Source organism: Marmota monax, unplaced genomic scaffold, assembly GCF_021218885.2.
Source record: "Marmota monax isolate L192 unplaced genomic scaffold, Marmota_monax_Labrador192_F-V1.1 WCK01_AAM20220418_F8-fsc00043, whole genome shotgun sequence".
NCBI classification, from domain to species: Eukaryota; Metazoa; Chordata; class Mammalia; order Rodentia; family Sciuridae; genus Marmota; species Marmota monax.
This window is the reverse complement of record NW_026691982.1, coordinates 4,819,265-4,891,353: the sequence shown is the minus strand read 5'-3', so window position 1 is coordinate 4,891,353 and position 72,089 is coordinate 4,819,265.

The window sequence follows — 72,089 nt, the reverse complement described above, 5'->3', positions numbered from 1 at the left end:
TTGTCAAATATATGCAAAAAGAAACCAATTTAAATTTACATCAACAAAATAGTTTCATTGTTTATAGAATAACATAATAAATTCAGTGAAGATGGATTAATTTCCAGAATGGATGAACTTTTCAAACAATATTAGCAAAAGAGAGAAGAATTCAAAGAATCATTGAGCATAATTTAATTCACTTGAATTTGAAAAGTAGCAAATCTAATCAATATAAATTTGGGTAAATGATCTTAGTTTTATTTTGGAATAGCATAGACTAAAACTCTAATGTATTATTAATTTAAAGGAATAAAATAAGGCTCATGCTCGCAATCAAATAATTATCATATATCTTAGTTTCAAAACATATTCTCTGTAAACTTCAATGGAATGTAAATAAAATGAAGTATCATTTAGTTGTATACATTAACTCATTTTGAATACTAATAAGATTATGCTACTTCAGACTGTTTGATAATTCTCAAATATCTCTATCCTCATTTTCCAGATAAATAACAAATTACCCACCAGTTAAGAAATTTAAAGCAACAACTATTGTTACTATGTGGATTTTGGAGATCCGACAGGGAGATGTGTCTCATGGGAATCTTCTATCTCTGAGTCTCTCAGAAAGTTTTCATCAACCTGGTGGCTGGTAGAAGGAGTAATCCAAGGCTCAACAATGGTAAGATTGCTTATGCTTGATTCTTCCTAGGATGCTGACTGGAAGATACACTTGATTCCTTATCATATAGACCATTCAGAAGGACAGTCCAAGAATATTGCAGGTTGCTCCTCAGAGAAGGTGAGCAGGGATGGGGGATAGGGTGGGGGGAGACAAATAAGAAGGAATTCAGAGTTAATTGTCATCTACAACTTAATCTCTAAGGTGTCTTGTTTTGTTTATTTCTTTTTGCCATAGTCTGTTCATTAGACTGAAGTCTCTAAGTCAATCCACACATAGGTTTTAGCTATTAGGAGGCAGGGATCATTGGGAGGTATCTTAGAAGTTTATTGCCATGCCTGAGTTTCCAGCTACATCATATTTCTGTTTTCACTACATTAAGAGTTCCATGTAACTGAGTTTTAGAAAATGAACATGGATATGAATATACACAGAAAAATTTTAGGAAAAAGCAAACATTTTCCCATTTTTTTCTCTTTAAAAATACCCAGATGAAGATAATATTTTTACCATGTGTGTGATAGGATAACCAAATTGTAAGTGGTTTAGTCCATGAATTGCCCCATGAGGATGAATTGCCTACAAAATGATGGTAGGGTATTAAATTACCACATATAAGAAGAACATATGCCTCAAGTTACTATTAGTTAGAGTGAACTTACATTGTGCTATAGTGGTTATGCCCTTATGTATTTATTTCTTATTACACTCAGTTCTACCTGAAGTAAAACAAAACCTTGTAATTAAAATGGAATCCTGCAATGGTAGTAACAAAATATGGCACCATTTTAACCATTCAATGACAGAGAGTAAAAAGTGGAGTAATGAAGCTGAAGAAGGTGATTATGTAACGAAGTGGCAAGCTACGTAATAAGTTCAACATGTTATCTTGTGGCAATGTGTAACATTAGAAGGCAGAATAAATGACAACTTTCCTGTAATTCCAGATTTGAAAACAGCAAAAATATTACTGTGTGTTCGCTACTGTTTTTTCATTTGGGAGAGCATTATGGAAAGAGATGACTGCAGTAAGAATCAAAAGAAATGACTTTCATTTGAGCAGGAATAAAGTTTAAAGGGAGTCCTTATTTGTGACTCCATAAGTATGTGAAAACTAGATGTTTTTGAGACCTTAAAAGTAGGATTAAAAAAAAAACCCTTGGAATAAAAAGCCCATTATTTTAAGTCTTCTCAGTTAAAGAAAGATTTTTTAACCAGTTGAAATGTGTTATCGTCCAGAAATCATATTTATCTCACATAGCTTCAAAGGATTCATTACTTAAGCTGAGAAATAAACAGCACAAAAATGAAGCAAATTTAGGATCAGACACAGGGAATAATTTCTGGAGTGTGCCATAGGAATGAGGATACACATTGAACAGACTAGAAGTGACTGGGAGCAAACAATGATTCTACTTAGTTTCATTACAGTATTACAGTTGTACTTAAAATAACATTGCCAAGGAAACCATAAGCAGTCTAAATACATATTCTCTCTCTCTTTCTTACACACATGAATGTTTGTGTATGTGTATGAGCATAGGAGTGGGTTTTAATATGTGTAATACCACAAAAAGGTGAGTATTTGGGGTGGAATGTCCTCTTCAGATATCATATATGGGAATGGAGGGCTATAAATGGGAATCGCCTCCTTAAAGTACAATCAGGGTTAATAGAGAAAGAAAGAAAATGACAAAGGCATTTTTCCCAGGTTGTAAATTCAAAGTCTAACTGAAGAATTTCCTCCACTGTAGTATGTGAGTGAATTTAGTCAATGTATGTGAGCGAAACAATAGGTCATCTAGACCAAGAATTTTAGGAAAAAATCATCTCGATCCACAGTTCAGTGTGGATGAACGTGAACTTTCTCTTTCACCTTAAAAGGTTAAAATGAAGGGATTTTACAGGCATGGTAGAGCACACCTGTATTCCCAGTGGCTCTGGAGCCTGAAGCAGCAGGATCACAAGTTCAAAGCCAGCCTCAGCAACTTAGCAAGGCCTTAAGCAATTCAGTGAGAAACTGTCTCTAAATAAAATACAAAAATGGGCTGGGAATGTGGGTCAGTGGTTAAGTCCCCCTGAGTTCAATCCCTGGTACCAAAACTAAATAAATAAAGAGATTGTGAAACTAGAGTACAAAGGTACTTCGTCTCTAAATAACTATATTAAATAGATCAGTCATCTGAAAATATTCACTCATTGGCTGATATAAGAAATTACATTTTAATTAAACCATTGATTAATTAGTAGTTATTTATCAAATTATATTCACTTTAACAACATTTAGATTAGCAGATATATGGTGAGAATAGTTGTTGGGTGTGTCAAAGACTCCCCCTTATCTAAGAACATCATGGAATCCCTTACCCCTCCCTCTCCTCTCTAAAGAGCGCCAAATTCAAAGTTTTTCTCAACCAATCCCACAGGACACAGTGTCTGCTCGCTGTTCCTAGTCACCCTGCCAATCAGCACCTGCCACCACCCTATGCAACCCTTCTTAAGCCAAAGCTTGTAAGCACATGCTCTTCTCTCTGCTCTCTTCCTCTCTGCCCTTTCCTCTTCTTTCTCTCCTCTCTCTTTCTCTTTCTCTCTGCCCACCTCCTCTCCTGTCTCTGCCTCTCCTTTTCTTCCCCTTTGGGCAGCCCTCAATAAAATCTCTTGGTTGAGGGGCTGGGGATGTGGCTCAAGCGGTAATGTGCTCGCCTGACATGCGTGGGGCGCTGGGTTCAATCCTCAGCACCACATAAAAATAAAATAAAGATGTTGTGTCCACCAAAAACTCAAAAAATAAATATTAAAAATTCTCTCTCTAGAGCTCTCTCTCTAGAGCTCTAGAATCTCCGTCTCTAGCGAGTTACTTGCCTTTCAATAGTAGTGGTAAAGGAGTTATTAATGATGGTAGCATGCATGTGTTTGAATGTTTAAAACACTTACAAACATTTATTAACCTTCAACTGTCTTGCTTTATCCCTGAGAATCTACTGGCATGAGTGAAAACATTGAGAATTTCCCCATTCTTTGATTTCCAAGGAATGAGTAAAAGAATTTATATATAAATTATCTGGAATGTTAATTATTATAAATATCAGGCTTTTGTTGAAGTCATTTAGGGGGAATAACACAGGCTCATCAAGGTTTTGAACTGTACTAAAAATGCAGAGCATAAGTCAATTTCAAGAAGTATCAACTCTGATGCTTTATTATATGTATAGAGGAAATTATATCACTCACAGGGTTGTGAAAATTGTTGTATGATATGGCTCAAAGGCCTTATTTCTGAGGTGAAAATCCAAGACCAGGAAACAAAATATTTAAGTGCTGAATTACTCTTTCAAAAGTTGTTGAGCACTGTCTATTTATCTGACATTTTGTAAAAGGAGACATGTATCATAATTCTTGACTCAGAAAAGATTAGTTTTTCCACATTTGGTAAAATTGAACTAAAGAGGTTAGAACAAAAGCAAGCTTTAGAAAGATAAAAAATAGTCTTTTACATGGTTTTCATATCACTTTTTTTTTTAAATAAAGAACATTCTATGCAATCTTCTTTAGAGGTTTTTAAGAGTGACATACAATCACACACACACACACACAGTCAGTAGGGTTTGCTTGCTTTTATTTTTCTTATAGTAATTCTGGTGGTTTGCTTTTGTTTGTTTATGTGATTGTTATTAATTTATTGTTTTTCCTAATAGGTCTATTATTTTTTCCTTTCTCTATGTTAAATGATATTATAAAGAAACAACCTTTCCTATTCTTATGTTAAAATGTCCTTTCTGAGATGAGGAATTTATATGTGTTCTGTGCTAAATAATACCAAGAGTGAGCTAGACAAATTTACCTACCGCTAACAGAACATACCTACTCCTGAAAAATAAGCCTGTGAGTTGACTGAAATCACTTTTGTATTGAATTCCTAGGTGACTCATTAAGCCTCAAAGACTCATTGAGCTGAACAATGCAAAATCATTATCTAATAAAAACATCCTAAGCCCTAAAACCTCATAAATATATGCCCCTAATCACTACATTTTGAGATATCTAAATATATACTGAGGTTTGTTCTTCTTTACTTTAGCCAGTCTAATAAACTTATTTTTGCTCTATCTACAGATTTCCTCAAAGTTTTTTGAAAGTTAAGTGATTCAGCATTTTCCATAAATTATTGTTTTGGTAGTCATATATCAGATACTGCAATAATCAACTAATTGAGCAATTATTATCAGGAATATCTTATAATGGCACACATAGACCCATAGATGTGCACACATAAGCGCGCACACACACACACACACACAACCATCGTTCTCTTGGTTTTACACAGTATGAGTTGTTTTCTCCCATTTGCTCAGCTAAGGAAGAAAAAACATTCTGCAAATTTGTAATCATAAAAATTATTAGAATTATACTTCTGAATATGTGATTTTTCCACTCATAATATGTGATATTTCCCTACCAAATGAAACTGTAAATTCATAGGTTCTACTGAATAGTCACATTATATTAGGGAGACTAAGATTGAGTTTAGTAAAAGGAAAGCCAGGACAGCTTTTGTGGTATAGGTCTTATAATCACACCAGAAAACTGTAGTCGGTTTCTCCTTCATCTATTTTGATATAAAGAAACTTCCAACTATTTTTATATCTTCCTTATTTTTGCTAAATTACAGGGCCGGAGAAGATCCTTTCTAATACATATTTGTTTTAGAGAGAGAAAAAAAATATTATCTCTTGAGTAGATGCTGTGATACTTCACAATAATGTGGACATAACTAAGACTACTTTTAATACAGCTGAATATTCTTCAACTTCTTCCCCATGTTCACCATCTCCAAGAATGAATGACAAAGTAATACAAAATTCATTTTTGAACAAAATCAAAATGTCACCTAAAAGAGCTGGCCCTAGTAGTGTGAAAAGTTTGTTAGTAATTTCAGTGGGAAAGGAACATTAGTGGTAGCAACGTAGGGGAAAGTGACAGCAAGATTCAAAAAAATAAAAAAAATAAACCTCACAGACAACATGGTCACTATAATTAATGGAATGAAGAGATAGTGAGAACAGCAGGCAGAAAAACAGAGGCCCCATAGTGCCTGGGGCAGCAGCTCTGGTTCTACCTGAGTATACCTTTATGAAGGTCTGTTCTAAAGGGAATAATTGGAGGTAACTAAAATGTACTAGGGAATTGTTATTTATTCTCTTTTTGAATATCTTTATACTTCTCATTTCTAATTTATAAAGCAGCTAGAGGTCTGATTCTGTTCCACAATGTATCAGTGCCACTAATTATTTCTGAAATTTCCAAGTGAGAAATCACAAACAAAACTTAGAGGTGGTGCTCGTTAAATCTGTACTGAAACAGATTCTTTGGCAACTTCAATGGATACACAGCATATTGCAGTGCACAATGAGTGAGATTTGTAGAGCTTTGAGGTTTCAAATACCTGTTATTTTTTCATTTTATTTTGGAAGAACAAAAATAACATAATTTTAAAAATATACAGCATATAAAATAACAAGCCATCCTCAAACAAACTTCAAAGATCTTTTAATATACTAGTAATAAAGTCTTTTCTACCTGATAGCATATTAAGCTAAACAGAAATTTTTTAAAGACTTCTATGACTTCTGTTTAAAGATCTGTGTTTATCTAATAAAAATATAGCATACTTATTTGAATGGCTGTTTGTTAACAAAAAATATAAGCAATTACCAACCCACATGTGTACTGCAGTTAAGAGAATTCTTTTTGCTCTCTGCCTTTTTTATAAAGTTGGAAATTATCATAAATATTTACAGTTCTATCTTTATTCTTGGTGGTTTAAAATAACATTTTATAGAATAATGCCCCTATATTACCTTTAGTCATTATTATTAAGAAAATGTGGTTTTAGGAATTCGTATATTGTTTCATGAGATTCCTGATTGCTGATTTTATACTTAGGTTCACAAGATATAGTGAGGGATGTTCTACAGGACTCAATTAACAATTCAGTGCTGAGGTATCCCCCTATATGAGTATCTTGAACTATTAGTTTATTTTCTCTATTCATTTTTAAACAATTCCTAATATATATGATACTATTTTTAAACACTGATTACCCCATCTTTCAGTAAATAAATTTTAATAATTTGCTTATATTCTTAGTCTTAAGATGCATTTAAAATGTTATAATCATATAGTTCAATTATATGGTGCTCAAATTTAAAATGGTAGCTACTAGAGATGCAAAGAAGTTCAGAAAGTGTTTCTGAAACACAGCTTAGAGTGGAGGACTTTTCTCTCTCTCTCTCTCTCTCTCTCTCTCTCCCTCCCTCCCTTTTCCTTTGGACCAGGGATTTAACCCAGGGGCACTTAACCACTGAGCCACATCCCCAGCCCTTTTTATATTTTACTTAGAAACAGGGTCTCTCTGAGTTGCATAGTGCCTCCATAAGTTGCTGAGGCTAGCTTTGAATTTGAAATCATCCTGCCTCCAACCTCCCCAGCCCCTGGGATTATAGGTGTGTGCTACTGTGCCTGGTGTTCTCTTGTTTGTTTAGCACAACAGAGTAAGTATTGGTTAAAAAAAGTTTATGATTTATTTCATAATTACTAGAACAAAAATTTCAAACATAGAAAGGATTAATGTTTAAATAGATGGAAATGCTAATTATTTTTACTTATTAAACATTCTATACATGTATTAAATTGTTATATAAATATTATATTGTCAAATATAAATATTATATCAAGCAAAAGTGGATAAAGGTGCATAAATATAATGTATGAATACAATTCTAAATATAAATCTCATGATTTATGGGTCAAAATCAATATAAATACTGATTTCATAGAGAACCAGGAAAATATCAGGCATTTTGATATTATTATGTCCCCAATATCATGTTTATAAGGCAAACTCTGAGAAGTAGGAGGTAAGAGTATAGAATATCTATCCAACCCTCCATCCATTATTTCTTTATCTACGGAGAATCCATTAGGCAAGAATTTTGTTTGCAATCTGATTGTAAAAGTACCTTAATCAAAAGGCATTTGTTTAAATAAAAATTAGTTCCTATATAAGAATGTTATGGGATGCATACTAAAGCTATGATACTATTAGAGTCTATGGTAGGTTATATCATATAACAATAACAAAATAGTAAAATATATATATTGCATGTTATCTGAAATTACATTTTCACTGAGATAGTGTTAACAATGTAATGCTGTTAAAATATTTGGTGTTACTTATATAAGATGCAACTGATTATAGCAAACAGTAATTGAAGGTTTACTCTGCCTGGTCAGGCACTGTCCTAAAGTGATTTAAGAATATTAGTTCATTTATTATTATAGAAACTTTACACAGTAGTTACTATTATAATAATTAAACTGATAAATGAAACTTTCCTATTTCCTGGGGATGTGGTTCAGTAATTCACTGAGTAATTCACTAAGTCACATCCCCAGGAAATAGGAAAGCAAACAGAAAGTTGTGAAACCAGAGATTTCAATGAGAAAAACATTGTTGTTAACCAAAATATCCTCAATTTTTTCAAGTTAAATAACAGATTTATTTTAAATGTGAGATCTCTGGGCAAATTAAATAAAAATCACCTCAGTAACAAATTAGAATCCATACATGGGGTCCTTAAAATAAAAAAAATCATCAAAATTAGCATATGAATTCAGCAAATTACAGGATATAAAATCAATACCCATAAATCAAACACATTCTGTTTTTTTATTAAGAGTACACATTGACCATTATATCTATCTGTATATCTATATCTATATACCTATATCTATATCTATATCTATCTATATATATAGTAATTTTTAATTTATATATGACAGCAGAAAGTGTTACAATTCTTATTCCATATAAAGAGCACAATTTTTCTTATCTCTGGATGTACACAAAGTATATTCACACCAATTCATGTCTTCATGCAAGTACTTTGGAAAGTAATGGTCATCACATTCCACCATCATTAATTACCCCATGCCCCCTCCCTTCCCCTCCAACTCCTCTGCCCTATCTAGAGTTTGTATATTCCTCCCATGTTCCTACTCCCTATCCCACTATAAACAAGCCTCCTTATATCAAAGAAAACATTCGGCATTTTTTTTTTTTGATTGGCTAACTTCACTTAGCATTATCTTCTCTGACTCCATCCATTTACCTGCAAATGCCATGATTTTATTCTCTTTTATTGCTGAGTAAAACTCCATTGTGTATATATGCCCCATTTTTAAATCCATTCATCTATTGAAGGGTATCTAGGTTGGTTCCACAGTTTAGCTATTGTGAATTGTACTGCTATAAGAATTGATGTGGCTGTGTCCCTGTAGTATGCTGTTTTTAAGTCCTTTGGGTATAGACCAAGGAGAGGGATAGCTGGGTCAAATGGTCATTTCATTCCCAATTTTCCAAGAAATCTCCATACAGCTTTCCATATTGGCTGCACCAATTTATAGTCTCACTGGCAGTGAAGGAGTGTATTTTTTCCCACACATCCTCTCCAACACTTATTGTTTGTATGCATACTAGCTGCCATTCTGACTGGAGTGAGATGAAATCTTAGAGTGGTTTTAATTTGCATTTCTTTAATTGCTAGTTATGATGAACATTTTTTTCATGTATTTGCTGATTGGTTGTGCATCCTCTTCTGAGAAGTATCTCATCTGGTCTTTGTCCCATTTATTGATTGGGTATTTGCATTTTTTTGTTGTTATTGTTGTTGTTGTTATTTTTTGGGTTTTTTTTGTGTGTGTTTAGCTTTTTGAGTTCTTTATATACCCTAGTTATTATTGCTCTATCTGATGTATAAGGGGTAAAATTTTGCTTCCAAACTGTAGGCTCTCTATTCACCTCACAGATTGTTTCTTTTGCTGAGAAGAAGTTTTTTATTTTGAGTCTGTCCCATTTATTGAATCTTGATTTTAATTCTTGTGCTATAGGAGGAGTCTTATTGAGAAGTTGGGGCCTAATCCCACATGATGGAGATTAGGGCCTACTTTTTTTTCCTATTAGACACAAGGTCTCTGGTTGTATTCCTAAGTCCTTGATACATTTTTACTTGAGTTTTGTCCATGGTGAGAGATAGGGGTTTAATCGAATTATGTTGCATATGAATTTCCAGTTTTCCCAGCACCATTCATTGAAGAGGCTATCCTTTCTCCAATGCATGTTCTTGGCACCTTTGTCTAATACAAAATAATTGTAGTTTTGTGGGTTAGTCTCTGTGTCCGCTATTCAGTACCATTGGTCCGAAAGTATTTTGGTGCCTATACCATGCTGTTTTTGTTACTATTGCTCTGTAGTATAGTTTAAGGTCTAGTATAGTGATGCCACCTTCTTCACTCTTCCTTCTAAGAATACCTTCAGCTTTTCTGGGTCTCTTGTTTTTCCAGACGAATTTCATGATTGCTTTTTCTATTTATATGAGGAATGCCATTGGGAATTTGATTGGAATTGCATTAAATCTGTATAGTGCTTTTGGATTTATGGTCATTTTGATAATATTAATTCTGCCTATACAAGAGCAAGGTAAATCTTTTCATCTTCTAAGGTCTTCTTTGATTTCTTTCTTTAGGGTTCTGTAATTTTTATTACATAGATCTTTCACCTCTTTTGTTAAGTTGATTTCCAAGGTTTTTTTTTTTTTTTTTTTTTTAGGCTATTGAGAATGGCGTTAGTCTTCTTCCTTGTTTCCCTTTCTGAGGATTTTCACTAATACACAGAAATGCTTTCGATTTTTTTGGTGTTGATTTTGTATCCTGCTACATTGCTGAATTCATTTACTAGTTCTAGGAGTTTTCTGGTGGAACTTTTAGGGTCTTCCAGGTATAGAATCATATCATCAGCAAATAGTGCCAATTTGAGTTCTTCTTTTTCTTTGTGTATTCCTTTAATTCCTTTCAACTATCCAATTACTCTGGCCAGTGTTTCAAGAACTATGTTAAATAGAAGTGGTGAAACAAGGCATCCCTGTCTTGTTCCAGTTTTTAGAGGGAATGCCTTCAAATTTTCTCTATTTAGAATGATGTTGGATTAGAATGAATAGGATTAGAATCTTTTTGATATGTTTTTGTATTTGATTTGCCAGAATTTTATTGAGAAGTTTTGCATTTGTGTTCATTAGAGATATTAGTCTGAAGTTTTCTTTTTCTCTCCTTTTTTTCTTTTTTCTTTTGTGTTTTTTATGTGTCTTTGTCTGGTTTTGGAATCAGAGTGATATTGCCCTCATAGAATGAGTTTAGAAGTGCTGCCTCTTTTTCTATTTCTGAAATTAATTGAATAGTATTGGTATTAGTTCTTCTTTAAAAGTCTTGTAGAACTCAGCTGTGTATCCATCCAGTTTGGTTTTTTTTTTTTTTTTTTTTTTTTAGTTTATAGACTTTTGATGGCATCTGCTATTTCATCACTTGAAATTGACCAGTTTAAATTCTGAATATTATCCTGATTCAATTTGGGAAAATTATATGACTCTAGAAATTTGTTTATGCATTAATATTTTCTATTTTATTGGATTACAAGTTTCAAAATAATTTCTAATTATCTTTTGTATTTCTGCAGTGTCTGTTACATTTCCTTTTTCATCACATATGTCAGTGATTTGAGTTTTCTCTCTCCTTCTCTTTGTTAACATGGCTAAGGGTATGTCAATCTTACTTATTTTTTCAAAAAAAACAACTTTTTGTTCTGTCAATTTTTTTCAATTGTTTCTTTTGCTTCAGTTTCATTGATTTCAGCTCTGATTTTAGTTATTTCCTGTCTTCTACTGCTTTTTGTGTTGATTGGTTCTCCTTTTTTTTTAGAGCTTTGAGATGTAGTTTTAAGTCATTTATTTGTTGACTTTTTCTTCTTCTAAGGAATGAACTCTATGCAATGAAGTTTCCTCTTAGAACTGATCATATAGTGTCCCAGAGATTTCAATATGGTGTATTTGTTTTCTCATTCACTTCTAAAAATTTTTTGATCTCCTCCTTGATGTCTCCTGTAACCCATTGTTCATTCTGTAGCATATTATTTAGTCTCCAGGTGTTGGAGTTGATTTTATTTCTTATTTTATTATTGATTTCTAATTTCATTCCATTATGATCTGATAGAATGCGGGGTAATACCTCTACTTTTTTATATTTGCTAAGAGTTGTTTTGTAGCATAGTATATGGTCTATTTTAGAGAAAGATCCATGTGCTGCTGAGAAAAAAAGCATATTCTCTTGTTGAAAGTTAGAATATTCCATATATATATAAGCGAAGTCTAAGTTATCAATTGTATTATTGAGTTGTATAGTTTCTTTTTTCAGCTTTTGTTTGAAAGATCTATCTACTGATGAAAGAGGTTAAAGTCACCCAAAATTATTGTGTTGTGGTCTATTTGACTCTTGAACTTGAGAAGAGTTTGTTTGTTGAACATAGCTTCTCTGTTGTTTGGGGCATATATATTTATAATTGTTAAGTATTGTTGGTGTATTGTTCCCTTGAGCAGTATGTCGTTTTTTCTTTATCTTTTTTGATTGACTTTAGTTTGAAGTCTACTTTATTTGATATGAAGATGGAAACCCCTGCTTGCTTCTGCAGTCCATGTGAGGTGGTATAATTTTCCCCAACCCTTCACCTTCAGTCTGTGAATGTCTTTTTTCTATGAGATGTGTCTCTTAGAGATAGCATATTGTTTTGTTTATTTGTTTGTTTTACCCAATCTGCTAGTCTATGGCTTTTGATTGGTGAGTTTAGGCCATTACATTCAGGGTTATTATTGAAACATGATTTGTATTTCCAGCCGTTACTTATTTTTGGTATTTAATGACTTGGTTTCTCCTCTGATTAGATCTTCCTTTAGTGTAATCCCTCCCTCTGATGATTTTTATCATTGTTTTTTATTTCCTCTTCTTGGAATATTTTGCTGAGAATGTTCTGTAGTGCAGGCTTTCTAGTTTTAAGTTCTTTTAACTTTTGTTTATCATGGAAGGTTTTTATTTCATCATCAAATCTAAAGCTTAGTTTTACTGGATGTAAGATTCTTGGTTGGCATCCATTTTCTTTCAGAGCTTGGTGTATGTTGTTCCACAATCTTCTGGCTTTGAGGGTCTGGGTTGAAAAAATTCTGCTGAGGTACGAAGTGATCTCCCCCTATAAGTGATCTGATTTCTCTTTCCTGCAGCTTTTAAGATTCTATCTTTATTCTCTATGCTAGGCACTTTCATTATAATGTGACTTGGTGTGGCTCTGTTGTAATTTTGTACATTTGGTGTCATGTAAGGCTCTTGTATTTAGTTTTTCAATTTATTCTTCATGCTTGGAAAATTTTCTGATGTTATCTCATTGAAGAGATTGTGTATTCTTTTGGTTTGAAACTCTTTGCCTTCCTCTATCCCAATATCTATTAGATTTGGTCTTTTGATGCTGTCCTATAATATTTGGATGATCTGTTTATGGTTTCTAACTTTCTTCACTGTGTGATCAACTTTATTTTTTAGATTGTATACTTTATCTTCATTATCTGATGTTCTTTCTTCCAAGTGATCAAGTCTGTTGGTTATACTTTCTATTGAGTTTTTTATTTGATTTATTGTATGCTTCATTTCAAGAATTTCTGTTTATTAGTTTTAATTTCAGGTTCTCTATCTCTCTCTTGAAGGAATCTTTTGCTACATGTATTTACTCTCTTATCTCATTGTTCAAATGATCATTTTTGCTTACATTTTCTCATTTAGGTCATTCTTTAATTCACAGATCATTTTAATTATGAACCTTCTGAACTCCTTCTCTGACATTTCATCAACTTCACTGTCCATAGGTTCTATTATTATAGTGTCCTGGTTTGTTTGGTGCACTTTCCTCCCTTGTTTTTTCATGTTGTCTATGTGTCTTCCTTTCTTGCAGCGTGGATCTGAGGTATTACAGTTTCTTCCCTATATTCTTGTAGTACCTGTGCAGATTGTCTGTAACTTATCCTGATGTTGGGTTTAAGATCATGCTGGTGTCCTTCAATAGATGCTACTGCATCCTGTGTCTGGGAACTGAGTAAGTTGGCGTGGGCGGATATGGTCTGCTGGTCTTGACCTCCCCTGGTAGTCTACTGGTAGGAAGGGGCGGTCTTGCATCAAAGGTTATACTCTGGCTGTGTCTGCCCCACTGGAGGAGGGGTGAACTGAACCTACTGAAATCCTGGATCCCACGTGGGTTGTTGTGAGCCATCTGGGCAGGATCTATGCTCTCGGGATAGTGCACTGGTCAGAAAGGGCAGTCCTGCACCAGAGGCTAGGCTCTAGTGAGCATCTGACATGCCAGAAAAGGGATGGACCCCATCTGCTATGCGCCTGGGCCCTGCAGAGGCCAGTGTGGGTAGAACTCTCAAACATATTTGTAAAATTTTTTATTTGTTTTTATGTAAATTTGTTATTTATATATAACAGCAGAATGTATCACAATTCTTATTACATATATAGAGCAAGTACAATTTTTCATATGTATGGTTGTATACATAGTAAATTCACACCAATTTTTATCTTCAGACATGTACTTCGGATAATAATGATCATCACATATTGCGATCATTAATTACCTCATGCTCACTTTCTTATCCTCCAACCCCTTTGCCCTATCTAGAGTTACAGAGACACAGCCACATCAATGTTTATAGAAGTACAATTCACAATAGCTAGACTGTGGAACCAACTTAGATGTCCTTCAATAGCTGAATGGATAAAAAAATGTGGCATATATACACAATGGAATATTACTCAGCAATAAAGAGAATAAAATTATGGCATTTGTAGGAAACAGATGGAGTCAGAGAAGATAATGCTAAGTGAAGTTAGCCAAACATAAAAAAAAAAAAAAAAACATTCATAGTGGGATATGGATCAAGAGCACGGGAGGAATAGACAAACTCAAACATATTCTTATACATCAGTGATGAATCCACTGAAAGAGAAATTAGGAATGTGGCATATACACACAATGGAATATATGCAGCAATGAAAGAGAATAAAATCATGGCATTTGCAGGTAAATGGATGCAGTCAGAGAAGATAATGCTAAGTAAAGTTAGCCAATCCCCAAAAATCAAATGCTGAATGTTTTCTCCCATATAAGGTGAGTGACTCATAATGGGGTAGGGAGAAGGAGCATGGGAGAAATAGACAAACTCTAGATAGGGTTGGGAGGGGAAGGGATGGGGCAGGGGGTTAGCAATGATGGTGGAATGTGATGGCCATCATTAACCAAAGTACATTTATAAAGACATGAATTGGTGTGAACATACTTTATATACAAACAGAGATATGAAAATTTGTGTTCTATATTTGCAATAAGAATTGTGATGCATTCCATTGTCATGTATTTAAAAAATAAAAGCAATTTTTTAAAAAACCAACAACAAAAAAGAAATAAAAAAACAATTTAAAGAAGAATTTCCTTCTATCTGTGATTGAAATTTATGTGGTATAAACAGCAGTTAGCAGTATTCAATATGCAATATTATTTATAATGTGAAAAATCATGTCCAGTGTATCCATCAATTAAAAAGAAGATCTGCAATTATTTTGCCATTAAATTCATAAAAAACATAGGTATTTCAGTGCCATTTTGGCAACATCACAACCTCCCCACCAATTTGACAATGCTTATTTGAACATTATCAAGAGAAAGAAGCCAATTTGAATTTATATTTAATCATTTTTCTAATTAGTGATAATATTTTAGAGAATTTTCTTTGTATTTTTCCCTTGAACTCTCAATATTTTGTGATATTTAATTTTGTATCCTTAGTTTGCTTGGGTCACCCCTACTTGTGTAGTCATATTAATATAGCAAAAAAAAAAATGCTAAGAGAAATCATATGCAGTAACTAGGAAGAATATAAAAGGAAAGTGTTCTAAGAAGAAAAGAATTATGAGTAGTTCTTTTAATAGATAAGGAAATAAAATATTTTAAAATGCTGGAAAAAAAGAAAGAGAAATTAACAAAACTAGTCTATTCATAATAGCCTAATAAAATACCTAGGAATCAATCTAACAATAGAGGTGAAAGGCCTGTACAATGAAAACTACAGAACACTAAAGAAAGAAATTGAAGAAAACCTCAGAAGATGGAAAGATCTCCTGTGCTACTGGACAGGCAGAATTAATATTGTCAAAATGGCCATACTATCGAAAGCATTATACAAATCTAATGTAATTCCTATTAAAATTCTAATAATATTCTTCATAGAAATAGAAAAAGAAATCATGAAATTTATTTGGCAATATAAGAAACCAAGAATAGCTAAAGCAATCTGTAGCAAGAAAAGTGAACCAGGAGGCATCACAATACCAGACCTTAAACTATACTACAGAGGTATAGTAATATAAACAGCATGGTATTTGCACCAAAATAGACTTGAAGACCAATGGTACTGAATAGAGGACACAGAGACAAGCCCATATAAATATTGTTATCTCATACTAGACAAGGGTTTCAAAAATTGAAGAAAAGATAGCGTATTCAACAAATGGTGCTGGCAAAACTGGAAATTTTTATGTAGCAAAATGAAATTAAACCTCTATCTCTCACCCTGCACAAAAATCAACTCAAAGTGGATCAAAGACTTAGGCGCTAGAACACAGACCCTGAGCCTAATAGAAATAAAAATAGGCCCAAATTTTTACCACATGAGCCTAGGATCTGACTTCCTTAACAAGACTCCTAAAGTGCAAGAAGTAAAATCAACAATCAATAAATGGTATGGATTTCAAATTGAAAAGCTTCTTCTCAGCAAAGGAAACAATTAATAATGTGAAGAGAGAGCCTACAGAATGGGAGAAAATCTTTACCACAGGCACCTCTGGTAAAGCATTAATCTCTAGGATATATAAAGATCTCAAAAAACTTAACACCAAAAACCAAATAACTCAATCAATAAATGGGCTAAGGAACTGAACCCACACTTCACAGAAGAAAAATACAATTAACCAACAAATTATATGAAAAAATGTTCAATATCTCTAGCAATTCGGGAAAGGCAAATCAAAACTAAGATTTCATCTCACTTCTGTCAGTCTGTCAATCATCAAAATACAGGGAAAAACAAATGTTGGTGAAGATGTGGTGAAAAGATATACTCATACATTGATGGTGGGACTGCAAATTGGTGCAACCACTATGAAACGCAGTAAGGAGTTTCCTCAGAAAACTGGGAATGGAACCAACATTTGACCCATCTATCCTACTCCTTGGTTTATACCCAAAAGACTTGAAATCAGCTACAGTGACACAACCACATCAATGTTTATAGCACCTCAATTCACAATAGCTAGACTATGGAACAAACCTACGTGTTCCTCGATAGATGAATGCCTAAATAAAATGTGATATATATCTCTAATGGAATATTACTCATCTTTAACGAAAAGTGAAATTATGGCATTTTTCTAGTAATAATTGGAGTTGAAAAATATAATGCTAAGCAAAATAAGCCAATCCCACAAAACCAAAGGCCGAATGTTTTCTCTTATATGTGGTTGCTAATTTACAATAAGGCAGGGGGAGCAGTAGGGAAGAATAGCATTACTTTAGATCAGGTCAAGGGAAATGATAGGAGGGTAAGGAAGGAGATGTGGGGATAGGAAAGATAGTAGAATGAAACAGACATTATTACTGTATGTATGTACATGGTTACGTGACCAATATGATTCTGCAACATGTACACTCAGAAAAATGAAATTATATTCCATCTATTTATATCAAAGTGCATAAATGGATTCTACTGTCATATATAACTAATTAAAAGAAATTAAACAATTAAAAAAAGACATATTAGAATTCCCAGAACATTTAAAAAATAGCATTTCATTTACCTCTACTTTAAAAAAAAGATGTACATTTTAGTTTAATATTTTTTAACTACTAAAGAGGGTCACTATATTTAAAAATTTATTGAGTTTCACCTTTAAATTTAAAAACTTATTCAATAGAAAAATATTTTGGAATAAAACCTTTAATGACTATCAGTCAGAATAGATATGAATATAATTTCTTTAGACTTCTGGGGAAAGCTACACAGACACAGGAATATTACATAGAATTTTGAAAATACTAAATTTTGAATTTTAATTGCTCAGTTATTATAGATGTGAAATAGATATTGCATTCCCTAAGGTACACAGTTTGTGAAATTATGGCTTTAAAATCTGAAAGAAGATAGACGTGATTCTTATAATAAAGATAAAAAAGCAGAACAAAAGGAGATTGTAGTGAGACTTGTATTTGCTATAGGACAAATTGCAGGGTACTGATTATGTAGAATTATCTTTCACAAGAGGGAAAGATGAACACACTACTGTTGTTTAATAAATTCATTTTGCAAATCGAAAGTTTTTATTGACTTTATGTCTCTTTTTCAGGAAGATCTTGCATGCTATATCTGAAGTTGCAAGTTAACAAAACTAAAATTTGGCCTTAAACTCTGCTAGAAAGAACCAACTGGAGAAAATTTTATCTTGTCTGTTTTCTATAGGTTACAAGGGTAGAGACCTTTTAAAGTACTGTATATGTGTTTATAATGAAGCTGGATATAATTACATAGAATAGTGACATGATCAATATCTGCTTTAGTGATATCTTGGAAAAGTTGAAGTTTTTGAAACTAATATGAAAATTGGGATATTTGTTCTCCATGGGCCCAAGACAAGTCAAGTTTGGAAGCATTATCACTTAATTTAATGTGAGAATCTTGAGAGAAATTTTTTGAGTGAGGCAAATATAAAGAGTAAGAAAAAGACTGTCATTTCAGTTAGAATTTCAAATGACAAATAATCTGAAATTCAAGTTTAACTGGACATTTTGTATTTGTATTTCCTGAATCTGGCATCTCTTGGCACATTTGAAAAATGGCGTGGTTTCAGTTCAACTGTGGGGGTTATAATAAAGCAATTCAATTTCCAGCAGAATATATGTGAGTATAAAATTAGCAATTAGTGTGTTTGTAAGTTTTAAATTGACCACTGAAAAGTCAATTGACATGTGTTTTTATCATGTGGAAATTTAATATTCTGAGTTATCTATTTTTTTTTGTTTCCCAAATTTAGATTTTCCTGTTTTAAGAATGCATTATTTAGTTAAATTTTGTTCTGACATAGAACTCATTACACAAGTTGAACACTTTTGCAAAGATGGTTAATAAAGGATTTTATCTATTAATATTGTAAGATGTGCCATTGAACTATAAAAACAAATATGCAAGTAATAACACTCCTATAATACATATCATCTTCTAATTCCTATGTGTTTACAATTATTCAAGAATTTATCTTGGAACATTATGAAGCTGAAAAAGAATAGGGTATAATGAGAAGTCATAAAAGTAATCAGAAATATTAGATGTTATTTAGAGAATATAAAAATATGAAGAATGTTTTCTCTGATATTCTTTAATTTTGCTGTGCTATATTTCACATGAGATGACTTACTGAGACAGAAATTTTGAGAAGCATGGAAAAGGTTTAAAAAATAAAATGTTCTTATGTGAGCAGCTACTAATTTGAAAAAAAAAGTGATTTTCAGGTAATGACTGGATTACAAAGCAAGTTGAAGACTATATTTACTATAAATCCATTCTATAAATTTGTGCAATTTTCTTCAGCAATTAATGTAGATAGAGAGAAGAAAATTTAAATTTATTTGAGACTTGAACACAATCTCACTTGAATAAGCTCAAGGATAAATATATTCATTATGGAAAAGGTCAATTTACTGAGCATGGAATATACATTAGTTTGACAGAAAGCCTGCAGAAAGTTGAAGGATATATCTTATTAGCAGGAAGGACCCTCCACCCCAAAATTTGTTCCTTTGGGATCCTATTTTGAAATTCTAAAATTCTCTGAATTCTTTTTTTTTTTGGGGGGGGGTGGGGGGGTGGGTACCAGGAATTGAACTCAGGGGCACTCAACAACTGAGCCACATCCCTAACATTATTTTGTATTTTATTAGAGACAGGGTCTCACTGAGTTGCTTATTGCCTCGAAGTTGCTGAGGCTGGCTTTGAACTTGAGATTGTCCTGTCTCAGCCTCCCAAGCCTCTGGGATTATAGGTGTACACCGCCATGCCTCTCTGAACTCTCTGTATAATAGCTTTCCATAAAATAATGCTGTGACCTACCTCCCCTGAAAGTAAGTTGGAAAATCTTTATGTGACAGATGTCCATGGGAAGAACTGTAATATAGAGGTGCAGAAAACAATCTGGATACAGAGGCCCTGAGTTCCCACCCCTGGTTTATCACTGTTAGGTTAGAGTCCTTTTTGTCCAAGCATGTTTCTCCATAATCATCCACTTCTTTGTCAGATATATGATAAAATTATACAGTTTCTCTGGATCTTTGCATCTTTATTTCTGAAGGCTCCAATGTCTTGTAAAACTCTGGTTTAATACATTTGTTAAACTTTTCATGTATTGATTTGTTTGTTGTTATGGGGTATCAAATGCACAACTTTACGTGATTGTGGAAAAGATGTTACTTTTGCTTAACAATACCAAGTAAGTCAATAATTTATTTCTCCTGTTCGAATGATATTGAATGACAAGCATATTGTGGTAAATTTCTAATAAATAAAATGTTGAAAATATGTAGATAAAATCTGAATTTCTGAATATGAAATATTATGTTTCAATATGGTTGTCAGGTTATGACAGTAGTAGGTGAAATGAGTAGAGAAGTCTCTCCTATAAGCACCTATTCCTCTTTTTATTTAGTTAGAGAACTGTTTTTTTTTTTTTTCAAATATTTTCCCCAGGAGAATATGAAGGATGAAAAATTTAGGATCATCTGCATCTTTAATTCCTAGATTATTTATTAATTATCATTACCAGTGGTTAAATCCAGGATTGCTTAACCATTGAGCCCTAGACCTTTTTATTTTATTTCATTTCATTTTATTTTGAAACAGGGTCTCAATAAGTTGCTTAGGGACTCACTAAATTGCTGAGGCAGGTTTTGAACTTATGATTGTCTCCCTTAGCCTCCCAAATTGCTGGGATTGTAGGAAAATGCCACTGTGCCTGGCTACTTTAATTCCTAGATTTTTTATTTCAAGATTTTACTTAAGATTTTTATGCAAAAACCTTTATTTGATATATACATTCTGAACTCTGGTTGCTGTTTAAACTGCCTTTTATACAGGTAGATATATAATTGGCTCTTCTAGACACTCTTTCTGCCAAATTACAAAGACCTTTATTTTTATTTTCTTCTTTTTTATATAACCACACATGAATCCAATATATTTCTCAAAGTATAATTGGCATGACTTCCTTTAATTGCTACACTATGGCTCTAAATTAAATGGAATTAGAAGAATTTTGCCAGGTGTAGTTAAGTTGATACAATGTCGTTTTTGAGAGTAAATTTGGGTGAGTTTTGAGTGATTTATTAAATATGGTCTCATTCTTTCAAGTGGATGACTCTATATCCTAGTTTCTAACAACATAACAGCATATGTTTTACTCAGCTATTTCACTGCTGTGACTAAAAGATCTGAGCAGAACAATTATACAAGAAAAAAAGTTTATTTAGGGGCTCACAGTTTTAGAGGTCTCAGTTCATGGACAGCAGGCTCCATTCCTCGGGGCTCAAGGTGAGGCAGGACACCATGGTGGAAGAGTGTGGTGGAATGAAGCAGCTCATATGATGACCAGGGGCAGAGAGAAACTCCTCTTGCCAGATACAAATATATATCTCAAAGCCTTGCCTCCAGGGCTCCACCTACTACAGCCACACCCTACCTGCCTTCAATTACCACTCAAAGAGTCCCATCAGGTGATTAATTCTCTGATTGGGTTAAGGCTCTCAGAGCTCAATCATTTCCTCTCTGAACCCTCTCACATTGTCTAACACAAGAGCTGTGGGGACACCTCACATCTAGACCATAACAGCATATTCTATATGTTTGGATATTGAGCTATGGTTGTGTTTTACAGAGATTATTTAAATACTTTTGCTCATATCAAAAGTTGACAGAATTTCTTCTTAGAACTTTTAGAAAAGTTACCAAAACCTTCAAAAATGGAATTATGACAGGGTATTTCATAGCATTATTCATATGTCCAGAATTACCTCAAAGCCAATGTGAAAATTAGATGTTCAGCTCTAGGGAAGTACTGTTTGAGGAATCTTAGTTGTATTCTTTAGTAAGTGCCAATGCCTACAGTTGTTCCTTATACTTAATAAATACTTGTGGAAAAAATATTCGTGTTATACCCTAACATGAACAATCCACATAATGAATTCAATTAGCAACCAATCATAAATATCTAGTAATGTTTTCATATCATTGTTTTCCATTTTACTTTTAATTTTACATTTGAAAGGGCTATTATTTTATGTGTAGTTGTGTATAAACAGAATAAGTGAATGATCTTTAATAGAATGTGTAAAAGCACAGTTATATAAATGACATAATAAGATTATTTACATTTATATAATTTAATACAAAGTATACCAATAATCTCCGTGAGACATAAGGCCTGTTTGTTTATTAAGACTAAATTATATGAGTAGTAGAAATCAATTTGGAGCTCACTAGTGAAAAACTCTGTAGACCATTTAAAATCCCAGCCCAAGTAAATCCTCTGTTTTGAAAGAAAGAAAAACATAATTGATCTTTATGTCTCCTTGCAAACATAACCTGCTTATGTGTTCTAAAACCCATGAAGCCCTTATCTGTTTCAGATGTATTCATTGATTTCCCAGGCCTCTTGCTTTGTGTTCTCTCTGATGTACAAGACTCACCTTGATCTCTGACAACTAAAAAATACAGATGGTGTGTTTCTTCACACCTTTTTCCCCCTGATCCTAAAGGATGTAAATTTTCTATTCCTCCATTTGCTTTCTGCACAAAAATTATATCACATAAATTTCAATGTACTATTTAAAATGCATATATTCTATAATATAATTAACCTAAATTATGAAATATTTTTCACACCCAAACTTTACAATAAACACTTATGAGTAAAGAATTTTACACTTTATTAAGAAGAGATAACTAATCTGAAATGGTGTTCCTCTCTTCTCTATTCTTAATAAAGAGAATGTGGTGGGGGGATGAAATTTGATCCAAAGACAATATGAACTAAGATTTTCTCCTAAGGTTATGAGTGTGTGTGTGTGTGTATGTGTGTGTGTGTGTGGGTGTGGGTGTGTGTGTGTGTGTATGTTTCTTGAGAGCTATTTTAATAAAGTTCTCCAGATACTTTGATAAATTTTCTATGAAAAAAGTAACAAGATGTTTTGAAAAAGCAAAAATACATGATTTTTTAAAGCATTGAGTACACTTATTTTAAAGCTGCAGTTGGATAATTTATCACCTCTAAATATTTCATTTTCTCTTACTCCCTTTTGCTTATCTTAACTGGTTTTCTAATAGTAAATTCACTTGTCACACACACAAAAATGTCTTTTTCTATTAAGGTACAGTATAGTAGACCTGAAAGAATTGCTAAGGGCCAAGTATTTTTCTTAAATGGGGTTCTCTGCCAAAATTTCTTTTAAGCAATTAACTAACTTACTAGAAATCTATGTTTACATGTTTTCAGAACATACCAGGACATGTTTAAGGTAGATAATGCATTATTTAGTTATTAACCACCAACAAAGGGAGATGTATATGTGCCTAACATTCATCTAGATTTATTGCTTTTAACCTTTCCTCTGTAAGTGCTATAAGTTGTTCCTTTCTCAACTGTGTATACTATTCATGATGTGATTTCATTCACTTCTGAGAGTAAAGATGTCACATAATAATATTTTCCACAAATTTTATAATAATCATTATTCCCCTTTCTAAATTATATGAAAGACTTCATGGTTTTCTGTCAGGTAGAATACCTTTCTAAACTCCTTATTTTATGTGCATTACAATGCAATCAATAATTTAACATTTATGCATATGTCAGAGTATCTTTAAATTTTCTAAACAAAGACAAATTCTATAGTATATTGACTGCTCAAAAAAGTCCAGAAACAGAGATGTGGTCTTGTTGATAAAAACAGGTTCATCAAAATTTTACCAAATATTTTTGTTATTTTATTTAAAAAATCTACAAAACATGTTGAGAACCTATTTGGAATAATACATTTCACAAATATACTTACAAAAATGGCAAAAATTAAGACAACAGTAAAAGTGTGGGATACTTGCTTGTAGCATACAGTATACATACACACAAATATATGCATACATATTCACATATACTGACATACGTATTTCAATATCTGTAAATGTTTGAAATCATATTTATAATATATATGGATTATTAAAAATTTTTCCTATGCAAAGTATAGCAAGAGCTAGACAACATCATCCTTGTTTCCATATGAGCTCTTTGGTAACCTGGTGCATTGTCAATAAGCACTAATATATTTTGAAATGGATCTTTTTTCCTGAGCAGTAGTCTCAACTGTGTGCTTAAATCTTTCAGTAAATCATGTTTTGTCATCCAGAATTACTGCTCCATTTATAGGAGAAGAAAAAATAGATTTAGTATGAGTTTTAAGGATCCAAGGATTCTTGGAACAGTAGATGAGCACTGGCACCATCTTAAACTCACCAGCTGCTTTAGCACCTAATAAGTGTCAGCCTGTCCTTTCAAATGTTGAGGCCAGGCATTGACATCTCTCAGCTATGTTTGTCATAGAGTACATTTCCTTCCAACATAAGGATGCTTTATCCACATTGAAAATATGTCAGTTAGTGAGGCCACCTTCATCAATTATCTTAGCCAGCTTCCTGCAGTTACTACAACATCACTATTGCTTCATGTGCATGCTTTAGTACTACAATTAGTAGTATTAGTTCTCTGTCATTTGCTGTGTACATGGACCTGGACTGTGAATTTCAGCAGTGCATTTCTTACTTGCAGACCCACTAATATATGGTAGGATCTTTAGAAAGGGTTGAAATTGGACATTTACAACCCTAGGTAGGTTTGGCTTTAATAAAGTCCCAGCAGTGTTAACATAAGTATAACAATGTCTCCTGAAGGCTGGTCTTATTTAGTACTTAGTGCTTGGGCTGAGGTTGTAGCTCAGTGGTGAAATGCTTGCCTAGCATATGTGAGGCTCTGGGTTCAATTCTCAGCACTGCATCTAAATAAATAACATAAAGGTCTATTGACAATATATATATATATATATATATATATATATATATATATATACATACATATATGAATAACATATATTATATACTCACATATGTGTGTATGTATATATATATATGAACTGAATGTTCTATGTATTGAAGAATTAATAAAATTAATAAATATTTTCCCTTACCAAACATAGCCCATATATCACTGAAGGCTATTTACTCTAGTTCCTGTGACCTAGACTTAATGAACCCTTTTAAAGAACAATGACAATAAAATCACAAGACATGCTAAGAAGGAAAAACACATTTTGAAGACTTGATACAATCATTAGAATGAGAGTCAGATATGGCAATGTTTGAAATTTGAGACCAAGAATTTTTGGTAAACTATGATTAATATACTAAAATCTTTAATGAAAAAGAATACCACAGGCAGGAAGAGATGGATAATACAATTATAACAATATAAATGTAAATAGCTTTTGGCATTAAATAATGAAAAGGAATGCTAGAGATTAGAAACACAGAAAAGAATGATTTTATGTGTTTCATTAGCAGTTTGAATATAGAGGATAAATATTAATATAGAGGATATATATACAAAGTCTTAAAAGTGATTTTTTGTGTATATATGAAATACAAGTAATATTAGAAAGAATAATAGAAAACCATTATAAGTAGTAATGACTGAAAATTCTTCCAAATTAATATGAAACAACAAGCTTCAGATGCAGGAAACTAAACACTAAACAGGATAAACAGAAACATTAAACACTAAACAGGATAAATAAGAAAACACAAAAGAAAAAATCACAACAATAAAATACATAAGATATATCATTTTCAATATACATAAAATCAAAGACAGATTAAAAAAATATTGAAAGAAGTAGTGAGAAAAGTATCTAAGTTATAAAGAAGCAAAAATAATTGCACCAATTGTTTAAAAGGCTATTTTTTTTCTCTAATGTAAGTTTCTGGCAACTTTGTTTAATATCAGATAACCATACTCATGTGGCGTTGTGTCTGTCTGTGTTTTCTATTCTATTCCTTTGTTCACCATGTCTGTTTTGGTGCCAATACCATGCTATGTTTGTTAATATAGCTCTGTAGTAAAATTTGAGATATGGTATTACTTACTATACCTTTATCATGGGTCTTTTGGCTCATGGTTACTTTGCTTTTTCTGGGCCTCTTATTTTTTTTCAAATAAATTTTAGAACTGCCTTTCTAGTGCTATGAATAATGTCATTGGTATTTTTATGGGGATTGCTTTGAAACTGTATAAAGCTTATGGTAGTATAGCCATCTGGCAATATTGACTATTCAAGAACATGGGGGGGGGGCGTCTTTCAATATTCTAAGGTCTTCTTCAATTTCTTTCATCAGTGTTTTATTGTTTTATTATAGGAATTCTTCACATTCTTCATTAGATTAACCACCAAATATTTTATTTTTGAAATCATTGTAAATGAGATAGATTTCCTAATTTCTTTTCAGCAGATTCATTATTGGAATATAGGGAAGTGATTGATTTATGTCATAGCAGGATCTTTGCCACAGTCTGGCTGGGCACAAATCACGAGCCACTGAAGCAGGAACAAACATGACATTATTCATAGCACTAGAAAGGCAGTTCTAAAATTTATTTGAAAAAAAATAAGAGGCCCAGAAAAACCAAAGTAATCATGAGCCAAAAGACCCATGATAAAGGTATAGTAATACCATATCTCAAATTTTACTACAGAGCTATATTAACAAACATAGCATGGTATTGGCACCAAAACAGACATGGAGAACAAAGGAATAGAATAGAAAACACAGACAGACACAATGCCACATGAGTATGGTTATCTGATATTAAACAAAGTTGCCAGAAACTTACATTAGAGAAAAAAGTGCGGTAGGGGGGGAATTCCGGAGGTTCTTGAATAGTCAGAATTAGTATTGCCAGATGGCTATACTACCATAAGCTTTAGACAGTTTCAAAGCAATCCCCATAAAAATACCAATGACTTTATTTCTGAACTCCACCAGCACACTCCACACATGCTCCCGGGGAATTCTCCTGCAAAACAATGGGAACTCTCTGGGAGTCCTGCAAGAGCTGTGTACATGGAACTCTCTGGACACACTACACCAACAGAAAATCCCTCCTCCAGAATTCCCCCCTACCACACTTCCCCAACCAATGGGAACTCTCTGGGAGTCCTGCAAGAGCTCCAAAGTAGAAGGCCCAGGCAGATAGCAGGGGTCTAATCTCCAATTTAATGCACATCTTAACATAATCATTATCATCTCAATGGCTTGCTGGGGTCACCTTTCAACCCAAAATGCCATGCATCATTCCTACTTGGCTATGGCTCTCAGCAGATCTTGTATCCTACTTCTTTACTAAATTCTTGTTAGCTCCACAAGTCTTCTGGTGGTGTTTTAAACAAATGATGCTAAGAAAACTGGAAATACATATGTGCAAGAATGAATCCTGACCTATATCTCTTACCCTGCACAAAATTCAAATTGAAGTAGATCAAAAACCTGGGAATTAGACCACTCTGCAACTTCTAAAAGAAAATGTAGGCCTAACACTTCAGCATGTCAGCACAGAGCTCCTAAAGTGCAAGAAATAAAACCAAAAATCAACAAGTGGGATGGCATTAAATTAAAAACCTTCTTCAAAGCAAAGAAAACAATAACATGAAGAGAAAGCCTACAAAGGAAAAGATCTTTGCTACCTGCTCATGAGACAGAAGATTAATATACAGAATATATAAAGAACACAAAAAGCTTAATACCATAAAAAATAAAAAAACCCAGTAAATTAATAGGCAAAAGAAACAAAAAGACACTTCTCAAAAGAAGAAATTTGTTGACAGGGACTGAAGAGTCGAGCAAGTTGAAAGAAGGGGATCCAAAGCTTGGTCCAGCTAAGGACATTTATTATTGGCATGCACAGCATTTTATAGTTTATGGTGAGTTTTCAACTGTGGAATGCAACCTTGAGGCTAGGCAGAAAAAAATACCAAAATATCTTTTTTAAAACAATGCTACATTTATATTTATTTCCTTCATCTTTATCCTAGATCTCTACCAGCAGCTAAGCATAAGATAACAGGAACATTCCCCAAAATAACTTGATCACAAGGGAAAGACATGAAGCACGACCACAGTGTCAAGAGGAACTTATGACAAGTCTGACCATCTCAACTGAGCATATCCTCAGAGTAGTCTGCTGTCCTTGCTTGCTCTGGCCTGCCAAAAGCTCAGAGGACATTAACTTCTTAACATCTAGAGATCTACCACAGTCCTGGAGATCTTAGACAACTCCATCAGAAATGCAAATGGCCAAATATATGAAAAAATGTTCAACATTTCTAGCAATTAGGAAAATGCAAATCAAAACTACATTGAGCTGGATGCAGTGGCACATGCCTGTAATCCTAGTGGCTTGGGAGGCTGAGCAAAGAGAATCACAAGTTCAAAGCCAGCATCTGCTACTCAGTGAGGCCCTAAGAAACTCAGTGAAACCTTGTCTCTAAATAAAATACAAAAAAGGATGTTGAGGATGTGTCACCCCTGGGTTCAGTACCCCATACCAAAATTAAAAAAAAAAAGAAAACCACTTTGATATTTCATCTCATTCCAGTCAGAATAGCAATTATCAATAATACAAATAATAAGTATTGGTGAGGAAATGGGTAAAAAGGTATACTGTTATATTGTTAGTGGGACTGCAAATTAGTGCAACCACTCTGGAAATCAGGATAGAGTTCCTTAAAAACCTAGGAATAATACCACCAGATGATCCAACTATTCCAGTCCATGAGATATATATATATATATATATATATATATATATATATATATATATATATATATATATATATCCAAAAGATCTGAAATCAGCATTTTATAGGAATACAGCTACATCTATATTGATGTAGCACAATTCACAATAGCCAAGCCATGGAACCAGCCTAGGTGCCCTTCAACAGATGAATGAATGAAGAAAATGTGTATATGCACAGAGAAGTATTACCCAAAAATAATGAAATCGTGGCATTTGCTACTAAATGGACAAAAATGGAGACTATCATATGTGAAATAAAACAGACTCAGAAAACCAAAGGTCAAATGTTTTCTCTAATCTGCAGAAGCTAGTCCAAAATAAGTGGGGTAAAGGGAGAAAGAGAAAAGGAGAAAGGGAAGGGGAGAAGAATCTATCAAAATAAAAGAAATATCACTGGGGCAGATGAAGGTGATGAAGGAGGAGGGAGAAGAGATGGGATAAGGGAAGAACAGTGGAATGAATCTTACTTAACTTTCCTATGTACATACATGAATATACATGTATGTACATAGGAAAGTGAATCTTATCATCACACATGTGTGTGTGCGTGTGTATATTTAGACAGAGAGTGTGTATATATATATATATATATATATATATATATAGTGTGTGTGTATATATATCTATATAAATCTCTATCTATCTATCTATATATATATATATATATATATATATAGAGAGAGAGAGAGAGAGAGAGAGAGAGAGAAAGAGAGAAAGAGAGAGAGAGAGATAACAGAAAATTCAGTTGAGTGGATAGAAGGGAATAAGGGGAGGGAGTAGGGAAAGAAATGCTGAATTAGAGCAAATTATATTTTATGCTTTTATAATTATGTAAAAACAAATCCTATTTTGTTATGTAAAGCTAAAAATACATAATCAAAAAACTGCATCTGTCTTCTACTCAGTAACTATGTAAGTCAGAATAACAAGTAGTGGAAATATTTCAATTGTTCAGAAAAAAAAAACTAAAAAGAAAGAAAGAAAGACCTAGATGCTGTAACCTATAAAATTTTTCTCTAAAAATAAAATAAAGGCTTTTCTTGCAAATGAAAATTGAGGGTATTTGGTGGAGTAAATATGCCTTTGAAAGTAATGTACAATGTTCATTAGAAAGAAGAGAAATGAAATAGGTCAGAAATAGATCTGCAAAAAGAAAGGAAAAGGGTTGTATAATGAGTAAGCAAAGATAAAATAAAAACTTTTATTTTTTTATTATTAACTGATATAGCAGGTATTTTTTTTTCAAAATACTAATAATGTATAAATTATTTGTGTGAGGGGGAGGAATGTGTATAAGTGAGAGCAATGATACCAAGACTAGAGAAAGAAATTAGGAATATTTTCTATCAGAGGGCAGCATGAAACTAAAATAATCAAAACATGATGGTGTTGTAATAAAAAAGACAAATAGACCAATGGGACATATTATAGATCCTAGGAATAGAAACACATGAACAGAGTCAACGGATCTTTGTTGTTGAACTGATCAATTCAATGGAGAAAAAATGGCTATTAGAAGAACTGGAAGTCAACACACACAAACAAATATCTTGCTCAGACATTTCACCTTTCATAAAAGTTAAATAAATGAATCATAACCTAAATTCAAACACAAAATTATAAAACTGCTAGTAGGTAGTAAAAGAGGTAGTCTTGGTGACTTGGGCTTTTTAGGTAAATTTTGAAATATAGCCACAAAGGCATAATCCATGAAAAAAATAATTGGTTAGTAAGATTTCATTAAAATTCAGAACTCTGATCTATGAACAATTATATGGAAAGAGTGAATAAGCAATTCACAGATAGGGAGAAAATATCTTTAAAATACAAAATTGATACAATCCTGATATGCATAATTTAAAAAGTACTCTTAAAACACAAGTCAACAAAAAGAAAATAAACTCTACAAAAAAAAAAACTGACAAAAAACCTAAACACACACCTTTTATAAAAGATACACAGAAGTCAAATAAGCATGAAAAGAAGTTCAGCAATTTTTTTCATACGCTGCACGTTAACAGTAATGAAATATCCCTACCAGTTACAATGATAAAACACAACATCAACTGCTATTGATATATGGAACAAGAGGAACTCCTTCAATCCCGGTGGGAAGGCAAAATGGTACAGCCACTCTGGAAGACTGTTTGGCAGTTTCTTAAAAATCTGAATATAATCTTATTATATGATAAAGAAATCAGACCTCTTGGTTAATACTGAAATGAAATGAAAACTTATGTCCACAGAAAAACCTGTGGCTGTTTTACTCAGCTTAATTCATAATGGCAAAAATGTGCAAGCAACCAAGATGTTTTATAGTAGGTAAATGGATAAATAAAATGTGGTACATTTATTGCATTGAAAGTGGAATATTTTAAACTGCTAAAAGGAAGTGAGACCTGAAACCATGTAAGACATGAAGAAAGCTTAAGTGCATATGACTGAGTGAAAGAAGCTGACCAGAAAAGTCTACATACTATGTAATTTCAAATATATGACATTATAGAAAAGGTAAAAACTATAAAAGTAGTAAAATATAGTGTTTGCAAAGGGTTAGGAAGATGGGAAGATCAAATAGCAGGAAGGATTTCTAGGTCAACAAAGCTATGCTACATTATTTTAAAATGACTTGATATGTGTTGTTATATATCTTTAGTCAACTTTTTCATCAGTGTGACCAAAGGACCTGAAAAGAATGATGTAGAGGAGAAAATTATTTGGCTTATGGTTTCTGAGGTCTCAGTTCATAGACAGCCAATTCCATTGCTCTGGGCCCAAGGCAAAACAGAATATCACGGCAGAGGGTGTGAGGAGAGAGTAGCTCAGGACCTGACAGTCAAAATGCAGGGGGAGACCTTCACTTACTATGGACAGGATATACACACCAAAGGCATAAACCCAGTGACCGACCTTCTTCAGTTATACCCCATCTGCCTTCAGTTACCACCTAGTTAATCCCTATTAGGGGATTAATCCATTAATTGGGTTACATCATCTGGTCTCACCATTTGATCATTTCATCTTTGTACCTTCTCTCATTATCTGACATATGAGCTTTTGAGGGACACCTCATATTTCAACCATAACTATGCTTTTGCCAACATCTATTGAAGTACATCATTAAAGTGAACCTGAACATAAACTATGATCTTTGGGTAGTAATGACATATAAATATAGATGCATTAATTATAAAAAAATTTACTACTGTAGTGCAGAGGGAGATTGTGTGTAGGGAAAAAGGATATATGGAAACTCTGTGCTTTCCACCCAATTTTGGTGAGATCCTAAAACAGCCTTAAAATAGTTTATTAATAAAAATAAATAGTATGATATATACTAGCTCTAAAATTTAAAAAAAGAAACTAATTAATTTTAGGTAATGGGGCCACAATATTATTTAAATTAGAAAACTGTAAGGAAAAAGGATATAATTGGTTGACTGCATTAGAGAATTAGTAGTTAACTGAAAATGTATCAGGTAAGTTGAAGCACACAGGTTCATCTTCACATGAAGTCAACATATTTATCAACTAAGTGGTCTACTTTAGTATGAAAATAACTTTCACTTTGGATATATGCAGTTAATATTTCAGTATGTGTTACAAACGGTAATCAGGAAAACTTCACTCTCTAATAGTTTGATAGTAGAAAGAATATAAACCTTAAATACTAGAATGATTTTCAAGTACCAGTTCTCAGTTAAATATAAACCTGACTGCTTCACTATCATTTTTGGAACATTTTAAAAGTATACAATATGTCCTCTACCACTAGCTAGATAGTAGATATGAAGTTTCTTTACTTAAAAAATAGCAAACAACATCTTAGAATGGGTTAGGAGTATACAATCATGCCTACCATTTCCAGGGCGTGCATTTTAAGTTCTTAGAGGTGTGATATATTTTTGTTACAAAACCATTACATATGTTGCATAATTGTCCTAACTACTACCAATCTTAAAACTTAAGCTGAAGTTCCATGAAATTAAATACTATACTACCTTAGAAAATACTACCCTGTGTCAAAAGAACAGATTACTATTTAAAGAAAATGTATGGGTAAATATTCTCTAAATAAATAATTTAATATCAATGTCCCCTTTCCCCAACTAAAGTTACTACTTGCTGAAGTTGCCTTTCCTTACCAACAATTTCCTAAAATAAGATACTAGTATCTAGAGTACTTGCTTCCAGTAGAAATATAAAGAAGCATTTTCATCGCATGTCTGAAGACATAATTTAGCTCAGATAATACTGGGAATGGTAAAGAAATCTCACATGAAATTGTGCTTATTTGGGGAGAAATACATTGAGTAAATTACACAGATTTCTGGGAAGAGGGAAAATATTGGAAGGTAAAGAAGCTGTAGGTACAGGTATTTGGAAATCTGCATGAATAACACCTGTACACGTACTTGCAGGGTCCTTCCCTTGAACTGTTTTCTTGACTGGCAGCTGTGGCTTTGTAGAAGACAAATGTAATAGCCAGAAGGACTGGGTTCATTTTTCATTTCTGCTAATTTCTAGATATGTGATGTATGAAAAAGTCACAAACGTTCCATATCTTATTCCTTATATTTTCATAACATAAATAATAATATTTCACATATTTTCATGAAGGAAGGAAAGATAATTTATATGAAATATAGTTACATTCGTACCATTTTGCTCTTACTATTTCTATTACAAGTCTTTGGACGACTGATTTCCAATATTTACCACAATAGAATTGATCATACCATTTCTCAGGTTTACATTTTTAACTTACTAAATAAACACTATCAAGCAATAGTGGAATATTTGAAGCACATTAAAGAGACAAAAATAGAAATAGTTATTTAACAATTAATTATATCATTAGAGATAATTATCTGGCATATGATAGGAAAAGACTGAAAAGAGGTTTTAGAGGGGAAAAAAAGGAGCCATCATTAATTAGCACATACCAATGAAGTAGAACAAGAGGAATTTCAAACAAAAATAATAATAAGAAGAAATCAAGAGCTGTCATTTGAAGAATTATGTATAATTGCATGACTAGTGAGCATTAGCCCATGAACTTTTATGCTTTTTGAGATAATGGTTATTTCCTAGCTTATAGCCATCAGTGGCATATGACAGAAAATTTAAGGTATAATAATCCTAACTCTGGATTCATATTTAAAACCTGATTTTTGGTCTTGAACGACAGGCTATAAATATATAATGAACATTTAAGCACTCTAATTCTTCATTTAATTCTCAGTCTTAGAGACTAGTATCTTTCTTTAAATAGCACACTCAAAGGTTCAATGGATCCCTCAAGTATTCATCTAAAACTTTCTTCATGATGCTTATAATGTCAGACTATCAGAGAAATTTATTAATCCTGATGACTTTTTATGAAAAAAGAAAATTAAGTTAAAGAATAGCAAAATTGAATATTCTAATATGGATATCAATTTTAGAATAATTATTTAAGACCTCTTTGATTATGTGAACCTTCATATAGGCAAAAACATAGAATTTAGAAACAAAACGTAACTACTTTGATTTCCCCATAAAATAAAGCTTTATGTATTGAAATTCCTTGAGCTCATTTTTATGAAATTACACTACAAGATAATATTCTCATGTAAGAATATTCATTGGTAATATACAAAACATATAATATTGGTATTTGTCAATTTTTTTCTCTCTTTCTCCATTTGTATCTTTGGTATCACTTCTATTTTTTTAATGTTTTATTATCTCAAGTAGAGAGCATCAGTAATTTCAACTTTTATTCCTGACCATAAATGAATTCCAGTGGATTTCTTATGGCTCAAAATCTTGTATTCTTAATGGAGACAATATTTGCTATTATAATGAAATAGTTCACAGAGAAACAATAATGAAAGTTATATGAAATTTGTCAGTCTGAAAAATATCAAAACATTATTTTAAGCCTGAAAGTCAACTTGTCTTTTTGAAAGTTCTGTGTATTTTACACATTAATTCCCTGATGTTTTATTTTAGCATTTTTAAAAATCAAATTATACACTCATAATTTTAATAGTTGTATTTTTAAGGGACTTTTGTACCTCAGAACTTTCTGAGATTATTTTTCTACTTCCTAAAGAACAGAAGTTTTTTTTTTTTTTAATACTTACTTTAGTAATTGCTGCCAATGTTCTATTTTTGTCCCATTCTAGATTGATAGATAACTAGGAATACAATTCTATGTCAACATGATTGAATTTCACCTTTTAACAACTATATAAAACTGTCTTTCCAATTATACTGTTAACTTCTGAAAGGTCTCTGATTAAACTCATTATCACATAGGTTATTACTTTTATACTAGTTTGTCTTCAATGTCTCCTCCCTCACCCCTTTGGCATCTCTTATGATGTATAAAATTGCGAATTTTGCTTTAAATAAATGGTGCTTCCTGAATGTAAGGACACCTTTCTTCAACATTCCTGTGATGGTCTCAATCATTACATCTTTCAACATTGCTCCTCATATTAGATGAATTTAGATATTTTTTCATTCCATTTTTATGCACTATACTGTCCTTTAAATTTTATTATCTTTGTCACCTGAGATCTAATTCATATGATTCATTCATGTACATATCTTTGAATGACAGAATTCCTTTGTTATCTAAACTGATATTTAACTCATCTTAGTTTTTTATCTTTATTTCACTTTTTCATTTAATATTCTTTTAAATTCAATTTTAATGCTTTCAGATAATAATGGGCATATTCATTTTTCTAAACATTTTAAAGTCTATTTCACAATATATTTACAGTACATATTGCATTATACATCTCTGTTATGCTTCAAAAATTGAAGAGATGAAAAGATGATTTGTGGTTCCTTTTTTAGTATTATATTCCTTGAGTCTTCTTCACCAGGACTTTTTGCTCTACTATTGAGCTATGTCTCCAGCTATTTTCTTTATTCTAATTTGAGATAGGGTCTCACTAAGTTGCTGAGACTGGCCTCAAACTTGTGGTCTTCCAGATTCAATCTCCTGGATTACAGACTAAATTTAAATACCAGATTTAAATAAAGAAAGCTCTTGAAATTTTCTAGATAATGTCCTTATTAACTCCACCACCATTTATGTCATTTATGTTACTAATTCTCATGGAGTGTATTTTCCCTCAAAAATCACTAAAGCCAGGATTGACATGTTAATTGACATATTAATTACTCTCACCCTTGCCCTACCATTTTTCTGATAGTGTAGGACTTTCAAACACTTGGCTTTATGATCAAATGTCAGATTTAATTATCCATCTTTCCAATGTATTTTCATCTCTCTTTTACCTTGTCTGACATATATAGTTATTTTGAGACTTAATATTTCACAGTACAATGTACAATTAAATGCATTCATGGCTTCTGTGACTAAGACCTAACTATCCATACTAATTCTATATCTCTTCAATTTATTTTGTTATTTTATTTCTCACATCACTGTACATTTAAAAGTTAGTTATTCAGAACTTCTGTGTGTGTATAAATTTGCTGTATATACATAAACATGCACAAGAATGCCTGCAAAGATTGTTAGCTTGTATTTATCTAGATCTAATAAATAACATTGATGACAGTGAATTTTAAAATGATAAAATTAATAAACAGACTTTAAGATATCTTTATAACACTGCTTATAAAAAGCTATCTGATAGTTCACTAGAAACTTTGGACATCACAAAAAGTGTAACTTTCCCCAAAGAAGAGCTAATAGCTACGGTTCATTTAGATCATGGAGTGAAGACATATTTCAGCTTTCTCCTCCAATCTACCCCACTCCCCCAGAATCCACAGTCTCCATTAAAGCTAAACCTGATTATAGAAAGGGATGATGACCAAAAAAAAAAAAAAAAAAAAAAAAAAAAACGAAGCAGGGGTAATTTTGGTTAAGCCTTAACTATTAGAGAGACTTGCAGGTTATTTTTACAGTCTAATAAGATACATGGAATCTTTTTTTTTTTTTAAAAAGGTGATAAAGTGCAAAATAATGAGTAATATTTTGGGTGAAGTTTAACTCAGGCTTAGTGTTTCAGGATAAGTTCCCAGAGAATGTGGTACCAAAACTGAGGATACAAAAATAAGAATTATTCAAGGATTATTCAAAAAATATTCAAATGGTAAATACCAATTTCTTTGAAAGTCTTTCTGAAAGAGAGAACTAAGTAGGTTATATTTACTTATTATTTGCTTCTGAGTTCAATCTTTATTAGTGTTCAACATTAGCTTCTGGATTACTTTAACAAATCTTACAATACCAGACAATTTAACCAGCCTATTTGTCAGTTTCAAGGTACGAACCCATAACCTCACATATGATAGGAAGTGGTCTACCACAAAGACACATCCCCAACTCTTTCCTTTGTAAAAATGCTTTCATTCGTGCATTATAGGTATACATAGTAATGAGGTTCATTTTGACATAATCATACATACATAGAATATATTTTTTTTCTATTTAAATCCCCTATGCTTTCTCTTTCTTTCCCCTCCTCCTCTTTTCCTCTGTTCCCCATATTGTAATCTGCTCATCTTATTTCTATGTACTTATTATTTTTAATTGGTGTTTTATAGACATATATATTTATATACATACATACCATATTTTGGTCAATTTCATTTAACATTACCTCCCTTTTCTCCTTTCTCCTCTCTCCTTGTCTATCCTCCCTAGTGCACTAATTGCCCTTTCTTATGTTGAGGCAGGGTCTCTTCAAGTTGCCCAGACTGGCCTGAAACTTGCAGGCTTGCACCACCAGCTCATATATTTAAAATCACGAAGAAAAATGCCTGAAATACATTTGTGCTTCATACATATTAAACATTATTACGTTATTTCTGAAATCTTCTGGGTCATAACTGAAATATTTTCAGTCATCAAAAAAGAGGCATTACACTACAGAAAAGTCAAGAATGAAGAAGTAAAATAAATTATTCATTTATTTCCACAGTGATGCTGGACCAAATGCATGTTTTACTTCAAAATCTCTCTCTCTCTCTCTCTCTCTCTCTCTCTCTCTCTCTCTCTCTCTCTCTCTCTCTCTCTCTTTTTTTTCCACTTGCATGCAATTTCCTCCCCAAATGGCAACTACTTCAAAACATGAAATGGAAAGAGAAAACTCTTGGGATTAGCCAAGCATTAGGAAATCACTTTAGGGTCTTCCAAAAGGAACAAATAGCTTGAAATTCCTTAGGTATAGTTATGGGAAAACTAAACACAATTTTCCAAAGAGAAAATTTAGTTAAATATTTGCATTTTAAAGATTAAGTACAAATATTCACCTTCTTAAACAGTGAAGCCTAGTTTGAAGGGAAGGGATCAGTGGATTTCTGGCTGGTGAGACTCAGCGGGAGTCTTGCACACAGTTCACAGGCTGGTTTTGTGCTAACTGAAAACTAAGTTGCAAGTAACTATAGTATTTTGAGCTCTGGCCTAGTAGAATAAACAGGATGCTGCAAAATTCCTTCTTCAACAAATCAATCTGAAATAATCCCAGTCTTAGTATCTTGTAGAAGCATACTGAAAACCGTTAGTCCATATCAGACCTGTCCAATAAATCTATATCATTTAGCATAAGTAATATCTAAATTCAATGCAGTAGATCTTAATAAAAAGATTAAATCCACTATCAAATATGTATCTTCCTGCCTTTGAAGAAAGACTTGTTACCTAAATATTAAAAGTCTCAAATTTGACAACAAAGGACACTAGTTAACTTTTAGCTTTAGATAAGCAAGGAATATTTTTTTTAAATGTATGCTCTGTGCAATATTTGGAAGTCTTCTGTGCTTTGTCACAATTGGCCTAAACCAACACCTGTTCAGTTAAAAGAATTTGTTTATCCAAATAGATATATTGACAAAGTGCTTAAATGAATTAGGAATTCCCATAAAGGAATTTGAAAAACTAAGATACTCTTAGGTGTAAAGCAAAAGGGGATTCAAAGCATTGGAATGAGACCAAATGGACAGTGCTTTATTTGTTGACTTCATTAACTCTATAAGGACTTTTCCTTTTACAAAATAAATTTGAAAATTTTCTACTTTAATTTTTAAAGAATTTCACATTTATTATTATTTGTAAATTTCAGGTTTTGAGGGTGAAAAAATAAAAGAAAGCTAAACTTAAATGCATCATAAGGTATTTTTGAGACATTATCTATACTGATTCTGCAATTTTTAATAAAACACAACTAAAATTTGGTTATTTAATTCCCAAGCTGCATAAATCTCCCTACTATATTCCCTTTGTACTTCTGGTTATCTTTTTTTATAACATTTATTTATAATTATAATTATGTATTTTATGTGTGACTTTTAAATTTCCACCCCCACTGCATGTTTTATCACTTCACAGGGTATATTTTTGCACAGCATCATGTATTAAATATTTAATTTATCTGACTTGAGACAGATGTGGAAAAAGAAGAATATGAGTGAATGAACCCAAATACTTAAGTCATGCATGTTTTTTCCTTCAGTTTTGGATTCAGTTGATCACAAGTCTAACATAATAAAATTTATACCAAATATTCTAATAATAATTAAACCAGCCATAAGGAGAATTTTTTTTTTTTTTTTTTTTAGATTTCACATATTAGAGCTGTCTTACTTTGATGTGATTTAAGGCCAAAGAAGCAGCCTTAATATTGACATGTGAAATGCATTTCTATATTGCTTAAGATTTAACTATCTTTATGAAGCTTAGACTTTTATAGACATTTTAGTCAACTACTCTTCAATCTTAAGGCATGAGATTCTCCACTACAATTGTATTCATGTTCTTTCAAAACTATCCAAAATTGTCATCATTCCCAACATAAATTTATAACAGTAGCTACAGTCTGGCTTGAAATAAGACACCTAAACATTGAAAGTTACTGCCTTTTTGGAGCCTCTACTGCACCATGAGATCTGTCCTCTAAGGCTAATGACCTGCACATAACTCAAGTTTCTTGACAAAACCTTGACTGAGGAGAAATCAAGTTTGAATTTGAATTCAGTTTAATGGTTTTAAGATTTGCAGTTCCTGAAATATGCAATACAACTGTGACTTAGCTATTTAATTGTTTTATAAGGTCTCAGAAAGAGATATAAGGTTTGCAATATGAGATATTACAGGATATAAGGTTTGTAATATGAGAAATAAGCAATATCATACCTTACTGTTAGTAGTGTCTTTATGAAACACACAATTTAGGGTGAATATTTTTACTTATTTCAGAAGCCTAGGTGGCCAGTTTCTAACATGTAAAATTTATTACCAGTTTTCTCCTTTTAACCTTAGTGTAACCAGCCACATGGAGAGAGGGCAGGGGTGTGGTGAAATAAGAAATGTGTCCAGAACTGATACATTAGTTAACTAACCTGCTGATTTGATTACAAAGATGCCTTTGTTTTAGGTAGAAAAAGGTCTACCATTTTTAAATAGCAGAGCTACATAAATAATAGAAGAAAATAAATTATTAATCTCATGTATTTTATTTTTTAAAGCATAGTAACTTCAAACATCATTAAGTGCAAAGCATTAATGTCACAGAAGCTCGCCAATGAAATTATTTTTGCTCATGAGGAGTGAGATGGTTTCATTCCACTCTCACTATAGAGACCCTTGTGAAATTAGTGAAAATGCTGCATGTTTTGTCAGGGAATTTCTGTAACAAGCAAAATCCACAGGCTGAAAATTTAAACTTGGACAGTGTCTTTTTCATTATACTATTGTCCAAAAACAACGAACTGCTACAAAAATAAAAATATATAGCTGGGTAAAGTGGTAGCCAAAAGAGTTACAAAGTTTTTATTTCAAAACTTCTAGCTATTTAAAAACATAACTAATGCCAAAATTAAATGCACTAACTTCCAATTTTATAGTATGAAATGACTCAGATATATTATTTCTTTATTTCATCTCCCAAGTATTTAACAATTACAAAATCTTCCAAAACAAATAAATATAATTATTTCAATAGCCTAATCAAATTATTTATTTCCACTCTCATTTAACTGTTTATACTAATGCTTAGAGTCCTAGTTACACTAAAAATAGGTCATTTGTAAAGATAACATATGAGCCTTTAAAATGAAAGCATATATGTTTTTATATTTTATGTATTTATATATTTGATACATATTTATAAATAAAAATATATATGTATATGTATGAATATATATATGGTTAATGCTTACATATTATGCTACTATTGTCATGTTTGTTTTAATAGTATTAGCTTAGAATTGAGAAAATATAGTAAGTATTGTTCTTTTGCATTTTTCCCCAAATATCTAAAATTATCATGTGTGAATTTGTGTAGGTGTGTGTGGCATGCATGTAGGCTGTTAATGAGGGGGTATGTTAACAATACATAGAGAAAAAAAATATAGAAATTAGGTGTCAGCTACTTGCTGAGTCACTGTGGAAAAAAATAGCAACAGAAACATTTTGAACTATTTATGCTGTGAATTCCAAATATCTTATTATAAAATAGCACAGATATTTGAAGACATACAAAGGTTTATTTGAAATGGTGTTCTCAAATGATTTCTGAAATATCATTTGAAACTGAAAAGAGATGTCAAAATATTATTTTTTGTTTGGGAAGAGTTTGTTTTATAATTAAGAACATTTTCTCATTCCTCATTATAAAAATGTTCAAATTGATTATGAAATCTGAATTTGTATTGAGGTTGTTAACAATATCTATTTTCTTTGAGTAAAACCCATGTTGGAGTTATAGTAGCAAATTTCAAAGCAAACTCTTATGACACATTTCTTGTCAGTAACATTTACTTTGTACTTCAGCAATTATTCTGTATGGCTCTAGTCATAGATATTTCAGATAACTTGCTTCCATGGATTGTAGATCATGAAAAAATAGACTCAGTCTAGTAAACTATTTGATAAACCAAATAGCATAATTGTTGAAAGCCCAGATTGTCCTGCTAAGCTACATGGATTTAAATTCTGAATCACTACATGACACTATTGAAGTACTTAATCTAAACTTGCTTTAGGGAGGAAATGGAATAAAATTTCAAGCATTTAGATCTAATACCTCAGATGGGCATCATGATATAGTTGTTAAGAGAATAGAATGTGGAGTTAGATAATTTGCATTCAGGTCTCTTCTCTGCAATTTATTAGCTGTTTAGCTTTATGGAAAAATAATTAACTTCCTCTGCATCTGTTTTCACCTTTATAAAATTAGGATGATAGTATTAACCAGCCTATATATTTATTTTGAAGTTTATGTAAGCTTATCCATGTGAATGCTTAAGATAAGATATACTTCAGATAAGCATTATAATAAATGTGTGCTATTTCTTAATCTTTAATAATTTGAATAAATGAACAGAAGTGAGATAAGGCCTTATAAAAAGGGCTGGATGAGTCAGTGATTACTTGTTATTACTTATTTTATTAGTGTTCATTAGTTACCATATAAAATTTGACCACAAATGTGTGGCCAAAAACAACAGAAATGTGTTATCTCACATTTCTCGAGTCCAGACATCTGAAATCCAAGTGTAAGCACTCCTTCCAAAGGCTATAGGTAAATCTGTCTCTTACTGCTCTTACTTTCTGGTGGCTGTTAGTATTCTTTGGCATGTGTCCACATCTATCTGCTTGTCTTCATACTGCATTGTCCTTTGAGTAGTTAGTGGCCTAATTTCTCTGTGTCTCACTTGCAAGGACATTGGTGATGATATTTAGAGTCTACTCAGATAAATCAGGATGGATGACATGCTAACTTCAATGTACTTCATTTAAACACATCAACACTCATCTTTTTCCAATATAGATAACAATTTCAGGGTACAGAAAATAGGTCATACAAATAACTTTGGGAGCAATCATCAGCGTGTCACAGTTTCTAAGAGAATTATTTGCTATAACTTATTTTTTTCATGATAGTGTATATGAAAATTTGTATAACCTTACCTGGATGAATTGGCACAAGATGATATAATGTATGCAATAGTTTGGGTTATAGCATGCAAAGAAATAAGAAACTCAGGGTTTTTATAAATATAAATTTTGAATTAGTATATTTCTTAACATCAAAGTTTTTGTTTGATCTTATTATACATTTATATGATCAGTTTTTATCTTATGATTTTTTCAAGTTGAATTGGAAAGATATGATTACTTTGAAAACATGTGAACTCTTTGCATCACATACACATTTCCTCAGTGTTTCTAAATCAGAAATAGAAAATAAATATTGATTGGAAATTAGCATCTGCATATCAGAGAAAATATTTGGCCTTTGGTTATTTGGGATTGGCTTATTTTGCTTAGCATGATATTCTCCAGCTCCATCTATTTACCAGCAAATGCCATAATTTCATCCTTATTTATGGATCAGTAACATTCCATGATATATATATATATATATATATATATATATATATATATATATATATATATATATATATTATCATCATATATATATATATCACATTTCTTTATCCATTCTTTTGTTGAAGCACATCTAGGTTGGTTCCATAGTTTAGCTATTGTGCGTTGAGCTGCTATAAACTTTGATATGGCTGTGTCACAATAGTGTGAAGATTTTAAGTCCTTTGGGCATAAACCAAGGAGTGGGATAGCTGGGTCAAATGGTGGTTCCATTCCAAGTTTTCTGAGGAATCTTTGTACTGCTTTCCATAGTGGCTATACCTATTTGCAGTCCCACCAGCACTGATAACTCTTCTGGTCTACTAATTAAAATATACATATATAATACATATTTAATATAAAAAAGAAAAGAAATAATTACAATAAAATATTGGAAATTTTTGTCAGTACTTGCTAATTTATAACTTAATTTCATATATGTGAAAAATGATAATGAATCATGTTCTTATCTTTGGTTTTTAACATGCCAAATTCAGTTCAGCTATAACATTTCCTTAATATACATTTTTCCAGTCACTTACCCTCTACTGAATCATAAAATAACTCATGAGACTTAATATAGTTTTAAATGTAAGAGATACAGTAAATTTTGAGTACCATGTAGAAATTACTTTGTCAATTAACTTGATGTGTAATTCTTTTCTGATTAGTTATTAATGTGTATTCTAGGAGAATCTGGAGTGTTCTCCAAAGTGTCCCCAATTGCTCAACAGGATCTAAGTCACAAATATTTTTAAAATCAGACTTCCCAGGCATCATATAATCAGGCACTGCAGGTTTTATAGTGGTATTATTTAAACATAATTATTTAATACTTTCTAAAGTTATGTTCTTAAATAGATAAAAACCAATGCAAGCTATTGGGACTTAAAAAATATCAGTAAACAATAGCCCTCTTTCTACACTTAGAGACATATCTAAGGATGAAGCAGATGCTAAGAACACATCATTTACATTCTTGATAAAGCTCTTTGGAGTGTGTGCCCTTGTATGGTGTTGAACTGGGTTTGTTAATAACCCACCTAAATAAAGCTATTTACCTCAATATTTTATATATCTGCTATGGGTCCAGAGTCAGACTCACTAGATACTATTTTAAAAACCACACCAGTGCCATAGGCTGTTCTGGGCAATTTAGCTCCTTTCCCCAAACACCAATCAGATAATTCACTTCTCAAAAGAAAGAAGTGAGGGGAGGATTGGTTCAGCTCAGTGGTAGAGCACTTGTCTAGCATGTGTGAGTCACTGGGTTGGAGTCTCAGCACCTCATAGAAAAAAAGGTCCATCAACAACTAAAAAAAATTAAAAATAAAAAAAAAGAAAGAAGTCACTTGGGGTGTGATTACTGGCCAGAGGGTTTCTTCAGGAAGTTTCTACCAACGGCAGTGTGAGAAAAGGACTTTTTCCTTATACTATATTTGGTTAAACCTTGTCTATTGGGAAGGGATGACCAATTTGTTGGTATAGTCTTGTTTTCATTTTCTTGTGGTCTCAAATTTACAAAACTTCACGGTATACATTTATAGAGGCACCAAGGTGTCATTTAGTCTTTATGCCAACAACACTGTAAAATAGATTATAGTTGTTTATAAATTAAACTAACTTTAAAGACATTTTGTGTTCACAACAGAAAACTTTATTTTACATTCTGAAGAAATTGTTTTCCTACTCAACTTATCTCATCAAACTCATCAGAAGCATTTCAATAACATTAAATAATATTTTCAATTAACACCAATAATAAAATTTTGATAGCATAGAGATATAATATATATAAATGTAATTTTACATATTAAAATTAATTGTATGAACATATAGGTGTAACTTTAATTTTTTTTTTACCAGTTCAAGTCCCTATGAATTAAAACCCTGAGGAATTATAATAAAGATCAACTTCCACTACATGTATAAATTAAAAGTCCAGAGCTTCCAATCACTCCTGCAAGGTAGGAGGGCCTGCGACCCACCGGCAGAAGAGGAGCAGCGGCCTGCTGAGAGGCAGAGCCGCCCCCTCCCCCCGCGCCTGCAAGGTAGACGGAACTGTGACCACCAACAGAACAGGCCAGACCTGCAACCAACAGACAGAACAGGCCCAGTGGCCTGAGGAAGGGTAGAGCCGCCCCCCCCCCGTGCCTGCAAGGTAGGCGGACCTGCAACCCACTGGCAGAACAGCCCCAGAGGCCTGCAGAGGGGCAGTGCCGCTGCCTGCGCCTGCAAAGTAGGCAGAACTGCGACCACCGACAGAACAAGCCTAGCGGCCCACAGAGGGACAGAGCTGCTGCCCGTGCCTGCAAGGTAGGCGGACCTGCTACCGACCAGCAGAGCAGGCCCAGAGGCCTGCCGGCGTGGTAGGCACATTGCCCCAATTGGAGGAGGGGCAGAGCCACCACCCGCGCCTGTGAGGGAGACTTTGCAACTATACAAGACCAATATAAATATATAGGGGGAAAATTCAATAGCACAACAGTTTCACCAAGTAGAAAGGATCGCGAACAGTATGAAGAGACAAGGAAAGAAAGGACCACAAGCAATGCAGGTCAACTCAACGTTAGAAGAGGTAATAGCTGCAGCAGATGGAATGTCAGATAAAGAATTCAGGATATACATGCTTCAGATGATTTGGAGTCTCAAGGAAGATATCAGACAGCAAAATCAGACAACAAAAGATCACTTCAACAATGAACTACATAAACAAATCCAAGAAGCAAAAGATCAACTATACAGGGAGATAGAGGTTATAAAAAACAAACAAACAGAAATCCTAGAAATGCAGGAAGCAATAAACCAACTTAAAAATTCAATTGAGAATACTACCAGCAGAGTAGAACACTTAGAAGATAGAACATCAGACAATGAAGATAAAGTATTTCAACTTGAAAAGAACATAGACAGCTAAGCAAGACTGTTAAGAAACCATGAGCAGAACATCCAAGAAATATGGGATAACATCAAGAGACCAAATTTAAGAGTCATTGGGATACAGGAAGGGACAGAGTTTCAAACCAAAGGAATGAGCAATCTATTCAATGAAATAATATGAGAAAATTTCCCAGACTTGAAGAATGAGACAGAACCCCAAATCCTAGAAGCCTACAGGACGCCGAATGTGCAAAATCATAAGAGACCCACACCTAGACACATTATAATGAAGATGCCCAACATACAGAATAAGGAGAGAATTTTAAAAGCTACAAGAGAAAGGAAGCAGATCACATTTAGTGGTAAGCCAATCAGGATAACAGCTGATCTTTCAACACAGACTCTGAAAGCTAGAAGATCCTGGAATAACATATTTCAAACACTGAAAGAAAATGGGTTCCAACCAAGAATTGTGTTTCCAGCGAAATTAAGCTTCAGGATGGAAGATGAAATTAAAACCTTCCACGATAAACAAAAGTTAAAAGAATTTGCAGCTAGAAAACCATCTCTTCAAAACATCCTTGGCAAAACATTACAGGAAGAGGAAATGGAAAATAACAATGAAAACCAACAGTGGGAGGTAGGACAGTAAGGGGGGGGGAAATAATCAAAGAGGAAAACAAACCATGTTTAGTAACAGAAATAAACAAATATGGCTGGAAGAACAACCCATATCTCAATAATAATCCTAAATATTAATGGCTTAAACTCACCAATCAAGAGACACAGGCTAGTAGAATGGATCACAAAACAAGACCCAACAATATGCTGCCTACAGGAGACACATTTGATAGGAAAAGACATACATAGGCTGAAGGTGAAAGGTTGGGAAAAATCATATCACTCATTTGGACTTCGGAAACAAGCAGGAGTGTCCATACTCATATCAAATAAAATAGATTTCAAGCCAAAGTTAATCAAAAGGGATAAAGAGGGACACTACATACTGCTTAAGGGAACCATACACCAACAAGACATAACAATCATAAATATATATGCCCCAAACAATGGTGCAGCTATGTTCATCAAACAAACTCTTCTCAAGTTCAAGAGTCTAATAGACCACCATACAATAATCATGGGAGACTTCAACACACCTCTCTCGCCACTGGACAAACCTTCCAAACAAAAGTTGAATAAGGAAACTATAGAACTCAATAACACAATTAATAACCTAGACTTAATTGACATATATAGAATATACCACCCAACATCAAGCAGTTACACTTTTTTCTCAGCAGCACATGGATCCTTCTCAAAAATAGATCATATATTACATCGCAGGGCAACTCTTAGACAATATAAAGGAGTAGAGATAATACCATGCATCCTATCTGATCATAATGGAATGGAACTGAAAATCAACAATAAAAGAAGGAAGGAAAAAGAATACATCACTTGGAGAATGTACAATAGGTTACTGAATGATCAATGGGTTATAGAAGACATCAAGGAGGAAATTAAAAAATTCTTAGAGATTAATGAAAACACAGACACAACATATTGGAATCTATGGGACACATTGAAAGCAGTTCTAAGAGGAAAATTCATTGCTTGGAGTTCATTCCTTAAAAAAAGAAAAAACCAACAAATAAATGATCTCATACTTCATCTCAAAATCCTTGAAAAAGAAGAGCAAAACAACAGCAAAAGAAGTAGAAGGCAAGAAATAATTAAAATCAGAGCTGAAATTAATGAAATCGAAACAAAAGAAACAATTGAAAAAATTGACAAAACTAAAAGTTGGTTCTTTGAAAAAATAAACAAAATCGACAGACCCTTAGCCATGCTAGCGAAGACAAGAAGAGAGAGAACTCAAATTACTAGCATACGGGATGAAAAAGGCAATATCACAACAGACACTTCAGATATACAGAAGATAATCAAAAATTATTTTGAATCCTTATACTCCAATAAATTAGAAGATAGTGAAGGCATAGATAAATTTCTTAAGTCATATGATCTGCCCAGATTGAGTCAGGAGAATATAGACAACCTAAACAGACCAATATCAATTGAGGAAATAGAAGAAACCATGAAAAGACTACCAACTAAGAAAAGCCCAGGACCGGATGGGTATACAGCAGAGTTTTACAAAACCTTTAAAGAGGAACTAATACCAATACTTTTCAAGCTACTTCAGGAAATAGAAAAAGAGGGAGAACTTCCAAATTCATTCTATGAGGCCAACATCACCCTGATACCTAAACCAGACAAAGACACTTCAAAGAAAGAAAACTACAGACCAATATCTCTAATGAACCTAGATGCAAAAATGCTCAATAAAATTCTGGCGAATCGGATACAAAAACATATCAAAAAAATTGTGCACCATGATCAAGTAGGATTCATCCCTGGGATGCAAGGCTGGTTCAATATATGGAAATCAATAAATGTTATTCACCACATCAATAGACTTAAAAATAAGAACCATATGATCATCTCGATAGATGCGGAAAAAGCATTCGACAAAGTACAACATCCCTTTATGTTCAAAACTCCAGAAAAACTAGGGATAACAGGAACATACTTCAATATTGTAAAAGCAATCTATGCTAAGCCTCAGGCTAGCATCATTCTGAATGGAGAAAAATTGAAGGCATTCCCTCTAAAATCTGGAACAAGATAGGGATGCCCTCTCTCACCACTTCTGTTCAACATAGTTCTCGTAACACTGGCCAGAGCAATTAGACAGACGAAAGAAATTAAAGGCATCAAAATAGGAAAACAAGAACTTAAATTATCACTATTTGCAGATGACATGATTCTATACCTAGCAGACCCAAAAGGCTCTACAAAGAAACTATTAGAGCTAATAAATGAATTCAGCAAAGTGGCAGGATATAAAATCAAAGGCATTCCTGTATATCAGCGACAAACCCTCTGAAATGGAAATGAGGACAACCACTCCATTCAAAATATCTTCAAAAAAAATAAAATACTTGGGAATCAACCTAACAAAAGAGGTGAAAGACTTATACAATGAAAACTACAGAACCCTAAAGAGAGAAATAGAAGAAGATCTTAGAAGATGGAAAAATATACCCTGTTCATGGATAGGCAGAACTAACATCATCAAAATGGCAATATTACCAAAAGTTCTCTATAGGTTTAATGCAATGCCAATCAAAATCCCTAAGGCATTTCTTGTAGAAATAGAGAAAGCAATCATGAAATTCATATGGAAAAATAAAAGACCCAGAATAGCAAAAACAATGCTAAGCAGGAAGTGTGAATCAGGCGGTATAGGGATACCAGACTTCAAACTATACTACAGAGCAATAGTAACAAAAACAGCATGGTACTGGTACCAAAACAGGCGGGTGGACCAATGGTACAGAATAGAGGACACAGAAACCAATCCACAAAACTACAACTATCTTATATTTGATAAAGGGGCTAAAAGCATGCAATGGAGGAAGGATAGCATCTTCAACAAATGGTGCTGGGAAAACTGGAAATCCATATGCAACAAAATGAAACTGAATCCCTTTCTCTCGCCATGCACAAAAGTGAATTCAAAATGGATCAAGGAGCTTGATATCAAATCAGAGACACGCCGTCTGATAGAAGAAAAAGTTGGCTACGATCTACATACTGTGGGGTCGGGCTCCAAATTCCTCAATAGGACACCCATAGCACAAAAGTTAATAACTAGAATCAACAAATGGGACTTACTCAAACTAAAAAGTTTTTTCGCAGCAAAAGAAACAATAAGAGAGGTAAATAGAGAGCCTACATCCTGGGAACAAATCTTTACTCCTCACACTTCAGATAGAGCCCTAATATCCAGAGTATACAAAGAACTCAAAAAATTAGACAATAAGAGAACAAACAACCCAATCAACAAATGGGCCAAGGACCTGAACAGACACTTCTCAGAGGAGGACATACAATCAATCAACAAGTACATGAAAAAATGCTCACCATCTCTAGCAGTCAGAGAAATGCAAATCAAAACCACCCTAAGATACCATCTCACTCCAGTAAGATTGGCAGCCATTATGAAGTCAAACAACAACAAGTGCTGGCGAGGATGTGGGGAAAAGTGTACACTTGTACATTGCTGGTGGGACTGCAAATTGGTGCAGCCAATTTGGAGGGCAGTATGGAGATTTCTTGGAAAGCTGGGAATGGAGCCACCATTTGACCCAGCTATTCCCCTTCTCGGTCTATTCCCTAAAGACCTAATAAGAGCATGCTACAGGGACACTGCTACATCCATGTTCATAGCAGCACAATTCACAATAGCAAGACTGTGGAACCAACCTAGATGCCCTTCAATAGATGAATGGATAAAAAAAATGTGGCATTTATACACATTGGAGTATTACTCTGCATTAAAACATGACAAAATCATAGAATTTACAGGGAAATGGATGGCATTAGAGCAGATTATGCTAAGTGAAGCTAGCCAATCCCTAAAAAACAAATGCCAAATGTCTTCTTTGATATAAGGAGAGTAACTAAGAACAGAGTAGGGTCGAAGAGCATGAGAAGAAGATTAACATTAAACAGGGATGAGAGGTGGGAGGGAAAGGGAGAGAGAAGGGAAATTGCATGGAAATGGAAGGAGACCCTCAGAGTTATACAAAAGTACATACAAGAGGAAGTGACGGGAAAGGGAAAAATAATACAAGGGGGACAAATGAATGTCAGTAGAGGGGGCAGAGAGAGAAGAGGGGAGGGGAGGGGAGGGGAGGGGGGATAGTAGAGGATATGAAAGGCAGCAGAACACAACAGACACTAGTATGGCAATATGTAAATCAATGGATGTGTAACTGATGTGATTCTGCAATCTGTATATGGGTAAAAATGGGAGCTCATAACCCACTTGAATCAAAGTGTGAAATATGATATATCAAGAACTATGTAATGTTTTGAACAGCCAACAATAAAAAATTTAAAAAAAAATCATGACTTGATATAACATTAATAATTATCAGGAGAGGTACAAAATGAAAGAGAGAGTCGAAATAAAAGGGGAAGTGTTAAAAGTTGAGCAAGATCTCAATGAGTACAAGACACAATAAACACAAAACGAAGATAGCAAAAGATATTTCTAGAATTATGAGATGAGAAAAGCTGCCTTAGAATGAGTTAACCACTTTACTCTTCAAGTATAGATAGGGCTCAGTGCATTTTAAATAGTAATAGAAAAAAATCATAGCTTAATCCCATACTAGTTACTTCAGGAAAAAAATGGAAATATGATTAGAAAATTGGCCCAAGAAGCATTGAATCAAACCAGATATCATGATCTCCCAAAACGAGAGAATATCACAACAAATTATTATTATTATTATTTTTATTTTTTTAATTTGTTTAGAGGGAGAGAGAAAGAGAGAGAATTTTAATGTTTATTTTGTTTTAGTTTTCGGTGGACAGAACATCTTTGTTTGTATGTGGTGCTGAGGATCGAACCCGGGCCGCACGCATGCCAGGCGAGAGCGATACCTCTTGAGCCACAGCCCCAGCCCCGCAACAAATTATTATAATGATAAAAAAATTAAAACTATGAAAAAGAATATATATCAAAATTAGGGAAAAAAACAAAGAAAAGAGAAGAAATGAGAATTGAGGTGAAAAATACACAGGGGAAAAAAAAGGAAAACATTTAAAGACAGCTAGGAAACAACTATAAATAACCACAACCAAAGCCTACCATAAATGAAAAGAGTAATGAGGAAACAATTCAATGTAATAAGAAAAACATGACAAAGATGAGGTAAATATTGAACAAAATTATATATACAAAATAGGTAAATATCATATATATAATTTTCTGAAGAATAGAAATGATTACCATGAGTGAAAACATAACATCAGTGTAATATAAGAAAAATAATTGAAATTTAAAAAAAATGGATAATTAATAAAATTTTTGAAGAAAATAAATAAATAAATAAAAGTCCATGGAATGAAAACCCCAAGTTCATTTTAACTGTTCCTTTTATTTATTTATTTATTTATTCTAACTAATATGAGATAGATATTTTCTAAGTACCTTGATAAAAGTGGAATTTATTTGCAAGGTTATGATGTTTCAGACTAGATATCCTCAGGAACTCCAAAAGACAGTTTGTTCTTTTTATGCTTCACATATAAGGATTCCATAAGATTTACTCAACATTCATTGTGAAAGCCCCAACATACACACATAGTACACATACACATAGTACACACACACCTGCACAGGCAAACATACATACTCACAAAACAGAAAATACCAGAAACACATTGTCCTTATAGTTGTTGTACTAGGAAAACTCAGGTACTAACTACTCAAGTTGTAGAAAACACAGGTACTTCTGAGAAGATCTGTGAATCTTGTGTGAGCTTTAGCTGTCATTTAAAGGGAGCATAATCCATATTCTGAGACTTTAAATTTTCTCAGGATCAGCCCAGAGCTGAGGTTGAGGCTGTGTCAGGTCTTTGGGGCCTCAGCAGCTTGTACTTGTACACATCTTTTAGTTTTCTTGTAGTTTATGTCAGAGCTTCTTAAAGCCCCCATGGACAGCTCATTTCCCAGAAACTCCTTTTAAACTTGCCTTTTTTCCTTGACATATATCGTACCTTCAGGCAGCTATTGCATTAATATTTTTTTTTTACTCATTGTTTTCAAAGGACTCCCTAGGGATAGGGTTTCTGGGACTTTTTTAGGAACCCACCAGACAAATCGAAGAGTCTAGAGTCCACCTCTAGATGTGAGATATTTTGAGGAATGCTGAACATGGTCTGTGCTCACAAGTGGCTAAAGACTGCTTGTTTTCTTACTTTACCTGTGACCTGGAGAGTTTTCCAGGGTACTGCTCAGGTGGGAAGGAGAGATAGGAGAAGGCCAAGTTATTATACTGCCCTAAATTTTGAGCTGATCTTACTAAAGTTCAGTAAACTTTTTCTCCAAGAAGTATTCCTTTTTACTTCATTTAATTTCCATAATTCTGACAATTTGTTTCCAATGTTTTTATTGATTTCATGAGAATATATTTTTGAATATCCTTTCTCTATCATTTAGAAGGCCCTTCCCTCCTGTCTCCTTTTAGATCCACTGAAATTTAACCTACTTTTTGTGGCTAAATAGACAATGTTCAATTTTCATAATTGGTACAATTAGTTGCACCTTCCTATGTGTAATTGAATAACCTTCCACTATAAACCTCCATTATATCTATCAGGAAACATACAAATGAGTCATAGGAAGTAATTAACAATTCAGATATTTTATGTGTAACTTATATACAGTGCATAAACTAATCTTCACTGATGTACTTTGTATTTTCATCCCCAAAATACAGATAGCAAAAATTATGATATAAAAATGAAAAAAATTTCTAAGATCACAAGTTCTGAGTTTTAAGCTAAGATAAAAATCCTCTAACTCAATAATTTATTCTATGAAATACTGAATCATATATCCCTCTCATTATATGTTCCTTTACACATCAATGGTTCCTGATAAAATATGATATCCTAAGTCATAGTAAATTATTAATTTATATGTTTATCTCCAGTGCCTGCCAGGCCTCCTGATACGGTGTGGACATGATGTTGAGTGAAGGAATAAATAAAATCACAACCTCTGTGAGTCTGAAAGTTTTTCAACTCTAAAAGAGTTGAACTGGAGTGCAAATGTGCCAGGTAACTAAAAAACTCAAAAATCCTGTGAGTCCCAATAGATACCTAAGGTGGATATGGTTTGTGGTAATATCTGAGAAAATTATTTTTGTTACAGATAGAGTGAGGAAGAGAAGGATTGAAGTTTAGAAGATGGACTAAAATTTTGTGTATTTACAGGTATAAGTACCATATAAATGTCCTTCTCCCCCTGAAGGCATTTGACATGTTCTTCCAAAGTGAGAGAAGAGCTATTCTTTCTGGTCATGTATTTGCAGTGACTACACATTTATTATTACTAACAAAATTTCATAAAAAGATTACATAAGGGGATGTTTTGTAAGCCTTCCAAATCCTGTGTTTTAGTATTATTTTACCATATACTATCTAATTATATTTAGAAAAAAAATTCACTGGCCAAGAGATATATCATTATATATCTATTACCTATCTATTTAAAGTAATATTGTCAATAATAATAATGATAATTGTATTAAACAATAACATATCAAGCAATTTTGAGCACACACTTAATATCAAACTATTTTGAACACATTAAGCCTGACATTTTATATAAACCCCAGGACAAAAATAAGATGGTTACTTATCATATTTTACTTATGAAGAAAACATTTTTAAAAATAGTGAAATAAGTTTTTCTAAAGCCAGTTATCCAGTAAGGGGAGGTCCAACCAGTGACCCATTCACTCCAAAGAGTATGCTCTCAACCATTCCTGAAGCATAGGAAAACAACAATAAAATATTTGATCAAGTTCTTTTGTTGCTGTTTGTGTTCAAAGTCCATGGTATCTCTTGTTGAGTTTTCCTAGACTGTTTGGATGACCTGAATTGAAACTATTTTGCATCCTAGGATATATAAATGTCAAAAGATGCCATTGGAACTCAAACATTTTGTGTGTGTGTGTGTGTGATGCTGGGTATAGAACAGGGCCTTGCACAATAGTAAGCAAGTGCTCTAGCACTGAGCTACATTTCAAGGATGCTGGAGGCATGATTCAATATGAAGCAAAATATCGATTTTGGACTCACATGGGACTCTGCATTCTTATTCTACCACTTGGTAAACTTGAGCCTGAGATAATTTGAAAATTAAAATATAAATGCTGACCACCCAGACTTCTAAGAAGGACATTCTGAGATAATGTGTTTATATAATTATTAACTGACAAGTGGCAAACATCTGGGGAAAGGCCTGTGTGTACGTGTGAGTGTGTATTTGTGGGTGTGTTTGTATCTGCATGTTTGTGAGTAGTGAGAATTTAATATATTAGCTACATGTGGTACATGTGTTTATTATTTTAAGTTCTTTTTAGTGGCTTTGGAGCTTTTCAGTGGTGTGAGCCCAGAGCTGATTTCTGTTCACATTAAATGCATTTGATGCAGGCTGGCATAAGTCTTTTTTATTTACCCATTCACTGCTATACCACAAATTCTCATGCATTTTACAGATAGCCACCGCTGACAATCCCAGCTACTTTTACCATCAGAACACTTCACAACACAGCTTAATGGCACCATTTCTTTGATTTTTTGCTTCAGCCTGCTGTGCTACTTCTATGCATTCTTTAATTCTATCTATCCTTAAAAGCCCAGATTAACAGTCAACAACTTAAAGCCTTGCTCTTTTGCTCTTCTTTGCCAAAATGAAATTTCTTTGTACTTCCACAAAGTAACAGTTAAATATCTATTATTTAAATTGTATCTTCTTACAAACAATGGAATGGTATTGAATATATATATATATATATATATATATATATATATATATATACCTAAAGACACACACACATATGAATATATATGTTTAAAATTGGATTATATGATCCTCAAGGGAAGACAAGGGTGCTCATTTTCAGTTACCACCTGCGATAAATCCTTAATATCATGAAGATTTGCATGAAGTAAGTGTTGGTTATACACTGTTTGTTTAAAACAGTCACATTGCAAAGGACTTATGCAGACAGCTGAAGCATGTAATTTTTTCTACTTAGTATCTCTTAGGGAAATGACTTTGTTCATTTCTGGGTACCTTTCACGTAGAAAAATGATAGAATAATGGAGGGAAAAATCATATTGCACAAAGACTACTTTAAGCATTTTGAATACCCAACTTACTGTCCTACATTAGAAGGTATGAAGTTCTGCATGTGCATATTTGTGAAGAGACTTGTTTGTAAATCTTTGTGCTGACAATAAAATAGGGAGTTCTAAATGTATTTTGGAGCATACCTTGCATTTTCTGCCTGAGCTCTATCAGAATGCAAATGAAATTGTCCAACCTGTATATAAATAAGCTATATGCATTGCATTGGAATACTATATGTTGAAGACATCTTAAAAAAGGAAGAAAAACCTACATAGTAAATAAGTTTATTTTTTACTCTCAGACCTGTGGAAATATCTGACAGTGCAAAATGTCATCTTTAATGTGCTTTACACTGACTCTGTGGTATCCAAAGATGAATGTTAAGTCATGGACAAAAAAAAAAAAAACTATAGCACTGAAAAAGTGAAAAGTAATATCTTTACTCAGACATACTTATATTCCAGTTATGACTGAAAATGGAACTCTACTGAATAGATTGAAATGACACAGTGAGAATATAATATAGCTTTTGTCTTCTTATTACTAGGAAATGTCAAGTTCCTGTTATTGCTTTTATATACAATTTTCACATATTTATTTATAAAAAGGGAACACAGACACAAAAATGGAATTAAAGTGGAAGAGTGAAGATTTTTTTTTTCAAATTTATTCTCATTTAGTTTCAATTTTCAATTTTATAGTTGATTATATGTGTGTGCCTTACCATATGTACCAGGAAAAGCTTTCTTAATTCATAGTTGTTTCTAACTTGCCCCAAATCATCTAGATAGAATTCAAACCTATTTCAGTAAAAATTTTCTGAAGATTTTTATTTGAATTATTTTTAAATTTGTGCAAAGTGCTGTTCTTCTTATTTTTATGTTTATTTGTGTGTGTGTGTGTGTGTGTGTTACTTGGGAATGAATCAAGGCCTTGTTCATGCTAGGCAAACACTCTACATTGAACTACAGCCTCAACCTTTTGTAATTTCAAGACAGAGTCTCACTAGGTTACCCTGTCTCACCTACAAATCATTATCCTTCTGCCTCAGTCACTGGAGTGACTTTGATTATAAGCAAGTGCCACAGCACCCAACTTAGATTGTTTATTTTTTTATTAGAATAGTTGATTAATTTTATGAAGATAGTAATTAGTAATAATGGCCTTAAATTCATAAAGTTTATAAAGGTTAAAAATAACAGTATTTATGTCATTTTTCTATCATATACCCTAGAATCTTTTACAAATAGTGGTGGTTGTTTGTAATAGATTCTCTCTTTGCAGGTAATTTTAACACTATCCATCATTGAATCCAGCAGTAGCCATTCAGTATTCCTCATCTAACATCTCTCCAAACTCTAATTCTGTCGTGGCATTTTCTTTTCTGACTCTGACTCTCTATTTCTTGCCTATTCCCCTTCTTCTTCCTCTTCCTTATCCTCATCCTACTCTTCTTCCTCTTCTCCTTCCCTTACTCCTCCTCCTCCCTTTCTCATTTTCTTCTTCTTCCTCCTTCTTCCTTTGTACTGGGAATGGAATCCAGGAGTGTTTTATCTCTGAGATAGATTCCTAGTCCTTTTTTATAATTTTTTAAAATTTTGAAGTAGGGTCTTGCTAAGTGGCTGAGGCAGACATCGCACTTGTATCCTTCTGCCATAGCCTCCCAAGTTCCTGGGGTTACAGGCATGTGCCATCATGCCCAACCTATTTTACATCTAAGAAAGTAACAAGGAGCAGATTAAAGGCCCAAGGGACATACATCCTCATTAATCCTGTAATTTCATCTACCTTCTCCAGTAAGATATAACATTTCTAAATATATGTGATACTATTAATAAAACATCAAAATACATGAGACATAAACTGAAGGAAATCCAAAAGTAAACCACAAAAGCTATTATAGAAGTTGCAAGTAAAGTAATATGGAGAACCTTTAAAAACTGCAAAACATAAAGTATAAATTCCTCTCTGAAGTGCAAAAAGAAATATAGCCTCAAACTAAATTTTTACACTTTAAGAATTATTTCAGAATTCTGGCTGTTAAATATTTAAGCTAAATTTATTTTGTTTTAAGCTATAAAATTTTATTTTTTTTAAGAGAGAGAGAGAGAGAGAATTTTTTTTTAATATTTATTTTTCAGTTTTTGGCGGACACAACATCTTTGTTGGTATGTGGTGCTGAGGATCGAACCCGGACCGCACGCATGCCAGGCGAGCGCGCTACCGCTTGAGCCACATCCCCAGCCCAGCTATAAAATTTTAGTAAATTTGTTAACATCACAGGAAATTAATACAAGGTGAAACATTGCTCTCCTAAGATAGGAAATAAGAAAATATTACTTGCCATACTGTCTTTCTTCAACATCACACTGGAAATCCTTGCTAGTGTAATAAGATAAGACAAGTAAATAAATGGTATACACTAAGGAAGAAAAATATATATTAATATTTCATGCATGATTATTTATATGGAAAAATTTCACACAATAATTTTAAAAGTGAATATAATGAATATGGTAAATTATTAATATATAAAATTCAGTTTTTTTCTCTACATATCACTTATGAACTATTGGAATTTGACATAAAATTCAGCTATGGATATATTGTAATATTGAAAATGTATGGATGAATGAATACCAGATAGATTAAGTAATGGAATAGAGATCCCAGAAATGTAAATACATGAATTTAGTCAAATGATGTTTTACAAAAGAAAAGACAGCTCAACATACAATGGATTTTTTTTTTTCTACAAATCATGCTGGAAAGTTGGCTTTGTAATAGCAAAAAATTAAAATATACAGGTACCTTACTTCTTTCAAAGTTATTTGATAAAATTTGAAACCACAAATCTAAAAATTCTAAAATAAAACACAAGAAAATATCAGGAAAATTTTGAATTTGTTGATGTATTTTTAGGTTATACCACCAAAAAAGGACATATGAAATAAAACAAAAATTAATGGGATTTTATGAAAATTAAATACCTCTGGCTTGTAAAAAATACTATTATAAGAATCAAATGTCTCGATATTCTATAAAAGCAAAAATAGAAAAAGGAATTATATAAACCTAGAATTCTTAGGCAAAGTAAAGCAAGCAATCAAACTGAAGATACAACCTGCAGAGAGAAAGAAAAGTGTTTGCAAACTATTTATCTGACAAAGGATTGCTATCTAGAACACAAAAGAAATAAATATGTAATAATCTCAAAATAAAAGACAAATGATTCAACTTAATATTGGTTGAATGATCTGAATAGAGATTTCTTAAAATAAGATATACAGATAGCCAACATCTATATGAAAAATGTTTAGTATCACTAACAAGGAAATTAAAAACAAAAGTATAAATCGATACTAACTCTAGAAAGAATAGGGAACTCCTCACTGTTCTTAGAAATATAAAGTAAAGTAGCTACTATGGAAAACATCATGGTGGTTCCTTGAAAATTTTAAAAATATAGCTAAAATATGGTAAAAAAAAGAAATCTACTCCTGAGCAGAAAGCCTAAGGAAAGAAAATAAAGTGTATGGAAGAGACATCTGCAACTCTCATGTTTACTGCAGTGCCATTCACAGTAGCTAACATATGGAATCAACTAAAGAATTCATCAATCCCTGAATGAATTAAAAAAAAGTAGTATATATAAATAAAGGAATAGTATTTTTGACTTAAATTAATGAAATCCTGTTACTTAATGCAAAATCAATTATCTTGGAGGACATTATGCTAAGTGAAGTAAGCCAGGTTCAGAAAGATAAAAATTACCTTTCCTTATTCATTTCCAGAAGCCAAAAGATTGACTAGATTGCTGGATGCCAAAAGTAGAATAGTGGTTATTGGAGGCTAGGTATTAGAGGGGCAGAGAAGATAAAGAAGAGTTTGTGATGGAGCACAAAATTACAGATAGGAAGAATAAGTTCAAAAGCACAGTATGCTTACTGTGGCTCACAATAATTTCTTCATCATTTGATTGGGGAATTATAAAAATAATGAGTTACCACTATACAATGGCCAAAAGTTTTAAAATGGCAATATCAAATGTTGGCAAGGATTTGAAGTAAAAGTAATTTTGATTCAATATTATTGATAATTCAAGATAATAGATAATATGGAAAACTTCTTGACAACATAGGAGCAACACTAAACATAGTTTTACCGTAGAATTCAAATTGGTATGAAAATACATGACCATTAAAAAAATCAACATATTCATTTTGTTTTAGTTTAATTCATAATATCTAACAACAGAAAATAGCCAAGTCACTCATTCTGGATAATGGATAAATAAATTTTGGTACTTCCATACAATGGAAAGTTATTTAGTAATAAGAATAAATGAAGTACCAAACCACATAATTATATGGATAAATATTAAATGCATGTATTGCTGATTAAAATTACTCAGTCTGGAATGACTTTATATGACATGATTTTAATTATACTGTGGAAAGGGAAAACCATTTGAAATATTTAAAATATCAAAACTTTCTAGCAGTTAAGGAGAGAAAAATAAAGAAAATAACTGAGAACTATTTTAGAGTGGTGAAACTATTCTGTATGATGTTATAATTTGGGGTACATAGCTCATATACGTTTTTAAATCTGTAGAAATTTCAGTCAGAAAGAGTAGACTTGAATGGTTGAAATAAAATTACTTATATGATAGTGGAATCCCATAATGTTAAGCAGAATGTGACAAAACAACCCAACTGTATTACAGATGTCTGAAACTTTCTAACTTATGTGACTGGGAGAATGTGTGCTGACCTAGGTAACAGGAAAATAGTGGATTTTTCAATATTAAAGGCAAAAGAAACTATATTCACTCTGCTGTAGTTTATAAAGTTATTTCTTATACATTAACAATTTGGATATTACCATGTCTCTATGCAGGAATTGAATAATTAAATATATGAATGGTAGAGAGTAGGGATAAAATTTTCTATCATTGCAGGAGGAGTTTACAGATAACTAAGGTAAGGAAAGTATAACAATCCATTTTTTCATGGGACAGATTTGTAAACCATGGTAAGACCACATTCTTATCTTAATATGGGTAACTGTGTTTACCATAGTAAGGTAACATTGTCACATATTGAACTGATTATGAATATGTACGTGTGTACATCATATTTTCTTGATTGTTCTTTCAACTGAGTGGTCCTTGAAGCAACATCATGGCAAAGAGAATGTAGAACCTGTATCTTGATTACTATCTTGATTGCTAACTCTATTCTTTAACAAGAAGAGTCAGAACTCAGAGATTTGACTCGTTCTAGGATTGGAATAGAACAACAAAACCACACACACACACACAATACAACATACATAAAAACAGTGATCCATTTATAGTGGATAATAGCATTGGCTCTGGTTGTCCTGCAGGACTTGAATCTTGGTCTCTGTTTCTACTAAGTGTTGATGTTGGTTAGTTTGCTCAGTGTCTCTGAGCTTTATTTTATTTCCACAATTGGAATAATAAATATTTACTTCATAAGAATAAAGAAGTTTAATAGTGATAATTTTTATCATTGGTGTAATATTCTTCTCAAAATAACATCTTAATTAAAAATTCTGAGCACCTTCTATAATATTAATTTATAATTTTGGCTCGTATGTTATAATAGTGGTCTGCGCTCTGTTTTTTAATTTAATATCCTAGGTGATTTACAACGTTACATATCAAAATAGTTCAGTGCTATGAGCTAATTTCAAAAATTCTTAGAAGTAAAATATAAGAGAAAATCAACATTTTATTATTATTTACAATAACAAATCTCCTACTATAAAACAAAACAGCTGGGAAATAAAACTTCTTGCTAGTCTTAATATTTATGGTTAGTAAATGTGGAATATTAACTGCATTATGTCAATGGACTTGTCCCAAAGCCTATTAAATTTCTGTTTGTGGAATTAAGTTAGCATTGTTGTGCTGAGACCAACAGAACAGCCTGAAGAAAATTGCCAGGAGGTTAATTACTAAGTTGTCTGGGAAGTCAACAGATTTTTTTTTTTTCTAGCAACCTTTTCCACTAAGGAAGTCCCTTGGGTATTTATCACCTGAAGAACAATACTATTAGTACATCTTTTACTCTAAAAAGCTCCATATTCCAAATAAAATTTAAAAGATAAAACCAGACACATTTTTAAATGAAAATGAAGCAATTCTAAAATAATGCTTTTTAGATCACAGATATACATACCTAAATACACTATGAATTCAGAATTGAATTATCATTGGTTTGTTTCAAAGGAAAATGCATCCTTGCATACTTTAAAAGAATCCTCATCCTTTCCTCTCCTCAAGTTAATAGCCAAAGCTCTGAATATAATATTTAGACCAATCTACAGATTCAAAAAGAATGTTCAGTTAGTTTTGGAGTAACTCCTAGTAACTCTTCTAGGCTGAGTTCAGGTATATTGCTCTAGTTTTAATGACTATAGGTTTAATGAAAAGTAATATTACAAATAATTTAACATCCTTCTATTAATCAGCATTCTGAATATTTTTAGACAATAAAAAAGTGATTACTTACTACAACTATTGAATTTGAATTAAATCTAAAGATCATTTAAGTGTGCTATCATGTTCCAGGTTTTCCTCACCAAAGAACACTGTGGTTTGGTCACGTTCACTGTAAACATCAGGCTGGACCTCCCACTGGTTCTCAACATGCCTCGGGCAGCCATTCTTCATAGATCATCCTGAGAATCAAGATGATTTATGTTTGTCATTCTGCATTTCACCCAGTTATCATTCTGTCACGTACACCTCTGAAGATATTGCCTTCATTCTGCTTGAACAGTTTCAGAGAGGAAGAACTTATTACTCAAGAAGACAGCATTCTCCATTTTGAGGTAGTTCCAAATAGAGTAGTGTTATTTGTTATCATAAACCAAAAGGAACTGAACCATGATGTTCAGCCATTAGAGCAAGTTCACTTGCTTCAAGTGACTAAAATTAAAATTGCACTTCAGTTTGAAAATATTAACCTATAAATAAATTTTCTACAAACAGGTTTGGTAGTTTTGTATATGTGTGCTATGAACCAAGCACATTATTGCAATGAGATACAAAAGATCTACAAAATACATGAAGGTATGTGGGTCCGGGGCATTCTCTAGGCAGATTTCCCATGACAGTACTGGACTTATTAACAGCATGGTAGATTAAATCTGAGCACAAAAATTCAGAGGTTTCGTTATCAGGTTCTCTAGGCTTAAATCAGAAAAAAACGTAATCCAGAGATTAAGAGTATAAGGCTATATCTATCTAGAACACAAAGAGAGGAGCTGGGTTAGGACTTTCCCAAAATCTGCCAGAGACAATAAAATAAGATGAATGCCAAGGAAGCATTAATATTAACAAGATCTATGACACCATTGTGTCTTCTGTGACTGACTGACAGGAAAAAGACATTCCCTGCAGAAAGTACCTAAATGTTCTTATACAGTTCAAACTGGAGGTGACACATGTAATTTCTACCCATCCCCTCCTAAGAACTAGACACATGACTTTACATAGGAGTAAGTCAGTTGGACAGTACAAGAAGATGAGAATACTGTCACTGATAACAATCACTTGTTTTTTTTACAATATGTCCATATTTAAAAGACCACTATTTTGTACTAAATCGCTGGGCCACAGCTGTCTCTGAGCATGGGCCATTAATTCAAGAGATACTAGAGGAGAAGGCAGGGGACGGGGGGAAACTGGCACCAGAGCTAGCTCAGCATCTTTATTATATAGGTTTTATCAAAAGGTCACTTGTGGGAAATTTTCAACAAAGCAGACAGTCTGAAGGACGCCGGCCTGGCGAGACATTAGAGTCAACTTGTTTTGCTCGGAATCCTCTATCCCTGGGAGTTGGTGTCTGAACTCAAGGCCTTGACTGATAACAGCTCTGCTCTCTCTCTTTCATGGAGCCTTCTCAGGCTGGCATCACCATAGCCACTGGGGCATCTTGACCTGCACCTTCACACAGGCAGCTCCCAATGCAAACACAACCATGAGTAAGAGGCCATGGTTTGATTCAAATCACTGCTCTTCACACTAAATGGATATTATTTTGTATTTAAATTTTAATATTTCCAATGTATTGTGCACATTTATACAAAATATTTCTTTGTAAATAAAATTGGGAGAAGTTTTAATATACATGAATGTTAAATATAATATTAAAACTCACTGATCCTTCTCTTTACATGCACAATTATCTGTAAGAAAAAGGCAGGAAAAAAATCTCATTTTACCTTAGTCTTAAAAGAAGCAACCAAAAATTCTTGTTTATTAAGACAATTTGTTTTTTATTCTCTCTCTTTTTATCTGATGATTTTTAAAAGTTTCAGATTATCAATAAGAATAGAGTAAGATATAGAATTTTCCTACATTGGCATTATATGTTTATAGTGCTTGTGAGTTTGATTCTTAGAGAAAGCATGAATATCTAGGAATTATTAATGAAAGTTATTGACAGATGGGAAAGGAGAGGGCCATGGAAGACCCACTTAGGTATTCAAAATCTTCAGTTCAACTCCTCTGAGGCTGGGGTTTGATTTATAGGCTTTTTTTATCTAGTCTATGTCCCTGAATTATACTGCTTTCCTGACTGCCTAGGTATATCTCATTCTTGATTTTGCCAAAAGAATCTTGATTCTGCTTTCTTATTTTCCTACTTTCTGTTTTGTTTTCTGATTGAATTTTTAAAAAGCTCTAATTGACACATCATCTTTGTATTTCTGTATAAATGTAAGCTATTATCAAAGTACATATTTGCAATGTACACTATGATAATTCTATTTCTGTGTACAAAGTATAATGATCAAATCAGGACAATTAACACATTTATCTCCTCAAACATGTATATTTCTATGTGATGGGAACCTTCAGACTATTCTTTTCTAGCTATTTTGAGATATATAATAAATTATTAGAGACTATACTTATAGTACTGTGCTGGAGAACACTCATTCTTCCCACAGAACTATATTTAGGTACTTGTTATCTCATTTTTCTCTACCCTCCTTTCCCCTGACTCTTCCTCTAGTGATACCTATTGCAGTCTCTGTGACAACAGCAATTTTAGGTTCCACAAATGAATGAGACCATGCAATATCTGTGTTTCTGTGCCTGGCAGATTACATTTTTAAATGATCAAATATTTCTTGTTTGCAGCAATTCTAACTTTCAAACTCACAATTATGGCTGATTCTTTTTTCAAAGAATCAAGCTTCTTATTTATGTTCCTTTTGAAGCTACAGTTTAACTTTTCCATTAAAACAATTCAATAGCAAGGTATTTTAACATTACTGTGATATAAACACAGATGAGAAGATAATAAAGAAATCATATTTCATAAACTTATAACACTTACTGATATAACTACAGGTTTTTCTTAACTGTAACTGAAGATGTTGTTTTACTATCCAGAATTAACATCGGCTCTCTTAAAACAGATATTCCTGTTTGGGAAGAAATGAAAATATTAGTGTTCTTATAGATGTTTTTTTTCTGTTTTAAAGACCTTTGAAACTAATGATTATGGTATTTAAGGTAGTTACCATGTATCAAAAGACAGCATTTGTTTGTAGAATTTTAAATGCTGTATGCTCTCATGGAGATCTGAAATTTTGAAACTGTTAAAAGCACAATAAAAGGAATATTGCACTCAAGAATTCTCTGCTTATAAATACTAGGCATTGGATAATTTTACAAATAAGATTTCTAAATCAATTAGAAATTAATTAGGACATATTCTCTTTTGCAAAAACCAAAGCACTGGAAATTCAGTGATAAAACCTGGTTTAACATTTTGTATTTATTTTTTTTTAAAGAGAGAGAGAGAATATTTATTTTTTAGTTATAGGCGGACACACATCTTTGTTTTTGTATGTGGTGCTGAGGATCGAACCCAGGCCGCACGCATGCCAGGCGAGCACGCTACCGCTTGAGCCACATCCCCAGCCCTAACATTTTGGATCATTTGTTTTCTGCAAGCAAATGCTGAGATTTCAGTTTGCTTGAACTTAATTTAAAAGGCATTATTTGAGAAAATACAGATTCATCTCTTGATTAAACTTGTTGCTAGATTTTAAAGGAGTACTTTACATAATAAAACACAATGTAATTATTGTAGCACTTGAAAAAAGCTGCATGAATTTAGAAAGTACACCTGAAAAGCAAAAATTGACTGTTCTGGGTTTAAATATGTAGCTAAATGTGGTAATATACAATTGTGCATAGAAATAGGAACAGGGCTGATCCTAGTTGTTGGAAACTGTCTAACTTGTATCAATAAACAGACATATATTCCACTAAATTATAACCTACCCATTGTTTTTCTCTTACTCACTAATAACATTATAGGGAAAGAAGAGAACTATTAAAAGATAAAGAGTGAATGTGGTATAAGGAATTGTAAAACTTTGGTGCAATACATATGCATTATTCAAGCATATACATTTATACATCCAAAATGTGTATATTTATCTATCTTTCATGTCCGTACATTTTTGTTCTGAAATGTGCATTCATGGTGAATATATACAAATAAATAATAAATTGACAAGATATATAAAGAATTTTAAAATCATGTCTTATAAATATAATGAATATAAATATTTTACATGATTTTAATTTTAGCAGTGTATAAGGTAATGGAGACTTGAGATGTACTTAAATGTTAGAGCACCCATCACCACAAAGTAAATACATAAAAATAAAAATAGGGTAATGGAATAGAAAAATTCAAAGAATTAAACTTACTCATTTTATTGTTAATATTTAGATAATTATATAAAATAAAATGGTGGTATTTTAAATTTTAAATGTAGGTGATTTTCTCTCATAATTAAAACAAAATTATAATTAATGGTTAATTATAAATAAAGGTTAACAAAAACATTATAAAAATATCAGTAAAAGAATCATACACATAAACACCACCCTCCACACAAGCATCTAACCTGACCACTTTGCATTCACATTTACCATAGAAGAAAACTAATGAGTACTCTGCTTTTGACCTATTTAAAGTATCTCTAATTTTTATCTGACCAGATATAAGCTTATTCATTGGAAATATTTTTGTCTAGTACCACTAAAAGGATTCCATATCTTATTAATCAAGCATTTCCATCTTGACCAACATGATTCCAAAATGTTGGTTCAAATATCTAATTGCTAATATTGATGCAATTCATCTGAGTCATTAGATTATGAATTCCATAAAACAACAGATATATTCAATATACATAGTGGCATAGTAACAATCTGCTTCATTCACTTTGTAATTACCATCTGTTTGCACTGATGCGGTAGAATCTGCCACATTCATATAAATGACACCTAGGGGATGCTTATAATTAGCAATACTGTAAGTGGTAGATCATTATTAGTGACATATTGCACATAATTAGGATAAATCTAAAATGCTGAAAATTTTATTATTGAACAAAATAAATATTCCAGTTGAAAATTTTGCTTAACATTAATCACTTAAAGCACATTTTTTTCTCTTTAAAACTTGTCAAATATTTTTTTGCATTTATAAGAAACATCTATGAGTACTCAGTAACATATCATGCCTTAAATATTGTATCATTCATTCATTGAACATTTGTGGATTAAGTAGATTCTCACCCTGTGTTATGCACTGAGGATAGAAAAATGACAATATTAACCTCTTAGTATGCAGGAGCTAGTATCTTTAGACAGTGCACATAACAAGGAATGGAAGCTATTTATAGAATAGTTAAGGGACAAAAGACAAAAGTGCTTTTCTGTCAATAAATTTGTAGTCAAAGACATCTTCCTAAAATTTCCTGATATAATTAATTCTGTGTATGGCTAAGCTATAGCATCAAGTTATCTGGTCCAACACTAGTATGGATGATGCTGTGAAGGCATTTTTAAAATTAGATTATCATTTAAATCATTAGAGTATAAAATCTATTTAATTATATAAAAGGAAACAGAAAGACACAGACTATATTAATTCTGTTAGACTCTACCTATTTATAGATATGAGAGAGTAATGGAAACCCTTTGGTTTTATATAAATTCCAATAATTATCTCCTGGAAAACCCCAACTGATATAATTAAGGTAGTGAGAAGTGGGATGTGGCTGTACCAAATACTGAAATTTGTGCAAATGTCTTTGGGATTGAATAATAGTAGGGACTTGAATAACTTGATACACTTCATAAACAAAATATGTGTCTTAACTTACAGAGACTGTTGAAATACAGGTGTTAAAACAGTACTGATGAGGGCTCAAAAAAGAAATAAGGAGAGTTGTAGAGAAACCTCTATTGTCTTAGAGAATACACATATCATTGTTCACACGTGTTGCTAGAAGCCTCCAGCAACACGTGTGCACAATGATATATGTCTATATTAAAGTTGTTTTTAGCAATGTGTATGAAAATGAGAAACATGGGATTGAAGAATAGAGGAAAGATGATTCTTGTTACATAATGTCAGAAAACTCATTTAAAAAGTATTAATTTAAAAAAAGATATGTTAAAATCCTTACCCTGGGTACATCAGAACGTGATCTTACATGGTAATATGGTCTTTGATGATGTGATTAGTTACATGAAGATGGAGCCATCTGACTCAGGGTGGCTCCTTTATCCCACACATCTACTGTTCTTATAAAATGGCCATTTGGGGATGGAAGCCACACAGGGAGAACTCCATGTCCTGATGATGGAAGCAGAGATTAAAGAAAGGGTTACAACAAAGCAACAGAAACTGGAAAAAAAGGTGTAGAAAGATGCCTGTATAGGTGCATAGGGAAGGAACATGGTTTTACTGACACCTTAATCTTCAACTTTCAGCCTCCAGAACCAACAGAAAATAAATTTAGATTATTTTAAGTCACGCAGTACATTATTATGACTACCTTAGGAAACTAAGACAATCTGGATCCCATGGAATATTTGAAGACACAAACATAATAAAAAGTGAGAAGGTACAAATAGATCTCAGAAGTGGTTACAGGTCCTTTATCTCCAAAAGTCAGAATAGAAACTTACTTATGAGAATTTTAGACTCAACATACTGATTTCAGATTCTAAATTCTTAGTAACACTAATTATAGAAACAGTTTATAGTGATTATATAAAGTTAAATACTGAGGCTGTTTTTTTTAAAAAAAGAGAGAGAGATAGAGAGAATTTTTGAATATTTATTTTTAGTTTTCGGTGGACACACATCTTTATTTTATTTTTATGTGGTGCTGAGGATCAAACCCAGCATCCCGCGCATGCCGGGTGAGCTCCTTATGCTTGAGCCACATCCCAGCCCCAAGGCTGTTTTTGAAACAAAGTATTTGTATATAATCAGATGTAGCTTCAGGAAATAACAATAAAATAGTGCTAATAATTTTAATATATATATAATGAGCTATAAGAAAGTGTGTTTAGGTGATTTATGTTATTGTCTTAATATATTGTGTACAGCAACCAAAGAAAATGGTATGTTTCATGTAATTCTATCTAAAAGACCAAAGTGTGAAGTGCAGATTTAAAATTTCAGTGTTTTACTTGTTTGGTCCTTTAAAAATTTACTATTACTGTGATTGTGATAGAGCAATGTAGATGATGTGTAACTCGTACAAAGCCAAAATTTTCATAATAAATATTTATTAGGCTCATAGTACTTGCTCATAGTACTTTTGATTATTTTTAAACTTGAAGTGTATAAATTTTCTTAATAATTTTGTCTCACTATATATACTCCTCTCTTCGAAAGTTCCAAATTAAATCACTTTGTGACCAGGATAAGTAATGTTTTCTGCATAATGAGACAAAACATCAAGCAATTTAAACACAGCATCTCTGGTTAGTTATTATGCAATTAAACTAGGTTTAGCCACTCATTGAATATATCAGATAAAGAATTTCAGTGTGACAAAAAAGTGAATGGGGGATAAAAAGAATAACATCTGCCTTTTAAATATACAAGCAGATCAGGGAGGATCAGCAATATTTCTGTAAAGGATAAGATAGTAAATGGTAAATCTTTGCAGGACACATTGGTTCAGAGACTTTAGTTTACTGACCCCTATCTCAGTCTCAGATTCTAGGTATATGTGTGTGAATTAAAATTATGTTATAATCTCCATAAGAGCAAATCATGTTATAAAAATTAAATAGTATAATATAGTCATTTTCAAACATCTTGAGTGCCTATGAAAGATTGATATTGCATTACTTAAAATATTTAGCATATATTATTTCATATTGTTGCATAATAAAATGTACTCAAACTTAGTGACTTCGAAGAACTAAGGTGATTTTATATCACAATGTTATATGTCACTACATGGATTGGAGCTGAAATATTGGCTCAACTATATAGTATGTCAGCTTCATTTGGCATTAACAGGGAAACTTGATATTTGGTTGAAAGCTGACCTTTCTTTATATATAATATATACATATATATATATATATATATAGGTTGTTCAAAACATTGCAAAGCTCTTAACATATCATATTTCATACATTAGATTCAAGTGGGTTATGAACTCCCATTTTTACCCCAAATACAGATTGCAGAATCACATGGGTATCACATCCACATTTTTACATAATGCCATATTAGTAACTGTTGTATTCTGCTACCTTTCCTATCCTCTACTATCCCCCTCCCCTCCCCTTCCATCTTCTCTCTCTACCCCATCTACTGTAATTCATTTCTCTCCTTGTTTTTTTTCCCATTCCCCTCACAACCTCTTATATGTATTTTTGTATAACAATGAGGGTCTCCTTCCATTTCCATGCAATTTCCCTTTTTTCTTCCTTTCCCTCCCACCACATGTCTCTGTTTAATGTTAATCTTTTCTTCCTGCTCTTCCTCCCTGCTCTGTTCTTAGTTGCTCTCATTATATCAAAGAAGACATTTGGCATTTGTTTTTTAGGGATTGGCTAGCTTCACTTAGCATAATCTGCTCTAGTGCCATCCATTTCCCTGCAAATTCCATGATTTTGTCATTTTTTTTACTGCTGCGTAATATTCCATTGTGTATAAATGCCACATTTTTTTTTAATCCATTCATCTATTGAAGGGCATCTGGGTTGGTTCCACAATCTAGCTATTCTGAATTGTGCTGCTATGAATATTGATGTGGCAGTATCCCTGTGGTACGCTCTTTTAAGGTCTTCAGGGAATAGTCCGAGAAGGGCAATAGCTGGGTCAAATGGTGGTTCCATTCCCAGCTTTCCCAGGAATCTCCATACTGCTTTCCACATTGGCCGCACCAATTTGCAGTCCCACCAGCAATGTACAAGAGTACCCTTTTCCCCACATCCTGGCCAGCACTTGTTGTTGTTTGACTTCATAATGGCTGCCAATCTTACTGGAGTGAGATGGTATCTTAGGGTGGTTTTGATTTGCATTTCTCTGACTGCTAGAGATGGTGAGCATTTTTTCATGTACTTGTTGATTGATTGTATGTCCTCCTCTGAGAAGTGTCTGTTCACCTTTCTTAAGAGTGCTCCTGATGACTTCATTCACTTCTATGGAGCTTTGTGTAGAATAGTTGGAAGGCTGGACTTTTTAGGACCTTTCTTCATGTAGTACTGAGTTTCTTAGTGAAGTGTCCCAGATGAGTAACTGAGATTCCTACAAGGCAACACAGAAGCTGGCAATTTCCCATAAGGCCAGAAACTCTTACAGCATCATTTCTTTTTTCATATTCAACTAGGAAAATAAGTCACAGTCCAACAGAGGTAGAAGACCATGAGGAGTGGACACATCTCAATGAGATAAATATAGAAGAATTGTTACCATTTTTATTAGCCATTTAGCCTACCAAATAGTGACAAACACTTTTCATGGTTCATCCCCTCCTAAGACATCCAACATTTCAGCTTAGTATATTATCTCCCTGTATTTCAGGAAATTATATTTAAATAAGGTTCAAACATGGATAAGTCACCATCAGTGTGGTCTTCCAGGTGGTTTCTTTCAATCTAAGAATCTTTGAATTAAAGAAACACAATATATAACTCTTATACATACAGCAGGCAGCATTGTGTCAGTCACAGGGTAATTGTAATAGACACTTCCATTAACATGGAGTGGGTCTGGACAATGTTAGGCAAATAGCAGTCATTGATCCATTGCAATGCTGACAACCCTCTGGATGTGTGCTGTCAATTCCTTGATTAGTTTTTATTTCTCTTCTAGGAAGGAATCTCTGTATACCTTGCTTGACTCTATTTTTTGGATCTTGTTTTTTCTTTATAAGCCATCCTGCATTTTTTTCTATAAAGAGTAGTTTGTGTTGGTTCTCTTTTTACAGTAGTCTGAGCCAAGCCCAAACATTTCTCTTGCATTTTACACTATCTC